At 31.8% G+C, this 72,089-nt stretch overlaps 5 protein-coding genes across 5 annotated transcripts; 2 read left to right on the top strand and 3 right to left on the bottom strand.

The window, feature by feature from the left end:
* Nucleotides 1–25,224: 25,224 nt before the first annotated feature.
* LOTGIDRAFT_119582 (hypothetical protein) lies at nucleotides 25,225–25,413 on the bottom strand (the record flags this gene model as incomplete). Its single annotated transcript, XM_009057668.1, has 1 exon — nucleotides 25,225–25,413. One exon carries the CDS (start codon nucleotides 25,411–25,413, stop codon nucleotides 25,225–25,227), a length of 189 nt encoding a protein of 62 aa, XP_009055916.1.
* Nucleotides 25,414–32,055: 6,642 nt separating this feature from the next.
* LOTGIDRAFT_119400 (hypothetical protein) lies at nucleotides 32,056–42,972 on the top strand (the record flags this gene model as incomplete). Its single annotated transcript, XM_009057669.1, has 11 exons — nucleotides 32,056–32,224; nucleotides 32,491–32,573; nucleotides 32,901–32,949; nucleotides 33,488–33,637; nucleotides 33,945–34,024; nucleotides 35,644–35,850; nucleotides 38,251–38,388; nucleotides 39,563–39,791; nucleotides 41,505–41,561; nucleotides 42,152–42,295; nucleotides 42,845–42,972. The coding sequence occupies 11 exons, from the start codon at nucleotides 32,056–32,058 to the stop codon at nucleotides 42,970–42,972; spliced, it is 1,434 nt and encodes a 477-aa protein (XP_009055917.1).
* A 6,224-nt stretch (nucleotides 42,973–49,196) lies between these two features.
* LOTGIDRAFT_232673 (hypothetical protein) lies at nucleotides 49,197–53,026 on the bottom strand (the record flags this gene model as incomplete). The annotated part of the gene is made up of 3 exons (XM_009057670.1): nucleotides 49,197–49,595; nucleotides 51,665–51,719; nucleotides 52,486–53,026. 2 exons carry the CDS (start codon nucleotides 53,024–53,026, stop codon nucleotides 51,682–51,684), a joined length of 579 nt encoding a protein of 192 aa, XP_009055918.1. The 3' UTR covers nucleotides 49,197–49,595; nucleotides 51,665–51,681.
* Nucleotides 53,027–61,880: 8,854 nt separating this feature from the next.
* Nucleotides 61,881–67,437, top strand: LOTGIDRAFT_232674 (hypothetical protein; the record flags this gene model as incomplete). The annotated part of the gene is made up of 6 exons (XM_009057671.1): nucleotides 61,881–62,223; nucleotides 64,793–64,872; nucleotides 65,170–65,226; nucleotides 65,644–65,744; nucleotides 66,257–66,386; nucleotides 66,568–67,437. The coding sequence occupies 6 exons, from the start codon at nucleotides 61,881–61,883 to the stop codon at nucleotides 66,769–66,771; spliced, it is 915 nt and encodes a 304-aa protein (XP_009055919.1). The 3' UTR covers nucleotides 66,772–67,437.
* Nucleotides 67,438–69,212: 1,775 nt separating this feature from the next.
* Nucleotides 69,213–71,883, bottom strand: LOTGIDRAFT_62022 (hypothetical protein; the record flags this gene model as incomplete). Its single annotated transcript, XM_009057651.1, has 3 exons — nucleotides 69,213–69,367; nucleotides 69,523–70,361; nucleotides 71,807–71,883. Coding segments are annotated over 3 exons (1,071 nt in total), but the record flags the coding sequence as incomplete, so codon positions are not given.
* Between the last annotated feature and the right edge of the window lie 206 nt (nucleotides 71,884–72,089).

The raw sequence follows: 72,089 nt of genomic DNA on the forward strand, positions 1-72,089 counted from the left end.
TAAGTCATGTTTTGGAAAGTGAGTTTAGGAATAAACTGTAATAAATCAATTCTAATGAGCTATAATGTTATATGAAATATAAGAAATACAGTAATGTTCAATGTCATTCTTTCCTTTTCATTATTCATAAGCATTTGACTTATTGATAATGGGTTATAGTATTGAAAATGATTGCTAAAGATAACAAACATGTATATTCAAAAGTATAAGAGAAACATTAGTTTTCTTTGGCTTTATTGTCTATAAAGACAATGTTTTCCGGTTATAGAATGTGGAAGAGAATAAATAATTAACTATGTATTCGAGTCAAATGAAGACTCGGGGGAAGTTGTAAGAAGATATTAAACAATTAGTACGCCTCAGCCAACTGCATAATAAATAAAGATTGTCTTGTAGCAAGATATTCCCAGGTGTTATGTTGTTGATTTACTAATGAATTATTTCTCTTGGTAATAGAGCATTTAACTTATTTTTGCTACTTATTTAACATTATTTCATATAACTGCTTCAGAGTAAACTAATTACTTTGAAAATAAGTAGTTAACGTATTGGCGGCAAGTTTGAATTAAGATATCTTTTTATAGATATTTTGGCACTGAACAGAAAATAAGTTGAGTAGACATGACAATGGACTTTGAGGTTCACTCTCTAACTACAATGTTTTCTGAATTGAATTTTGGCATAATATTGCATATCAACTTCAAAATGTTACTGAGAGTCTTAGATTGTCATTGGGTTTATTAAAACTTAGTATTTATAAACATGATTTTCCAGACTATTTCAAATGTAACATCACTGAACCTTATATTTCTATGGACCCGAATACATTCTAACACAAATGACATAAAGTTGAAAATTGTATTTTGGATTTTTTTTTTAAATGAGTGAAAATTAAATTAAAACTCAATGTAGTCAGAGAGTGTAGGCATAAATATTACTTACTTGGGGTTTGTTTTAAAAGCACATTTTGTTTTAAAAATGTAAATAAAAGATATATGCTATATAGGCTAAGTTTCTCCGATGATATAAGAAGGTAAATATACATACTAGACTACATCAAATAATATAATAAAGTATAAAATGAGCGGTAGATTTTGTTGTATGTCCTGAATTCATAGAATGTCCTCTTATGTAGGCTACAGTGTTATTAAAATATGGCTTTCAATATGTGCTCGATATGATAAGGAATCTTTCATGCGTCTTTTACTACCATATACGACAGATGTTTGAAATATACACAAACAAGCACTCGTATCGAAATAATTTACATACATTTCACAGACGAATTGAGAGTAACAGTATTTCTTGTGTTGGTGATGAATATATATCTTGTCTCCGAAGGCAAGATGTTGGTTTCACTAGAGATTACTGTAATATAGAGAGAAAATTGTGAAGTCAATTGATTGTAAAGAAAAACGATGAAAACACAGCGATTCTACACCAGTCTTAATTTGATAGATTAAATAGAAGTGTGTAAATCACCATCAATTCTCTCTTATCATCAACTAGGGACATCTTTGCTATATTCAAATACTCTCGACCAAATACCTCTTCATTATATCTCCCTATAAAAACAATTCTCTAAGGTTTCACTGGCTATAACTTGGAACTCATGGTGTATTGAAATCAGAAACAAGAAAGTCATTTAACGACCAGTGTAGTCCAACCATAAATCAATGGAGATGTAATAAACCAGATTTATCTCAATTCTCATATAAATACTCTAGGTTGATTTTCACTTTTAAACCAATGTACAGGCAATCTTCCATAATTGAAATCTGGTAGACCAAATATACTTTCACGTGGACCTCCCTTTTCTTTCTGCTCCTTTACCATTTTATATTTTTTTGGATATACAAAATCAAAATCTTTGAGTTACCATATGTATTGCTATGTAATATCCTGGTAAAGGCATCACTTCAGACCAATTTTGACCCTGTTCGCGACTTACATGCCGAGATATCGTGGCTAACTTCCATGTGATTTTCGATCCGAGTGAATTGACATTCTGATTTATCAGCCTGTTGGGAAGGATAGGTGCTCGTTTTAATGAAAAATATACTCCAAAATGTAGAGAAAAGAGGCCCAAGTTACACATCTTGCAGCTAAGTTTTAGAGGTCGAGAGCTCTTTGAAAGGTTTACGCAAAGGTTTTTCACAAACGAAATGTAAAGATCATGAAACATTCACGTGCATTGTATTGAACCGTACTAAATTAACCTTGGTGTGGTGCAATTTTCATTGAGTTGCCTAAAAAGTGTGTTATGATGTTGTGGTATATTTAGATTGCCTTGATTTTTAAAAACATGAAAAAAGTTTTAAATATTTACATAAACTGTAACCATGCATTGGATATAAACTGAACTGTGACCTTATATCTGTACATGAAATTATATAAAATATCCCAACGACATGTAAAATAGATTAAAAATATATTTTATTAGGGAAACAGGGTAATGTCTTCACCCGATTGTCATTCAACCTTAAATTGTTTAAACCATCAAGCTCTCAGTTTCTCAACATTTTAACTCATTAATAGCACATCTAACGAACGAGACCTTCAAATAAATAGTAAAAACATAGATAATGTCGATAAATCCAACTTGCACCGAATATACCACATCTTTATATCTAATATGTATGTTGCCTTTCATAGTAATGCTACATGTTACATATCGGTTTGCTTAAATTGAGTCATGTAATGAATAAAAGAGTTTAATGTTCAAATTTGTAGGATGGTATACATGATATTTTATATAGTTTTATAATGTAACGATCATAACGACTTAATGATGTTAAAGGTATGATAAATGTATGATCTAAAGCGTGAGATTGATACATGTTGTGGTAATGATGTGAGTGATAAAATGAGCATGTATTTATAATAATATGCGATATAAGGTATGATAATGTATGATGTTAAAGGTAAGACAAAGGGTTATGATCATGTGTGATGGTGTATGATTAAATATAAGCAATTTCATATTAGTAAACAGTATGATCAATGTTTGACGGAATATGGCTAATCATGGAAGGCATAAGGCTCAATGTCAATATGTGAATACTCGCCGCACATTGGCCGATGTAAAGGATAATAAAGCTCGACACAAATGCCTTATATGACTTCCTGTTCCGGTTGACTATGGTAAAATCAGATGTTTCAATGTGTTAAGCGATATATATCTGACAGTATCTGACTATCTCATTGACATCAATTTAGACTAAATCGACTATGCTACCAGAAATTGACCATAACTCTCAATAATTCCAGTAATACACATTGTTTGATGGAAAGATAAAATCATTATAAGCACAAGGAGAAAACGACATGTACGTGTATTCAAATAAGTCAAAGAATATCACTCTTGTGTGTCAGTACTTCTGTGATCTGTAACTATAATGATTGCTATAATATGGTCGATACATCTGTTGGCTTCTTGTTCATCATTTCTGCTTTTCTCATCAAAGATCGTAATATAAGACGTACCTCTAACCATCAGAAATTGACCAGACGCTAATCGCCCGTAGCTCACGGGTTAATAATTAATGTACAATTTTATTCGATCATCTTTTACCAACTATGATTTGTTCCACTAATTTGATTTCATGTCTGGTTAGATACAGAATTGGTAATTTTTTTCATATTGTCTGATTTCTTTTATGACCCAATCGTTTTCGCTGGATAGTCTGAAATTTTCCAGATCTACTCGGTTGTGACTTTTACAATCCCCCTGATCCCTTTTCAAAGTTATATCAACATATAGATAGTATCAATAAGATTAGAGCTGAATTGATGGTATTTTTATCTGTTAAAAGGTTGAGTATCAACAGTAATCTTTGATTATTGAATGCTAGACAGGAATGGTTTAAGGAGATTTCTAGTTGACGTGGAGACCCATATCTTCTCTAAACATTGACGTTCATTTTACATTTCATTTTATTATCAATGACTAAACAGAACATTGATTTAATTAACTAGTCTGGCTAACATATCAACAATTACCATATTTGCTCTTATAGTATCGACAGAATTCAGGTATTGAATCCAATGGTATCACAAGCATGGCGTTGAAAATTTGTTTGAGGCAAAGGAGTTAACAAAGAATGTTTAAAGTTGAACATGTGGTTTCTATAAGAGTTTGGCATGTTATTCACTACTCTATTCCCCCGTGTAATAAGTTAAAGTCAAGTTGAGAGTAATTCTAGTTGAAAAGTTGGACTGTAGAATGAATGGTGCATCATGAGATATTTGCCTTTCATCTGATATCCTTATCGTACTTGTTAAACATCTTGTGTTTTCTACCGCCAATTTTATATGACTCGCTGTTGGTGGCAATCAAAAATCTGTCTTGTTTAATAAAGATAGGGCCCTACCAGAATGTAATATATTTGAATTTTTACCCTCAATTTGTCTTCAACTGATACAAATTAACCTCATGTTTTCTTTGGATGTCTTCAAATAAATTCTGAAAATTATATATCAAGGGTTGTTGGTCTCATGTATCATGTACGATACCTTGTACAACTAATGAAATGAAATGAGTTTTACGCCCCACTTCTCTGTTCCCAAATATACTAGCAATGTATAGGTGTATTGGCATGGCATCAACCTATTCCCTTTCAAGTTACAACTGTAGGGAAGTCTTGAACGTGCAGAGTCTGTAGCACATGTTTCCTCTGTATATTATCATCTTCAAATTCCTATAAAATATATCCATGTTTAGTCAAATTTGGAGTGCCTAAGTTAAACCAGGGAGTGATTATCTATGGGCTATGGTTGCCCGACAATTGTAACATGAGTGAGGTAAATAATTTGTCTACTGTTGGACCACTTGTTAATAACTTATATGATTAAATATCACTTAAACCATCGTCTAAAATATCTTAGTCTCAAGGCTCATCTTGGGTTAAAATAACATGTAATAATAGACAAAGTAAAAGGACTACACAAAGTGTCTAATTTAATTACGTGGTATCGTGGCTGTGTTTGAAGACTTGTCAGTTTTAACTCTCTACATATATTTTTAAATCATCTCTAGTATACATGAATAATTCAGAGATGGTGAATGTACCATACTTTGTGAAGGTGATGGTTTTGGACATTCTAGGCTTCATTTCTCAACAAGTAACATGCTGTTACAACATAATGTGGATTTCTCTTGGGGAACACTATTTAAAAAATAGTTCAGACTGGAATGACTTCCATATATCCCAATAGGTCAATTACTTGTAGGCTTTACAGCGTTCCTTGACATTTTACATTCTTGGTAATATATGACTTAACATTTCAGCATTTATAATACAGACATCATTAATGCGTTTATTTACCATTCGTTCGTGCGTTCAATGTGAAAAGGTCAGACAAGGCGAAAAGACAAAAGAAACATTGTTTAAAGTGTGAACACAAAACTTCTAATAAATCTGTTATATAATACAACTTATAACTTATGTATTTATTATATTATAACGACTTCACTTCCGTATATACTTGTATATTTCCTCTCATATTGCCCCCAGATCAACAGTTCCGCCATTACAGACTTTCTGATATCATATGGTCAACATCCCAGTAGATAGATAAACTTGTCGTCAAGGTTACCAAAATAACACCAGATGAATACAATCTGTTGACATCACTCTTGGGCTTTGAAATGTGTTGACTTCTGTTACTAATACAATAAAACACATTCTCTGAATTTTATGTTCTAGCTGTAACAATCCTGTCACTTAGTTGTCCCTCTGGTTTAAATAAATTGAAATTAAACATGGCTGTGTAGTCTGGACAGTTTTTAATAAAATACAATCTTCAGTCTACACTACATTGAAAGGTTGTTCATTGCATAATTATGTTATGAAACTTAAAGTTTAGTGGACAACAAGTAATAATTGACAGTATCTTGATTCGTAATATTAAGGGTGGATTCCTAAACTATCGAAAACATATGCTAACTGTCATGACATCACTCGTGATACATACCTTGGCTTACATATTATATTAGTGCTATAGAATCAATGGTTGTTGAACTTGTATCAGGATGCCAATACCACACTAGATATCGAAATGTACAATTACAAATGTATATGAAAATTTCTTTTTACAATAATATAAAGGATATGCTTGAATAATTGATATTCTAATATTGTCTTAATAATGTACATTGCTTTCAGAAAATGTTTGTATTTGACAAAGTATATCTACAATATAACGCTCAATACTTCAATTTACACACCAAAATAGACCATATTAGTTTATTGTATTTGCACCATCAATACTACAATATTTCCCATAACAAATGCAAAACCCAGATATTGGAAATACGTTAGTTCATTGCCAGAATCGATTCAAATAAACTTGAAAACGTTCTCAACAGAGCAAACTGCTTCAAACCGCAGATCAATTTCTGACCCATAAATATGCCATGTCATATGCCACTATGTCTCATACAACTAAAAGGGTAAACAAACTGTAAGCACAAAAGCATATTTTTTTCCTAAAACTTTGCATAAAGAAATATGTAGCAAACTACCCTGTTCATACACATGCTGTGTATAATGTATAATATTTATCGTATTGTCACTATTGTATAAAGTGGCATTGTTTACTGGTAACCTAAATAGTTGCTATGTGTGTCAGTTGTACGCTAATTGCTGTGTATATAGTAATGGCTAGTAATTGTTGTGTATTGTATGTTAATTGTAATTAATAAGTAATTATTGAAACATTTAACTTGAATTATTGCTGTGTATGTTGTTTTTTATTAATGTTTGTTCAGTAAATGAACGTGAGGTAAATGAATTATTGTTCCGTGTGTTGTATGGTAATTGTTGTGTATACAGCGTTTTGTATACAGTTACAGATCGTAAATAATGTATAGTAAACGTTGTATAATGAATCACTGTTTTGCCGAATCACTAATTCATACTTATTTCGCTATTCATATTGTTATACTAGCCATTATATTTGGATGGGGGTCATCGGAATCAGATTCTGATATCTGGTATATCTAGTATTGCTTTATTCATAATTGCTAATCTGTTTTGTATTAGATTATCCGATAATACACATCTGTCATTTATTGTATGATATTCATGTATCACTATCGATCTAATGGATTACAGTAGTCAGTTAGACTGAATAATTTAACATCGCTATATAGTTTAATATTCTATATGACAAGAAGACCTTAATTAAGTTGGGTCTTTTGTAATGATGTTATATCGCTAAAACGCTACCACACACACCGTCTGTTATATATATTATCTTTATTTATATTTATCTTTATTTACAATATTTTACACCATTTCTGGTCAATTGCAATATATTAAATAAGGAGTATAAGCACACAAATTAACAGCATCAAGTATATTTGCAATTGATATCTTTTATTTTGCTAAACATTAAAGTGACTATATTTCATCTTGTAGGTTCCTTTGAGAATAGCTGTAGACAGGGTTAGAAAATATATATTGATATATTATACATATGGTATCACATCGCCAATAAAAATATATTAAATTATTTTAGGGATCTATTTTTCTCTTAGATGTTTCAGATCTTACAAACTAAATAGACACCGTCTAGTCTTGTTTTCTTCTATACAATCTCTAGAGGAAACCAAACTAGTCTCCGTATAACAAATTCTTATAGAAATAATCCAGCACGTTCTCTTGATGAAATTTGTCAGCTGATAATTTGTTGAATCAGGCCATTTTGTCAACATATTTCGCTGAATTGATTGGCGTTAACAAGATTTCCATGGTGCCTTGACTCGACATTTAAACACAAATTACAAAATTTAATATAATCAGTGGATGAATACCAGTATTCAAGATACAGCAGTCCTTCTTGATTTGTTTATTCTCTTCACAATTCTCTGATTCCTGTCGATCGTCAAGACAAGAATTGACTTGGTTCAACGTTTGTTTAAAAGGTCCGCCGCATCTTCTGAAGTCATTGAATTATATTACCATCGATATTGACTGGTGATTTTACAACAACGCATAAAATCATTTGTTTGTGAATTACAGTACAGTATATTATAGTATATTATAATAATAATAATATTTTATTGCAAATATTACGCCATATATGGCCAAAGCAATGTTGAACAACACAATACTAATAACAATTGATCAAAAACTGTACAAAATTTAAACATTGGATACCGACCCGGTATTCATATAAACACGTTTTTACGCACTGGCCCGCGATTCTGAGTCACAGCGCATGCGTCAAGCATACTTTTACTAACCAAAATGACTACCAAAACGTGATATAAGGATGGAGTATCGGCACTTTAAGACCAGACAAAAAAATCGGGAGTTGCTCCGATCCATTTTAGAACCATTTCTTTAAAGGATTTTTACCAATACAAAAGCCATAAGGTTTGGTATCTATACAAATCTAGACTTTACCGAATATTCGGTGCCCCATACGGTACCACAAAACAGTCGATGGGTAAGCTTTCCCTCTCTCCGTACAACCCGGTAAAGACGAGGGAGAAGCTAAGCAAAGTTATAGCTAGAATATCCTCAATTTGCGCGGTAATTGCAATAAACTGGTCACAATTATGTCTTTATTGATATCGTAATTAGTCAGAACACCTGATATTATATGCCACCCAATGGCCAATCCGTATGTTTCGCTGCCAGATATTTTGTTTTTTGCTTGATAATCGACCAATACAACTCCTCTTTAATCTTCATTGTCCGAGAAGCAAAGAAATAAGAATAAGCCGTTGTTGTTGTTGTTGACGGAAAATGCAGCGAAAATCATCAGTGTGCACACCATCAGTATTTTCCTGATATTACGTTAAGGCACCATTTTTGTTATTTATGTTGATGATGTAACCTTCATATAGCACGTTATCATATAAACAGAATAAGTGCCTTCCCACGTTCATATAAAAGGGGGAAAATTCCATCGCGGGTAACCGAGCCAATTCGGCTCACCGGACTGGTCCGTTATATAAAACCAGGCCCTTACAGTAATAAAGTACAGACGCTAATTGAACACACCGCATGCTGACCTCGGATGATTCATATTAAAGCGTGGAATTTACCTAGAAGCTTCCTATCTTGTCATAAAAAGACATAAACATGACTTCCTAGAAAAAGGTCAACAATGTAATCAGATTGTTTCGAACGACATTTAACTAAAAATGTGTTGTTCAGTTTCGTGTATTGAATATTGTGGAAAAGGTTGCCACATATTTTTATAGTATGTTATTTCAATGAATGTCAAGCAGCTGAGTCCTGCCGGAATATTTCCATATGCTGTAGAAACACATTTCAAGTTATAAAATCCAAGTTGTAGAACTTTTTTCCGTTTGATACAAGCCATATCTTATTCAAACCATTTGGTGAATTACATCGATTATTGGTAATAAATAATTGAAAGATTCTGGTTTCTATAATTATGTTATCAGTTATATGCACTCGGTCTCATTATATACAGTTTCTGCCGCGCCAGCTTCTACAGTCATATAAGGACGTGCAACACTTGATCATGACGTGAATAGAAGCAAGGAATCAGAAATCGTGATATATGGATTCTATCAAGAGAAAATGAGAGAATTAAGTGATAGGGTTTCAACATTACTGTCAAATATCTCAAACACAACTCGATTAAAAACACATAAAATTAACCCTGTAGAAGACTAAAGACGAGATTGATTATGTGTGTATTTAATGTCTGACTTAATATTCAATTTCTATTTCAGGTTTTCTGTCTCCGTTTTCTAACACACTATATATTTCTATTGTTTGTATAAATCGTCTATCAAACTTGGTTAAATCAATGTTCTTGGAGTTTTGTTCATATTTTTCTATGTGTCTATGTTCTGATAAAATACGCTAGTCTGTTTGAAGCGATTCGGCATCCAGATCTTCCAGTCTGTCATGATGCTGTTTTTATCATTACTCGTTTTTAAATTATATTTATTGCTTTGTTTTGTCTGAACTTCTAATGTGTTATGACTGTGTCCAGACCAATGTTTTGATTTGGTGGTACTGTTGTCTGTAGTAAATTCCTACACTGTTTCTATGGACAAGATTAATGTTGGACGTCCATTCCATCTGTTGGTATATACTTGTCTTTTATGAGATCTCTGTAATCTGGTTGTTTCATAGTTTAAGGAGTTGACATTTTTGTGTATTTTAGGGTCCAAGTTCGTAATGCAATTCAGATCAAGGATAGAATGGTGGAAAGTTGTAACATGCCATCAACAATGAGTATAGATGTCGAAGGGTGAGGAATTTCTATCAACAAAACATTAGCGTCTCGACAACTGGCCCCGTCATTGGATCCACCGATAGGTTGTTGTTACAAGTTGTCCTATTTAAATGATTTAATTCAGAAATTGAACATTCATTCCGAACAGTCGTTGATATAAATTTATATATTCTAGTTGTCTTTCATTTTGAACAAGAAATATTGGAAGTGTAGGTGACTAAAATTTGGCTATCATCTAATAATTTGAGCAAATTAGTTATAGGGAAGTGAGAGCAACAATATAGCATATTTTTGAATGAAACCAGATGTTGACAAAACAATTAAATATTTGTAACATTAGCTGAGAGCCAAACTTAACTTAAGTCGTAGTTATTGAAAAGTGCAGGTAAGTCGACGGTATATAGTTGCTTGGATTTTTTTTTTTTGGTTAGAACATCAGAATAAGGTGTAAAAGCTGGACCAAATATAGCATATTTTCTGCTGAAAAGGTAAATGTCTTTTATCTTTTATATTGGAAACTTTGATCCGTTTACAGCTACACATTTTCATTTTTATATTTGAATAATAAAACCATTGAACAATTACAGACTTTTTTTATTGAGTATTTCTAAAACTTGTGTTGGTATAGAGAGCTGAATTTGCTAAAATACTATACTATACTTTGCCAGTACGTCAGGATTCTGACTAATCTTTTTAAAAAGTTTCAGAGGAGCTCATTTTTACTTATCTTATTTTAACATCTTAATTTGAGAATAATTTCGTGGGGTCTTTTTTTCTTTCAACTGTCTGCTACTAATTACTCTTGTTGTTTTTTCCTTAAAGAGTTTTAGAGCCGTTAATAACACTGGCTTAATGGCGTTGAGAACAACTTTTTGTACCTTTTAGTCATCACTTAACATCATATTTCACCAGCTGGTTTGAATTATCTACAATACATCTTAACCAACTGGATCGATCCGCGTTTTAACTTTGTATGGGTGTGATAGATTTGTAGAGGTACCGTAACCTGATACAGGTGATCCCACAAGAGACATGAACTAAATGGACAGAACTTCCTGTTGTTGGCCTATCAATATACTTAACCACAAGAAACACACATCATTAAGACTGTTGCAGCATGGTCAATTTTGGTCGTATAAATAAAAGTTTGAATTTCATATGTTCATATACTTTAGTTATTCCACAATACAAGATGTCATTTGGATGTTAGTCTCTTAAGTAGTTGAGCATACTTTAAATTAGACCGAGACCGGCTGGAGCTGTCAAAATATCCACCAGAAACTGAAATAGAGGCAGATGTTTCGGACTTATTTTAAAGAGGCTTTAAAATTACAGCACAACTCTTTTTCTGCGGTATCTGATGTTGAATTTGATCGTTTGTTTACAGCTTCATGGTTTTGTTAATTTGACACAAAGGGCATCGTGTCCTTAGAACAGAATAGATAACCCTTGCTTCAAGAAATCTATTCGATATTTCACAACTAGAAAACATTGTCATATTTACGGAATGTAACAAAATCATCTGCCATACGATCAAATGTCATGGGACCGGTTGTCGTAGCGTCTACCTTTATATTCATAATATTATTGATTATTGTCTAAATGCAGAGTATATCAAGTTAGTAAACAAAAAGCAGTACATTTTAATCTCTTGTTGATGAGAACCTCATATAATATTCTTGTTCACTTCTGAAGATATCTCCACGTGCTATAGACATTAGTTACTGGGTATGAATAAAAAGCGATTTTCTCAACTTTTATGTGTTTCGCGGACACTGATCGATTTGTACCATTCCAATTTTCAGTCAAGATAGTGATAGTGACGTCATAAAGCATCCCGTTTAATGTAAACTGCGATAACCACAGACGTCCCCGATACACATAAAAAAAATTAGAGAACCTTTTTACAAACTTATATCTAGCAAATATGATTTGAACGTATTTCACTTTTAACTAATTATCTTGTCTTTAATTAGTAGCGGTAGCCTGCTGATTGATTGATTAATTACTCAGACAAGGTTGGCATACACTCTCAGTCTCTGATTATAAACAACCTTTACATACACCGTTCAGTGTAGAATTACAAAATACAGCAATTAACAAACATTCTAGGTGAAGTGGAGTCGCTTTCCTTTTTATAGCCTTGAAGGAAATGTTTTCTTAATATTCTCTTAACCTAAAACACATTTCTTACGTTTGATTTCTTAGTCAACACTCGATACGATTAGACGCTCGCTTTTAGGCTGTCTTTACCAACTTTGTTCACAACCGTCAAAAAACAAACCCATGGAAACATGATACCTTTAAGGTTATAAACAAAACAAATGATCTTACTTCATGAGAAGATCAAATTCTTTTTACGTACATAATTAAATTTTATTTCATAAAATCTTGATTCTAATACTTGCCATATAAACATATATATATTAACTTTCTATATTAACATAAAACAAGTTTGTAAAGAGTACGTCAAGACATTGACCTAAAACAAAGTCCCTTGTCGTTGTCCCTGGTGTATTTTTGAAACATAATTGACTTTACAGTGTAGAATAAAAAGTGAGAGTTATAATCGATTTGTAAAAACATGTAAAAGACAGTGCAATCCACGGAGAATGTGTTGTTTGAAAGATAAGAAACACCTGAAAGTCTTTTTTTCAAATTGAGCTTGTTTTAAATTCATTTCTATGAGGATTCGTTGGAAAGGGCGTGTATATCGACTTCCATGTGCCTCCATATGAGGTAGTATGGAGTTGATCCCAGATTCTTGTAATTTGTAAATGTGAAAGTACTATTATATGGGTTGATCCAGTTTTTGAATATAAAACTACATATGATCTGTTCGATACACAACCTAATTATCGGAAATGAACCCAGAGTCAAAACCTTCTCTTTAAGCCGTGTTTAAATTGTGTTCACCTTGGCTATATCCAAAGAGATTGTAAATTTAAAATCAAGCATCAATCTTCAAAGTTTCACCTAAATTTGGTCAAAAGAAAGACCTTGAAGCAATTCAAGTCCTGATGAGCATAGGCTGGTCAATGAAAATATCAAACATATAATTGAAATTCGAATTACAGAAAGAATGCATCGGCATCGTTTGACAGAAATTCCATCAGTGGAGCTATTATTGCTATATACATACATCACTCACTTGACAAGTAACTCGAACAAGTGCTAAAAAATCTCTTAAATCATGAAGAGGTATTTATTTTACAGTGTAAGTCTATAGACTATAGACCTTGACATAGAGAAATATCACCTTGATTTAATTAGAGGGGAGAGATCAATGAACGTATCGATCTTGATACATCTTGAAACTCAAATCTGACTGTTTAGAGATTCTAGACATCTTGACCAATATATAGATTCTCATTACAGACAATTATACACATTATTGATAGGTTATGTAATAATCAATAGCTTATTAATTTCCAGAGAAGTTGAAAGCGCGATGTCGGTCAAGTATTATTGGCAATGTCCAGTTCAAGAGTTAAAAGTTTCAGGCTGTCCAGATTATAACAAAATGTGATTTACATTCAGACAATCATACATTATGACTTATGAATTAAAAATGTGTTATCTCCGAAAAAAAATAGAACAAACTTATAAGAAGCCGAGACATAATGTTTTTGCCATTAATAAAAAAAATATCGAAGTCTGAAGTGGGAGAAGAGATAGCAATATGTATAGGTTAATGCATATTACTTCAGGTTTGGGTCACTTGAACAACAATTTCCTAATATAGCCCACTTTGATAATTTAAGAGATCCTAAACAAATTTCTCATCATAGGGGAAGTAACTTGTACAAAATATTTAGTGTTTACAAGCTAACAATTGAAAGCATTTTCAAGAACAAAGTCAAAAACTCCTATAAAACATTTTTTTTATTTTCAATAGGGTTCATCCATAATATCATTGATAATAAACAATTTCACCAAATTAAATAGTGCCTTCTATAGTATTGACGACCTAAAAATTGAACATGCTTTCAAAAACAATGACAATAACTCATACTAAATATTTATCGATTTTTCTGATTTTCCATAGGGTTCATCCTTGGGTGATAACAAGCACCCACACCAAGTTTCGTCGAAAACTGTCAAGAATTGTGCCTACTAGACTGTGTACGAAATAAAAATTGAACGTGTTTTCAAGAACAAGGTCAATAACTCATACTAAATATTGTTCAATTGTTTTGATTTTCACAAGGGTTCATCCTTGGTTAATTACAAACACTCACACGAAGTTTCGTCTACATCTGTCAAGAATTGTGCCTTCTTGAGTGCTTACGGGCTAAAAATGGAAAGAGTTTTCGAGAACAAGGGCAATAACTCATACTGAGTATTTTTCGATTTTTCGATAGGGTTCATCCTTTGGTGATGACAAACATTCATATCAAGTTTCGTCAGAATCTGTCAAAAATTGCGCTTTATAGAGTGTTTACGAGCATTTCAATTTTGGGAGCAAGAGCAATAACTCATACTTAATATTTATCGATTTTTCTGCTTTTCAAGAGGGTTCATCATGATACAAACACACGCAACACGTTTCGTCAAATTCTGTCAATAATTTAACCTTCTAGAGTGTTTACGAGCAATTATGGACAGACGGACGGACGGGCCGATGAACGGGCAGGGGTGACGACAATATACGCCCCCCATTTCATGTGGGCGTATAAAAAGGATTTAGTATCGATATTACCTCAGAAGCCTAGCTTGCTTCTTACAGAACTAAACAAATTTAATGCTAATAGATGATTGAACAGTTCCACAGACAACCTGTTCATTAGCATACAATGGTTCATGATCTGAAATATACAATAAACATCATAAGTTCAGACGCTCTGAAAGGGGCGTTCAAAATAATCAGGTACCAGAACGGCATCGTATTTGTTTTTTTTTTCTTCAGACTATTGCAGAGTATTGAAAACTGGGGATTATGTAGTAAGGCACAAGAATTTTTCATTATAATCTTTCGACGCCACTATCCATATTCAAATATCAATGACAGGAATTATTTTTAAAGATAACCCTAGTCTTTATGAGATAATGGTGACAGGAGAGAAATTATAACAACATTAACTACGAAATTCCTATTAATTCTGCATGTTTTACATAACTTACTTGCTTTTATGAGGAAATGTCTACTTGAGCTAATAGATATTTTACGTAATATAGATTAAAACAACCATAATGTCTCAGTTATGAACATATTTGAAATCTTAAATTTTTATATATATTTATGTAACATCAAATTTTTGGTTAATAACTATATTATAAAGAAACCTTGAAATAAGTAATCTACGATCTATGTTGATAACATCAATTTCTAATATTCTTATCATTCTAATGACATTGAAAATGAACACTTGATCCATATTGTTTGAGTCTGTCAATAGTTCATTACGTCGTGAAAAAAACAATATACAAATACCTCAGGTATGTTTATAATAAGCTCAAAGCCTTCTGATTTCAAACTCACCACTGAATGATTGTGTGGCAAAAAAAAAAAATTCGCATTGTGCTAATTGCAGTTAACCAACCAGATAAAAAATATTTTAATATATTTTGAAAGCTGTTACAAGATGTGTAAGTTTCTTAAAAGGAATGCGTAAACACTGCTGGCTTGTATTTGTCTTTCTTCAAGAACTTCTGACAAAATGAGTAACTTGCCAAAATGAAATAAATGTTGAAATTACCCCTATAATGACGTCATTTACTAAAGCTAAAATAAAAAAAAGAATGTCATGATGACATTTGAATATTAATTAGTTATTTTAAAACAGATAGTCTGGGGATATCATTTTTGATGAGCTGTCAAAAGTTTTTAAAAAGATAAATAACTCAGATTTCTTTAAAATATACAATTTTATATGATACTGTTTAGAATAGAAAGTAGTGCTGTCATGAGTATATTCTGAATTACCGATTCCAATTATCGTTAGCGTGCTGTAAACCAGTCATTATTCCAGACCTCCCAGTCTGTACATATTCTGTTACCAATTTTACAGGAACTGCTTCATTGTTCTAATAAACAATTTCTTTGGTTAATTTGATTTACTTTACCACAGTGCAAAGATTCTGTTGTGCTTTATTCTATTTCTGTGAATTGGTTCTCTTCGAATATATTAAATTTTAATACAATATGATAATAATAAGTTTGCAAGCTATTCGGTTTACACAGTACATTAGAATTTAGGCCGAATTTCTCAAGCCAAACAAATACTTGGGAAAGGCATGTAGGGTTAAATTTTAAAACTAATCGCTTGTTGAATAAGCTTGTAATTCAATGAACAGAAATTAATAGAAAATACATAATTGAAGCCCCCTTCTGCTAAATGTGCAGTATGTCATTTTCAATCTGTACTTGCATGTCTCGAACACTAATAATGCAAATCAAATAATTACTAAAATAACACAGAAAAAATGAAATGAAAAATATGATCGGATTGCTGACAAATACTTGGTGAATTAGCTTGTAATTCAATGAACAGAAGTTTACAATCTCATACACACTGGGGCCTCCCCCGGCTTAATGTGTAATATTCTAGACATTTTTACTCGTTGTCTCGACAACCGTTTCCTGTAAAGGGGTGTAACTGTACATTCAGAAAGAAATTCCTAATAACATTTGGATATCGACTGTTACATGTATCGTCACTTCCCAATAACATGGTTAATTCCTTCTGCTAGGTTTACACTATGTTCCCGTTTGCCCACAACAATGGCTTGAACCGCGATTACCGTGGCGGGAACATAGTGTAAACCTAGCAATAGTTTCACCCATTTTACAACTAGTTTTGTACTATATTTAAAACAACGATTAAAACAAATCCTTTAATACCAGGCCAGATTGATTTTTTGTGTCCAAAGATTTCTTGACCAACAAGTCACGACATAGTTTAAAAGGGGAACAACACTGCTTTTAGCATTAATCCACGAATCGTCAAATCTATTGTACACGTATTGTTAGAAAATTAGGACAAAAAACTTTGTGACAGGAACAATTGTTTGTTAAAGCTAGATAATCATCAAAAATTACTCTTAGCAAATGAAGACGACTGATATTCTTTAAACTGATAACTACAGAGAAAAGTAAAGAATTATGCCGTTCATTATATTTTGTAAGACACTATATTTTTCAAATTGGCGTTTCATATACTCGTATACTTATTTCTTGGTGAAAATTGGAAAATTTAACAGAACACGTGTATAAGTTCTTTACCATGTTATAATAATTAATGACAAGCTGAAGTTCATAAACACATTTACACCCAAGATTCAAAGACAATCTGAGAAAAAAAATTAGTGAAATAAACAATGAATTTCTTCGGTTCTAAATCACAATCAACTCAAATGTAACGATGACTCTCACCAAAAGCGCACGTATTCCAGTTTTTCTAAACCACAAAGCCATATAAAATTTACATATAGTGTGTAATGATTTACGTTATTTGATTATCAGAGAAATCTTAATGTTCTATCATAGTGAGGTGATATATATTTAATCAGAATGTGACAATGTTAAACTATATACAGTATGGTTGTCAGATTGTAAGGCAAGATTAAGTAACTATAATATGATAACGTCTGGGACCTACACAGATTTAGTAACAGATAAGAATCATTAACCCTATTCGTAACAGTGACTTTCAGCTATTTCAAAATTTTTAAATAGACCCAAAAAAATTATTAAATTCTATTTTTACAGCAAAGTAAACATTTTAAACTTAACCTTTAACTGTAAAAGTAAACTATGACCCAGTATTTCTCCTGAGGGCACACCATCATCATCTGTACTTTCAACCGCTAAAAGTTACGGCGTGGGTTGATGTCTCTCCATGCTTTTGATTGGATTATACTCAGAGATTGTTGCGATCATGATATATTCTTTTTGATAATTTTGTTAAACTCGGCTATCCAACATCATTTCAGACAGTTGTGATAACGTCAATGGCAATTTTTAAAAGAGAGTTATAGCCTCCGTTCTATATATTACATATTGCATCCAAATATTTCTTTTACATTGGCACAATACAAGCATGACTGAATTCTACATGCTTACAAAGTGGTGGCCACGTTAGAAATATGTGCAGTTCAAGCATCTACTTTGCTCTTTTTATTTTAAGATATCAACATGCGATGAAGTAGAACTGCAGATCATTTCAAACTAAAATATCACCTTCATCTCTTCATTTTTATTCTGATAGAATGCAAGTGTAATTATTTCACATTGAAGTTTAGAGATGTTTCTACTGGCGTTCCGTGTTAATCAAAAAAACATAAAATTCATAATAAATAAGCATAATACGGTATCAAGTTAGTTTTTCTATGAGTCTTGACTATATAAGTCTACATGTAGTTGTTTCTACATGTTATAACATGTGCTAAAAAGTTTTCCTTTCTTTTAATTTGTAACACAGTAAGCGTGCGTGTGAAATTTTTCTGTGGTTCATAAAGAAATAAATTTGAGTTACCTCCCTTACCATAAGAAGATTATTATATTGAGTTATAACATCTTGCTTATCTACTATCACGAAATTATAGTATCCATGAGAATACTTAAACAGACATAATGGTCTCACAGAGAAAAACATCGCTACTGAAAAGAATAATTAAGAAAAAGAATCTGTTATTATAAATGATAATTAATGATTTAAAAAAATCTTATAAGTCTTTGTAGACCGTGACATCGATATTAAAGTTTTAAAAGGAGAATTCTTCATCATATCTCAATGTGAAGTAGCCTACTATTTGAAGTGAAATCGTTTCAATATCAGGGTTGTAGAATATGTTTAAACCAATACCAGTACGCAGTAGAAATTAAGTTTCACGTTCTACATTTATGCCCCAGAATGGCTAACGGAAACAATGCGGTTTGTATTGAGATATTTCTTTCTCATGACCACAACAATAGCCTACATACTATTTGACGTTATTGCGAAGGGTTCGTCGCATACACAGACTAAGAATGCAGAGCAGCTTTGTGTGTTCAGTTGTTTTCACTTGAAAATATATATTTATAACGTTTATTCTTGCATTAGAAACACTTGAGGCTTAAGGCAATATGATAATATAAGTTCAAAGGTTTGAGAGAGAATGAAACTTCAATGTTTCCATGGTAAAATTGGGTAACCTTGGGTCGATTTCAATAGTCTGTTTTTTAGATCAGATTATTGGTAATAAACATAGGTTTGAGCAGCACACTTACAGAAACCTTATATTTTACTCTATTGAATTCTATTAAAACTAAAAGCTTTCATCACAAGATGTCATTATCAACCAAAATATCAATAAACTTAGTCGATTTCCATTGTTTAATCTAGAAAATGGGGAGATTTCAACAAAACCAGTAATGAAATGATTTGAATGTGAGAGTGATTTGATTACGATAATAGCTAATTAGATGTTATTTAGGTAATTTTCTATTTTCTTAATCATAATGTTCAGTACTATTCCATGTTAACCTTCAAATCACGATCTCATTATCGTATATCTGCTCGATTCACTAACAGCCATTTTGATCAAGAGACTGGCTAAATTAATTTCCATTGATTTTACATAGACCTAATAGAATATAGAATCTATTGCTCTTATAATACTTAATAACCTTTCTGTGGCTTGTCGAATTTCCTCATATTAGACTATATATCTATCTACAAGACTTATAGTATAAGTATAGTGAGAAAACATCTTTATTTGATTTCCTGTCATGGTTTTAACGCATTGAGGGGATTTTCTGTACTTTTTAATTTCTTCTTGGCAGAAATCAGATTTATATTTACGCTATATTTTTATGTTTAATGAATATGTTATCTCAATTATACTTAGACGAAATAACTTACAAGGCCTTGTCATTAAACACACTTCTAATTCTCTGGTTTTCTGATCTAAATTGCTTGGTGTTCAGACTTCGTATTGAAAACATTCATCAGACTTGTTTAATAATACCAGCGTTTGATGCAAACACTACAGACAAGATAAGATTTATTGAATATACGCCCATTATGGGCAGCATACAAATATAAAAACAGTAAAATTATGTGAAAGATCTAATGAATATAGATTTGATTTAGATATATGATGATACATGCAGAATAGACAAAATAACAATGGTACTTAATATATAAAACAATATACAGGTATCATAGTTCTTTGTAGGCCGATAACAAACATGAAAACAGTACATAATGTGAAAAGATTAAATGGATATTTATATAATATAGATATATTATACTGCAGAATAAACATCAAATACAACAATAATACAAAATATAGAAATGAAATGAATGGAGTTTTACGTCCTACTTTTCTGCACCATATGGGCTAATGAAGACGGACAAAATATAGAAAGCAAGGTACAGGTATCATGGTCTCTTTTTACGTTCATCAAAAGCAAACAGCACAAAACGAGAAATGCCTTTTGCTATAAAAGGTGGTTGGTCTAATATAATATATAGGTATAAATTTGTAAAATAAGAAATAACGGGTGTTAAAAATTTCGTAATTTACTATGTTCCCCACGAATGGAAGCAGACAGACTTTTAAGCGTTGAACCACGGTGATGCACTTCCCCCTCACCCCGTATACCCGCCTCTTTTGAACTTTTCACTTCCTTAATGGTGTGCGAAAGGGTACCTTTGAAGAAATAAGTAAGAAAGAGCATATAAGAGACGATATCTTGTTTTAACCACCTTATTTAAAAAATTCTGTTGTGTGATATACGTATACCATTTTAAATTCAATATTTCATCAGAGTTGATGTGGAAATTTCATATAGACATAGGTAACGCCCGATGAAAAAGAGAAGAACCATTAAAGGCAACACCTCTTAATACCTGATACCTAATATCTCACCTTGAAATGTATGAGTTTTTATGAAATTTTTGTAGCATGGATGTATTCATTAAGTATAAAATGACTATGTAATAACATATGATGACTGTTACAACCAGCTGTGGTCTAACTAATTAACTAGACTGTTATATCTTAATTACAATATGTTCTAGTAACACTAGATACTTATATAAATAAACAATCCGTTTCAAATAACGTTATCTTCACATGAATTTAACCAGATTACAACTTTTTACCTCTGACATAAAGTGGCTAGGTGTATATATATCTTACTAGGAAAATAAATAATTTGGCATAAAAATATCAAAGGACTTGATATTTACAATATGCCATTTGTTGTTTACCTTTACTACGTATAATCGCTCTGAAATACACTTATAAACTTTTCACTTTCCACTTCCTTTGACACAATTTGAAATTTACGCTATTATTATACTATCATAAAATATACATATCATGTATTATCTTGTCAATAACGTTGCTATAGCTCTGAAAGGTTACAGGTAATTAAAATCAGACCAAACCTTCGCTCTATTTTTTATTAGCCTTCATTTTTAATTAGCAACTCCAGTCAGAGTCTAACGACAGTCCTCTTGAGCATTTATCCGTTAGATCACACCGCTATATAATCAAATTTATTTCTTCCCCAACTCTGGGATTCTCTTCAAAGATCTAGAAAGATGCGGTATGATATCTATCTAAAATAGGCAATTCTATCCACAGGTCAATATATCATCTATCAAAATAAAGTGGTTTCAGCTAAGCTGTGAAACGATACTGTATGATGTCTATTCTCATCTAAGTTATGAACTTCTATCCACATTTCAATCAGATATCATATCACGTTTATCATGATAATATGTGGTTTCCTCTAATATCTTGACAGATACTATGTGCGATATCTATTCAATCTCAGTTTTTATCCACATTATCCACATTCTAATAAGATATCATATCACATCTATCATAATAATATGGTTAAATCTAAGATCTTATCTCAAAAAGTTACTGTATGATATATATGCTCATCTCAGTTGTGCGTTTTTTCAGATCTAGAAAGATACTGTATGATATCTATTCTCATTTCAGTTATAAACTTCTATCCGCATTTCAATCATCTCAGTTATGAACTTCTATCCACAATTCAATCAGATATTAAATCACGAAGGTCTAGAACGATACTGTATGATATCTATTCTCATTTCAGTTATAAACTTCTATCCGCATTTCAATCATCTCAGTTATGAACTTCTATCCACAATTCAATCAGATATTAAATCACGAAGGTCTAGAACGATACTGTATGATATCTATTCTCATTTCAGTTATAAACTTCTATCCGCATTTCAATCATCTCAGTTTAACGTCTATCCTCATCAGATATTATATCACGAAGACCTAGAATGATAGTGTATGCTATCTATTCTCATTTCAGTCATGAATTTATATCCACATTTCAATCAGATACTATATCACGAAGGTCTAGAACGATACTGTAATGATATCTATTCTCATCTCAGTTATGAACTTCTATTAACATTTCAGTCAGATATTAAATCACGAAGGTCTAGAACGATACTGTATGATATCTATTCTCATTTCAGTTATAAACTTCTATCCGCATTTCAATCATCTCAGTTTAACGTCTATCCTCATCAAATATTATATCACGAAGACCTAGAACGATAATGTATGATATCTTATCTCATTTCAGTTATGAACTTCTATCCACATTTCAATAATATTTTAAATCACGTCTAGTGGCGTATTCAGGCAGTGCTTTTCTTTTATGGTCACGTGCCCCCCCCCCCTCTCCCCTCCTCCCACTCCTTCTTGAACCATAAAGTTGCAAAAAAATTCTACTATCACTTCCAAAATCGCGTTAGATGTATTCTCCGGCTACCCACGTTATAAACTTTTCCATGGAGACGCCATACTGGCCCTCCACCATGTTTACTGCCCTCTAAAATCAACAAAGGAATGCAGTGACGATCGGATCACGTCTATCATAATAAGGTGTAAAATAATGTGGTTATATCTAAGCTCTAGAAACATACAGAATAAAATCGTTGCTCATCTTTCAGTAGCAAATAAAAGCATGACACTGTTATGTGGGCTATTATCTCAAAAGATCAAAATGAAACGTGACAAGGAGAAAACACTTTAAGTCGGTTAAACGGTATAGCATGACGCCTTAAAATCTGTTCAGACCATTATGATACATTTTGGAAGTTCGAATTTATTTTACAAAGCTTATATGGAAAGACTCATATAAGAAAAATCATATAATATATATAAACTTTGAATATAAGCAATAATATAATACACTAGCCCAAAATAATTGTTTATAGAATGCGGTAGGCTTAAATGATTTAATGATGTATTCTGTCAACATATCAAAACTCTCGGGTTAAAAAATAGAATTCGTAAATCTGATATGTAGATTCTTGAAAAAGATAAAGAGGTGAATGGATTCGCAGACCTCGCCATAAGCGATTTATTTTAACTATGCGTATATTATAAATTCGAAGACTAGCGTATAAAATGGCATTTTTGCTTTTAAAGCAATGAGCTAACAAAACTTCTTCTTGGCTTCCGATAATGTTTGATGTGATTAATGTCTGAAAGCATTGATTTACGTAACAAACATTGCTATATATAGACATTTATATGATATCACGAAGTATTCAAAGTAAAAATAAATTATTTATATCTAGTAATATGATTATATCACTGTTTTCATTATATAGTGACATGATCATGAATATTCATAGTTGATATTGATAATTTTTATATTTTTGTAAATTGATCAGGTTAATTTTATTGCATCTAATATTCAACCATGCAGTAATTATTTTATTACTTCATACAGTTATTGCTTCAAACAACCATTTCAATTCTTCAAACAGTCATTTCATTACTTCAGATACTCATTTCATTACTTCAATTACTTCAAACTGTCGTTTCATTACTTTAGACTCGTTCCATTACTTTAAACAGTCATTTCATTACAATAGACAACAATTTTATTATTTCAGACAATCGTTTAATTACTTCAAACAGTCATTTGATTACATCTAACACTCATTTCATTACTTCAGACAATCGTTTCATTAATTCCCATTACTTCAAACAGTCATTTGATTACATCTAACACTCATTTCATTACTTCAGACAATCATTTCATTACTTACAGCTTTTTACAAACATAAATATCAACGAATACGTGTTTATCACACAGTTCGAATGTGTTGAAAAAGAAAATGTTGTCATGTATTTATATTTTGATCTTAAATATATCTTGTCTGGCTGCTAGGCAACATAAAACGACCGTAAAACTTAGAAACCGTATAAATTTTAAATGTAATGAACTTGAGCATCATGTCCAAATAACAAATACCAAAAACATATATTACGTAATACAATTATTACTCTGAAAACACAAAATGTTTATTTACAGTCATATAACCTACTTTCGTGCGAAACTAATTCCATGTCTCCCCGGAAATAATAACTAATTTACAGGTGCGACCTCGCGTGACCTCCGCATTTGCATGGTTTGATAAACATGGGTTATCTCTACAACGTCAACCTGCAGAATTTCTCCTATCGTTTCCAATTTGGAAAACGATCATTTTGTCAGTCAATATTTTCTTTTTTTAATTCATTGTATATCGAGCTTCTGGTATAGTTTCATATTGAACGTCTGATATAAATCACATCGAACCTCTGATACAATTCATATGGAACCTCTGGAATAATTCATATGAAATCTCTGATATAATTCATAATTATCCAACCTCTGGTATAATTCATACCGAACCTCGTAGATAATTCATATTGAACCTTTGATATAAGTCACATCGAACCTCTGATATAAGTCATATCGAACCTCTGGTATAATTCATAAGGAATCTCTGATATAATTCATATGGAACCGCTAGTAAAATTCATATAGAACCTCTGATATAATACATTTGGAACCTCAGACATAATTCATATGGAACCTCTGATATAATACATGTGGAACCTCTGATATAATACATATGGAATCTCTGATATAACCCTCACGGAACCTCTGATATAATTCATATGGAACCTTTAGTATAATTCATATGGAACCTCTGGTATAATTCACATGAAACCTCTGATATAATACATATGGAACCTCTGATATAATTCATACGGAACCTGTGATATAATCCATATGGAACCTCTGGTATAATTCATGTGGAACCTCTGATATAATTCATACGGAACCTCTGATATAATCCATATGGAACCTCTGATATAATCCATAATGAAACCTCTGATATAATACATATGGAACCTCTGATATAATTCAGATAGAACCTCTGATATAATACATATGGAACCTCTGATATAATTCAGATAGAACCTCTGACATAATTGATACGGAACCTCTGATACAATTTATATCGAACATCTGGTGTAATCCATACGGAACCTCTGATATAATACATATGGAACATCTGGTATAATCCATATGGAACCTCTGGTATAATTCATACGGAACCTCTGATACAATCTATATCGAACATCTGGTATAATCCATATGGAACCTCTGGTATAATACATACGGAACCTCTGATATAATTCTTATGGAACCTCTAGTATAATCCATATGGAACCTCTGATATAATACATATGGAACCTCAGATATAATTCATATGGAACCTGATATAATCCACACGAAACCTCTGATATAATACATATGGAACCTCTGATATAATTCATACTGAACCTCTGATATAATCCATATGGAACCTCTGATATAATTCATATGGAACCTCTGATATAATTTACATGGAACCACTGATATGATTCATATGGAACCTCTGATATAATTCATATGGAACCTCTGATATAATACATATGGAACCTCTGATATAATTCATACGGAACCTCTGGTATAATCCACATGAAACCTCTGATATAATTCATGTGGAAATTCTGGTTTAATCCACATGAAACCACTGATATGATTCATATCGAACCTCTGATATAATTCATATCGAACCTCGAATATAATTCAAATTGAACCTCTGGTATAATTTATATGGAACCTTTGGTATAATCCATATGGAACCTCTGATAAAATCCATATGGAACCTCTGGTATAATCCATATGGAACCTCTGGTATAATTTATATCGAACCGTTGATAAAATTTATATCGAACCTCTAATATATAATTCATATAGAGTCTCTTATAGTTATCTGTCCCTATAATATGTCATACCATATGTCTTTATAGTTAAATCAATCTTTGCTTATAATATGTCATACACTAGGTCTTTATTGTTGATTAAATCTCCATTAGTCATACAATAAGTATATGATTATAGTTGATTCAATATTTCTTTTATTTCTTGGAAACGAGCCTCTGAGATGATTCATTCGGAACCTCTGACATAATTCAATTTAAGCCGCCGACATAATTCATAGTGATAGTTCATATCGAGTTCATATGATACGGTTCATTTCGATTCTCTGAGATATTATATATATATATATATATATTATATATATATATAGCATCCTTAGGCGATATTAAAGTTTGAATTTGAATGTTATGTTTGCCCTTAAGGCCAACAGATTGTTTTTTCATTCATTTCATGCAAGGTTTGTCACAATGTTATATACACAAATATATATTTCTATGAAATATAATTCTTCACTACATCCAGGTAATTAAATACCTACTTGAAGTACATATATTTTGACAAGCAATGACTTTCAATGACAATATTTTTTACACTGTCATACCAAGGTTATATTCAGATGGTATCTTTACTTGTCCCGTCAAGTATATAGGCCTACGTTTACCTACACTGGAACTATATTTTTCTTTCACAGGTATAAAAACATATTTGCTGTTAGCTAGAGACGACGCTAAAAAGGACCACCGAACCAGTTACAATTTCTCATAATTGATAAGATTCCTCATGCCTAATATACTCTGTATAATGAACGCCTTGCTGTCGCAACCATGTCATTTTATATACTTGAACCGGCTCTAATATTTCTATTTTCTACACGGATTACTATATACATGCTGTTACAGGTAGATCGTTACCGCCCTCTTTAAACCCTTCTTAAATAAGTCAATTGTTTCATATACCTGTCTTACCTTACACTTCTTTGGGCCATCGAAATTTATATTCTACCTCTAGGTATTTAACACAAGTTATCTGCCAAAATCTACTTCGTGCTATCATGCATATCAAAAAATACTAAGATTGTTTTATTGTGTGTGTATAATTGTTACGAGTGTTTTCCTGGATAATTTAAACAGAGATCTAAGTTTATCTATCATGGAACTATATTCTGATTTATATGAAAGGTAAGTGCTACATAATAATTCTCCTATCCTTTTATGAAGAACGCATAGCTTAATAATATATGAGTAATACATAATATAGCTCAACTATGATAAAGGTAAAACAGAAGTCTGTTTGGTAAAAGGCATAAGATACTGGCAAAATAACATGTGCCGATTCGCCATACAAATGGTACCATGTTACGTATTTACATATGTATGGCACAAGTTTCAACAAGAAAGTTCAAGGGTGAAGGTTGTCCCAATGTTGTTTTAGGAGATATAAGTATTAAGATTATTGTCTTATTATTGAGTGTTGAGTTGAATGAGAAATAAAGCAGATGACTTCAAGATTATCTACCTTAATTCTTCTGAACTTATCTACTAATCATCAACGTACACTTGACCTAAATGGACGACAGCAGTGCTGTATATTACCTAATGATGTAATAAATTGAACTACACTTTGTGATCTCAAATAAGATTCAATAATTCCATGGGCAGGCCAGTTTGTTACATCGAAGTCAATTTATCAGTTACAATTTATTAAATTTTATGTAATAAATTCCAAATCCCTAGGACTAGGCCTACAATATCAGTAGCATTTATTACTGGATCATTATTAGCAATAATCAACTTCGCTTCCTCATAAAAATTATTTCCTCCACTACATATGACATGTATTAGGTCTATTATCTTATTGCTAGGTAGCTGACCGAGATTAACCTTTCAAAACGAAACGCGGAAGAATTCCTCGTTCCTTATTTGTTTGGTTATTACAAACAAGTAAATGCGATTTGCAAAATGGAGTTGTGCATATAATAGAAAAACAATCTGTTTAATGCAGATCAAAACTAAAAACTTAAAAATGTTACTCGCCGTATTTGGTCAAAGGTCTAGCCTAATGAATCTGTCTTGAACTTAGTAGCCTATTTGAAAAGGGGGGAATATTCATGTTTCATTTCTTTCTGTTGGTTGAGTCTATAGGTCCTTATACTCAGTGGGCATTATTATATTAAACAAATATAGCCTATGGGCAACTTTGACCTAGGCTAGACCTAAGTAAGCTAATGCTTATCGTAGCCTATTGACTCCCTCTTTCCTGGATCTAGGTGATAAAGCATAGCCTTAGTAAGATCGTTTGTAGGGCCTTTGTCAAAGTCATCTCTAAATCTAAAATAGGACGAGCCATTCAAAAATTCTTACTACGTGGCCTAGGCCGACCCTAAGTTGTGTAGGCCTATAGGTTAGGCCTAGGCATAGGCCTAGCTGACATGACTTTAGTCACATACTTTCTTTGGCCTAGTCATACAAGTCATCAGACAAATCAGACTCCAGACCGAGCCTATGGGACATGTGCTAGACTAGTCCTTTTTTTTAGGCCAAAATGGCTGAACAAGCCGTGTCAACAATTCAGGCCTAGTCTATTCTAGGCCTACTATCAGATTCTAAGGTCTGAATATAATATGACAAACTTGTGTTAAAGTATTCAACTAATAAGCTAATTCTAACTGCAAGCCAAGGCAAAATAAATAAATATTTATTAGCCTAGTAGCCTAAGTAGGCTATGGCTAGGCCTAGGTTTCATTCGGATCTTTGACTGGAAAACTGCAGCAAACCTGGATTATAGCTTTGATTTCCTGATTTCAATAGTATCAACCTACTGTGGACTTCTCGTGTCGATTATTTATACAACACGTGCCATAAGTCTGTCGGCTGCTCTGATTATTATTGAGAAAAGGCATTGTGGGTATAACCGTCCGCCATATTGTTGTATGTTTGTGCTGTCTTGTCTGTGTGTGTTTTCACGTGGAAAAAGGTAAAAAAGGTAATGTGACTGCTTTCAAATATGCACACTGCGATTACACTATATAGTAGTGAATCATAAAACGATTATGCGGCTCTATTTTAAAAGACCAGGCCTACCGTAAACACAGGTAGACTTGTATGTTAGCTCATATGTGTATGAAGACAGATCATATCATATGTTCTGATCTCAACTCAATAGCTTAACTGTAGGTCTGCTTTTTCAGCGACACTGCGACCTTGCAAGAAATTTGTGCCGTGCTAAATTATTTTGCAGGAACAATTTTCAATGTAGGCTTATGTCCTTGGTCTTGGATAAAGTATTGAAATAAATGAATCAAAAACATGACTAAGCCTAGCTTAAATTTATTAAATGACTAATATTTATAATTGTAGATCCCTTATCTGAATAAAATATTACCATAGGCTACCCTTATGTAAATATATTAATTAGGCTAGCCTATTAGGAACTAGGCCTACAAAAAGAAATTTTTTGTCTCATTCATATTTGCTAATCTGCTACTATTATTTGCTAGACAACACTGTGGTTTAATGGAATGAAATAATAATAATGATATTGAATATGCAACTCCAAAATTAAAAGATTCATTTATTTGATTTCAATAAAGAAGTGATTTATGTGCCTATCTAGTCAGAAACTATACAGTTTTTTTTTAACACAAGTGAAATTGGGTACATAGCCTATAAGATATTGAAGAAACATTTTTAAGCTTCCATATCATGATTGGTATTTTCTTTGAAAATTTTGTATGTGCTCTGACAACTTCTCATGAATTAAAGATTGTTGTACTATAATATTAATGATTTTTTATAAAAACCAGTCTTCAAATCTATTGCCGGGTACTGCGAAAAGGTTTAAGAAATATTCTTCTGTAAATATATAACATACTGCAGCAATAAACAGAATTAACCCAATTCAATACGGAGATGCACAATACTTTAGAATTAAAGTCTGAGGTCCTGTTTGAATTATACATGAAGTCCACAACCAATTTAGATTGTCATTTCAAAGCTGTCTAGAGTGCCATTGAGGGGATTTTTATTATTAATTACAGAAATTTTTGGGCTTGAAATGCCATACCATTAGCAAATATTTGTAACATTGAAATATTGCATCAGCTATAATATAAATTGAAGTGGCATGTCAAGGTGAAGTATAAAACTAAAAATCCTTATTTCACAAAAATTAATACATTTTGCATATGTAAAGCTAATTAATGAAGCTAATTTGATAAACAAAACCATAAATAATAACATATCATGGTATGACTGTTTAAACATATCATACACAAGTTTAAAAAGAGTATTATTTGTACAATTTGCTACTTGTAAATCAATTTGAACCATGTTGTTGAGATAAACTGTTGTAAACAAAGGTAGCTAATAGTATAGTTAAACCTTGTTCAACTATTGTTTCCTGTGTAACTGTTTAGTATGTGATATTATGAAGATTAGGAGATAATAATTTATGATAAATATTATTCCTTTGACCTGTTTTATTTAACTATTGTTACCCTAGAATAGAGTCATTGCCAGTATCAATATATTGTTAATATTTGTATTGGAATAAACTTTACTCTAAAATTTCAGTTTTGTTGGCTTAGTCTTTTGTACTCTTAGTCTATATGCCCAAAGTTCATAAATTTTGGTGTGTAATCCTACTGTCCTAGGGTCTAACTTTGAAAAGCTGAAAAACTAAACACAAGACCTCTTTTCACTTTTGCCAAATCTGAAATGTGTGTTGGATTAAACTAATTATGTAAGTTACATTTATAAGTACAGTTACATAGAAATACAGTGCAATACAGTGCACAATTGAATAGTGTTTCTTAATACTCCGATGTGATGTTATTATTATCAGCTGGTGATGTGTAGACTTTGATTATAAAAAGTAAACTCAAAAATAACCTTTATTCAAAATTTAGGTTTGAATTGATCAAGTTTCACTTTTCATTATTATGACATATTAGGTCCTCTTCAGAAACTCAGAAGGAATAAAATGCTATTAAGTATTTTGAATGACCCTTTTATATTTAATGTTGTTCAAACAGTAGAAAAGTATGTGTTTTTAAAAGATTATCTATGTAACTTGCTAAGGGATAATGAAATAGTAGTCCTTTATGGTGGGTATTGTTCTTGAGTAATGATATGCAACAGGCTTAACTGTTAAAGCTAGAGCAAAATTATGTCATAACCTACAAACAAGGCTCAACTTGTTATAAAGAGATACTTTAGTAGGTTTGTAATCTGTCTCATGTTCTTGTGGTTTTAACTAGTTTTTAGTCGAGTTCAGTAGGACTAGTACTAAAGTTGAACAGTAGGTTTTACCATTAATGTTTATTTTTGTCAGTTCTGTTTAACTTTCAACTATCCCATAGTAATGTGCCAAGCAGTTAAAATTGCCAAAAATAATACCCCCCATTCTTCTATTTTTTCTCTTCGTGTTTGACAAACCTATCCACTTTCTAAATACTAAGTGAAAAGTTAAGCTTTTAATTCTAGTGAAAAGCTGTTGTAAACATTTGGGAATCTTAATTGAAAATCAAATGACATTTTCTCTCCACTCTCCATTGATTTTGGCTTCAAAGTCTTTCTAATGCTAATAGGTCATTTAAAGTTATTTTTGTTTCTCAACAAGACTGCATTTCATGAAACTTTGCACGCAACTGATTGCTTTTTATTTGCAGATTTCAAGGTTGATTCACAGTTTGGAGTAATTATGTGTGTTTTCTGACATTCTCGGTATAGGATATTTTAAAATTATCTACAGTTTTACCGTTGTATCCTTTCAGAACCATGAATTCCCAACCACAGAAAAATGAACCGGACCCAGATGCTATAAAAATGTTTATTGGACAGATTCCACGTGGTATGGATGAAAATGACTTGAGAAAAATGTGTGAAGAATTTGGACCAGTATTTCAGTTAAATGTATTAAGAGATAAAGTCACGGGGCAAAGTAAAGGTAAGTAACTACTTAAAACTGTGAGAGCTTGATTTCAGAATCCTGAATGCCAATATATTATATTTAGGCATGTTTTAAATCATAAGAAATTTTGCTCCGATTTGAGTAAGATAATTTAGAATTTTTTTTACCTAAGTAACTTGTTATCAAAGGGTTACTCTGTGAATGATTTGTTGTGCAATACCTAGGTTTCTTGGCCTGTTAATTTTTTTCTGAAAGTGAACTGATGTTTATTATGGTTAGTATTTTTATAAATTTATTTTTAGGTTGTTGTTTTGTTACATATTATAGTAGAAAATCTGCCCTGGATGCTCAGAATGCTCTTCACAATATCAAAACAATGCCAGGTGTAAGTAATTCTTATCAGATTTTCCCCCTGGATTCCATTGCTTTTATTTTGATAATCAGCCATGTTGTATTAACCTCTTAATGAATAGAGAGCATTTGATAAGCTGTAATAAGTTGAACACACATTTAAAATAAATGTATTTGGTCTAGGTTTGAGCCAAGTAAACATGCAGAAAATAAATGATTTATCTGTTTTGTGGTGGATCCAAAAATCCCTGTGAAATGCAATTGTGAATATTTAATCATCAAGCAATGATGACATCTAAGCTTATATATGAATTAAAACCAAGAGTTTAGATAAAAACTTTCTATTCTCTGTGTTTTCTAGATGCATCATCCAATTCAAATGAAGCCAGCAGACAGTGAAAAACGCAATGGTAAGTATTTGATTGTTGCAACTATGATTGAATCAGCAATTAATGTTTGACTGTTTTTACAAAAGATGCTTCACTCTTGAAAATTCATAAATTGTTTATTTTAAGTGTCAGAAAGCAGATTTTCATTGCTTTATGACAGGTATATTGAGACAGTGCCTAGACATTTGACATTGACAAATTGAAAGAGAGTGTTAAATTACTCTACTGATATTGAAAAATAGGGTACATTTAGATTAAAGATTGTGTCTCTAACTCTTTTTAGAGACATGAAGGTGTTGTGACTTCTGTAAAGTATCTTCGCATGCATAAACACTAATGTCTCATCTACGAGGTAGCTATTTGAGTTGCACATTAACATCATTTAATTTTTTGATCAAGAAGATTTTATGTAAAGGAAGGCAATTTCATCATCCGTATACATATTTAACCCCTATATCAAATAACTTGGCTTACTCTTAAATGTCATACTATATGCATTATTAAGATATTAATTCATCTTTTTTATCATATTTCATCCTCATTTAACATTATCAATCAGGTATTTCCAATTCTACAGTGGAAGATCGGAAACTATTTGTTGGTATGTTGGCTAAGAAATTAAATGAAAATGATGTACGCATGATGTTTGCTCCGTTTGGTTCTATAGAAGATTGTACGGTATTAAGAGATCAGAATGGTCAGAGTAGAGGTATGTTATTATAGTTCAGAATAAGTTTCAGTCTAAAGCAGACTGGTAGATACACTTTTTTTTCTAGATTTTATCCCAAATATTAGAATTATAGGGTTAGGGCACATATAATCTGAGAAAATATGAAAGTTCATTTTCAATTGTGATTCGTAAAAAACAACTACACACCAAATGCACATCAAAACTTTCCTGAAAAATTCATCACAAAATATAGACAACATATTAGCATGAAACTAAAAATGAAGTGTGTGCTACTGATCTGTGTAAGTGATCTGTGTTACTTATATGATTTATATTATAATTACAGGTTGTGCATTTATAACATACGCCAACAGACAGAGTGCCCAGAATTGTATCAAAAATATGCATCATTCACAAACAATGGAGGTAAGATCTTACTAATTCTACATGAAATATATCAATTTTTTCACAGTTAGAAAAGTTCTCTATGAATTATTAACAAAACTATGTAGAAATATTAAAACATTACTCAGATTGCTCTTAATGAAACTCTGAGTAAACTCAAACTTCCAGTTCTGTTTTTATGCATTTTTATACGCCCACACATAAGATGTAATAAATAATAAAACTTGACATCAAATACCATCCTTTAATAATAGATATTGTAATTTTAATCTTAACTGCCTTCCACCATTTGTAGTTTGTTTCTTCCCCTGATGAAGTCAAAACTTTTTTGACGAAACGTTGGGTATTAAAGGATGGTATTTGATGTCAAGTTTTTATTATTTATTACACCAAGTTCAGTATACATCAAATGAATCGCTGTACTACTAGTGGTATTGGTGATCCCATCAAAAGTCTTCTGTGATTGGTTATTGCTGCCTGTTTTTTCTTTTTGAAACCACACATAAGATGGGCGTATATTGTAATCACCCTGTCCGTCCCTGGCAAGCTATCTTTAATATTTCACAATATGATTTTTGAAAATTTTAAAGCTCATCTTTTTTCATAGAGGGGGATCGTTGCCAAAAGTATTCACAAAGTCAAACTTGAAAACAAGGCGTTGACTTTACAAAGTCATATTTCAACATTACACAATTACAAAATAAACCTTCCTAAAATTAAAAAGTCAATGTACTAATTACAAAGTAGAGATATTGATAGTTTACTTTTCAAACTTTATTTCACATCAGACACCATTCAAACTTTCCTTTACGAAAATGAATTCTTAACTTTGCATTATTGACAATATCAACTATGTCTTCTTGACTTTGCATTCGTGAAAGATGTAAGTTCGACCACTGTATTCTTAAGAGCTGTAAAGTCAACTTCTGCATTCTTAAACGTTTACCATATAAGGTAACGTGACCTACTTCATTTACATAATCCGGAAATTCACAGAAACTAACGGAAATATAAATCAATAATTGCTCCTTGTCAAAGGGATTTAACACTAAATAAGCTTCAAAATCGGATGTTCAAATGCGGCATTGGTCAATTGACACTTCGTCATTACTTCAGTGGCTGGCCAATTTTTGTGGCCGATGGATACACTAATTTTTTGGATTGATTGTAATTGTTGTAATTAAATCAAAAAACGAAAAATTTGTAATTTGTTTCTTATTCAAATAAAACCTCTAAAAAGTCGTGTAATGAATAGAATCATTACATAGTTCTCAACATTTCTTTGGCCAGTGACAGATATCCAATATGGATATTGAAAATGGCCAATTTTTTCCAATGGTCTCCTTTGGAATTATGAATGCAATTGTTGGTGCCATTGAGGTTCTGAGATGCTAAATCTAACATATTAAGGTGTACAATTGGGAGAAATGCTTTTTATCCTATAATCGCTAAAATATGGCCAGTGACGAATATCCAATTTGGCGGACTTTCGAGGCCTTGTTTTCAAGTTTGACTTTGTAAATACTTCTGGCAACGATCCCCCTCCTTAGTTTTCACACAAAAATTATTCAAATAGAAAGATACTAAGGTATAGGGTTATATTTTCTGATCTATTTTTTGAGTTTGTTTTGTTATTTTAGGGTTGTTCATCACCATTGGTTGTGAAGTTTGCAGACACACAGAAAGAAAAAGAAGCAAAGAAATTACAGCAGATGACATCAAATTTATGGAACATGTCTTTAGGTGGTTTGGGAGCTTTAGGTCCACAATATTTAGCAGTAAGTGAGGTTGATTTCTATATTTCAAATCTGCTGGTGAATAGTTTTGAAATGAGCAATGGCATTATAGTGGACTTGCTGATATGTAATTTGTACAGTTTACAGGTGAAATTTACTGCCATTTGGTCAAAATAGGTCTTCTATACATAGTAATAGATGTGGATGAACTTTCCTTATAATCTATAACTCAAATATACACATCAATGTACTCAAATTAAGCTCTTTCAATATTAATATGACTGATGACACATTATCTCTACCTATTTCAGTTACTACAACAGGCGGCATCTCAAGGAAATATGGGTAAGATTGTTTTGAATTTGATCTAGGAAGGATTATTTGTCAAAATGTTTGGCAAAACCAACTGATATGCATTATATTCAGATTCCAGAATGGAAACCTTGTTGGTTGTACTCTAAACCGTTTTCATTGTGACTATAACTGACTCCCTAGAGTGTTCAGTTTAGAATTCTCAAGAACAGAACATTAAAGTTACAAATATACATATTTTGCTGACATCTTTTTTTCAAAGATCTTACAATTCTTCTCTCTCTCCTAATATAGGAGCCGTGGTGGCTCAGTGAGTTAGATGCTTTCTCGCTAACCTGAAGGTCCAGGGTTAAATCCCGGCATAGGTTGAGATGAAATCTTCGGATTTTTCAACCTGGTTTCCCCCTCTCAGTGATGCAGGTAAGAGGGGCACATTAAAGATCCCTCAAGAGTTGGAAATTGAAAAAGAGCAGGCTAATGCAAAATTTCCCTCATTGCACCCTTCATTAGCCCATATGGTGCAGAAAAGTAGGACGTAAAACTCCATTCATTTCATTTCTCTCCTAATATAATTTTTTTTTAATTTTATAGTTCCAGGTATGAATACTCTTGGTTTACAACAGTTATTGACAGCTATAGCTGCTGCTTCAGCTACAAACCCTGGTAATTATACTTCATTTTATACCTTCACCTTAATACAACACAATTACAAACATTATTTTTAATCGTTTGACCTATTTTGGCTAGAGCACACCTTTAATTTATTTAGAATGCATGTTTATAATCTAATATTGTCCGAATTTTAACTGTGATCTGATATTGGAGAAACTCTGATAGAGATGCGATCAATAATTTTTTTGTTTGAAAACACTAAGATGTATGAAAGAATTTCCTAGAAGATTTTGAATCCTGAATGTATCCTATAACAAAGCTAATAGTAAGATTGTTTTTAATACGAATACACATTAATATGATTTTCTAATATTGTGCTATAGGCATATTGGCAGCCCTAGCCAGTTTGACTACAAGTAACCCATCTAGTGCCGGTAATAATGGCACAACCAGTTCGAATTTAAACAACCATTCCTCAGGTATCATCATAACTCAATCTACTGTTTGTGCTCATTAGACTTGATTAGAATTCTCAGATCTTTTCTTATTTACACTTGGTTAACCCAAGTTTCATTTTGGCTGTCTTGACATAGTAACTAATTCAAAAGAAATAGTTAACTAAATTCTATACTTAACTTTCTCTGATAATCTTTCCAAAATTTTCCTGATGAATAGATTAATAAGTATTTTCAGGTAATTTTAATTCTGCAATAAATCAATGCTTCAAGAATGTTAAAATGATTTTCATTTTAATTGAATTCAATGATAGCTCACATATAAAGATCTGAAAATTCCACTTTTTTTATTGCCTGTAATTATTATGATACATTTTTATATGCATGATTTCCTTTTCAGCTTTTTTCACTTGATATTTTATACTTTTTCCATTTTATTATCCATTGTCGTGTGACATTTACTGGCTTTTTTTCTTATCAAGTTTTGCTTGATTAGAGAGAGGTATACTATTTGTGTGTTCTGAAAAAAAGGCATCTTTTTAAATACAGCCTAATGTACCATTTCTTTTTTTAACAGAATATAATTTAGGTCAAGGAATAATTTTTTAGAAAAAAATTTTTAAAAAGAGATATTTAAAAGGGGGAAAATGTAAATAATTATAGTGTTATCTCAACCTCGGGACAAATCCATGATTTTTGTGGAAACGGGCAAAACCGGATCTATTGGCCTATTGAATACTGAATGACACAACTTTTGAAATAAATTATTACTGACTCTTCTTTCAGTCATGACAATGCATGATTTGAAAAACACTAAAAGCATATTAATAAAGCTGCTATTTCAGTGTGTGGTTTTCAAGATTACTAACAATTACTAATTTTTCATTTTGTTTTATTAGAATCTATATTTTCTTTTTCTTAGCCATCAATTCGCGTTACTTAAAAATCCTGTTTGAAAATTCCATGTCATGCACATATAGGTATATTCAACACATTTAAGATATGAAAAATAAAATTTTAGTCTTTATATGGAATTAAATTTGTAAATGTTATCTTTTCTCAATGATAGAGTACAAATTTGTATCAATATGAATATAAAATCATACATTTCTGTTTTATTTTTTCAGTTGAGGGCCAAAATAATGTCCATTTACAAAATTTACAAGGAATCGCTGCATTGGCTAGTCTAGCTCAAAATCCAGGTTTGTCTTATAGTACCTACTTAAAAATAAAAAATGCCCTCCTGGACAGTGAACAAGGAATATCAACAGTTTTTGAAAAAGTTTAAGAAAAAGTTTGTCATTTCCATCAGTATGGCTTGGAAACAGTCACAATATAGAGAAAATGACATTCTATATCCAGATCTTTTTCATTTCAGCAACACTCAATGCTTTAGGAGTTCAAAACTTGGGTTTAAGTCAGTTTGCCTCAGCAACTAGTCAAAGTCCAGCAAGTGTATCAGGTTAGTTAGTTAAAGTTTTTCATATACATATCATAAAAACATTTCCAGTTTTTGTCAGAAATATTAAAATTAGGTAAATATATTTGTATGCTTTGATTCTAATTTTCATATATTACTCATTTCAATGCAGCATTACATGGAAAAGTGGCCCATTTTGGTGAGACTGTGTTCAGTAAATGTTAAATACTTGATGTTATTTTTTTTGTTTCGATATTTATTGAGTTGTATTCATTTATTCATCAGTTCATATTTGTGTTGATTTTTATTCTTATTTGTTGTGTTTATTCTCTAAATTCTTTTTGATAATTCAATACAATATGTTATACCTTTCTGAATGAATCATTTGAACCAAATGAATTTATACCATCATAACATCTACTTTGTTGACATGAATGTATACCATTATGACACCACTATAATCTGTTCACATGAATTTATACCATTAAGAAATCTGATCTTTTTACATGAATTTACACCATTATGAGCCATCTGATCTGTTTACATGAATTTACACCATTATGACTTATGAGCCATCTAATCTGTTTACATGAATTTACACCAGTTATGTACCATCTGATTAGTTTACTTGAATTTATACCATTAAGAAATCTGATCTGTTTAAATGGATTTATGCCATTATGAACCATCAGATTTCTTTACATGAATTTACACCATTATGAACCATCGGATCTGTTTACTTGAGATTATGACATCAGATCTGTTTACTTGAGATTATGACATCAGATCTGTTTACTTGAGATTATGACATCCGATCTGTTTACATGGATTTTTATACCATTATGAACCATCTAAAATGCTTACCACTGAGTCTGTTTCATTAAGTTAAGCTTATATCATTATGAACAAGATTACTTATTTACATCATCAATATCCACAACCTGCTCATTCCTTAACCTATAGATGAAATCATCAAATAAATATGGTTTTTTATTTATAATATTGAAATTGTTGTTATATGAAGAATCCAATTGTAGGCTCCATATCTGGTACAACGACATCAAGTGGTTTAGGTGGTTTATCAGGTTTCCAGGGATTAGGAGGCAATAATTTATCAAGTATATCCAGTTTTAATCAAGTACCAAGTCTAGCTAATGGTTTAGGTAACTCAAATACTGGTGGAATGGATGCTTTAAGTCAAGCATATAGTGGAATACAGCAATATGCAGGTTTGTCAGGTTTAATCAATCAAGGTAAACATCCATTTCCATTTTTCTTCACATTGGTTTGTTGTATTTTGGACTCAGTGACACCCTTTTGTTGTGCTGCTAGTTTTGTTTGTGTCACCTACTATTTTATATTTTATTCTCTGTTCCATTTGGATATTGAATTTGAATTTTCAAGAAATTGCAATGAAAAGAAAAATTTCAGGCAAACAAAAAATTAAAATTAAACCAAAATAAAAGATTGTGAAATAATATATAACAGAGAGTAAGATATGAATATTATAAACCAGTGTGATACATGAATTATAATATAATAGTGATACCTAGTATCAAACTATATATTATATGAAGTGTATAGCAAAATGTATGGATTATACTTTATCTGAGAGATACAGCAATCTTTATTCAAAATTAAAATATCTTTTGATGTTTGATACAAGACAAGATTGCTGAATTTTACCAGAAATTAACCAAAGCTTACCTTTTCTTATGACTAGTATTAACAAAGCTGGGAGTTATTAAATGGCCAAAGAAAACACCCATGGTTTTTAAATGAAAATAAAAAGCTCAAATGAAAAGAAACTTAAAACATCTAGAGAATTTTCATTTCCAGCTTTGTCAAAATTGCTTGTTATTGACTTAATAACATGTATTTGGAATAGTCATCAATTAATAAGCATACTTATTACTGAATTAATCAAGTTGGCATAATTTCTTTGTCTTTAAGTGTTGAAGTGTATCACACTCTCACATAATTTTATTCAAATGAATTGACTCTTGTAGGCTTAGCATTTGATTGACAATTTGTCACTTCTACTTGTATATTATTCAAAATTTTGCTCCCGCTATCAAAAAATGTTCATCTGTGGCATTATTTATTCCTTAATATCACTGTTTTAATCTTGTAGAAATATTCCTAAAAACAAGAGCTATATACCATCTATACAATCATCTCTCCTTTATATGTATTATGTTATTATAGACATTATTTACGCTATTGTGATGTTATGTTATATATAACAGCATGGTATGATACTGACTCTGTTGTTTTGCTCCTTAATCTTAGAATAATTCATATAATTGCATGTGATTAATTCTTGTTGAAATCCTTAAGATTTTCATTCTTCAAATAAATATAGATACAAACCTCATTGACAATCCTTCTTTAAATCATTATTTCATCAATTGTTATACAAATTACAAAATTCCTCAGAGCTGCAACCAAGTGGAATTTTGAGTTTTTGCTGTGAAACCATAGTAATATATTAAAGAGATATTTCAACACAATATTTGGTTGTAAATCTTATTGGATTCTTTTATCTTGATCAAATATTTCTTTGAATATCATAATTGTGGATTTGTTAATCTTTGGAATACAATTAACACAGCATTACTCTGATTAAATGCTCATTTTCAAAAGTAAAACTACTAGTACTAAAATGAATTATGAAATATTTCAAACCAATTATGTTAATCTGACATGTGTGTGTTGGCAATATTGTTCCTTTAATTAGGATTGCTTCTGAATGTTTATATTAGCAGACTTGCACCAAGGTGGATGTTACCGTTGTAAAAGAAAGTCATTAAAGGGAGATAATAACGTAATGATCAGATTGTATTGGGTTGTGTTGTTATAGTGATATATTTGTAAGCTTATACTGGGCTTGACATTAATTCTAATCCATTATCATCTTTCAATTCTTTCAGCCTCTTTTCCTAATGCCTTTAACAATCCTTCAGCACAATTACAGCAAGCTACAGTATCCAATAGCTCACCTATAGGTAAACAGTCTGAGGGTAAGTTGTTATATTACATTCTTTCAGAGAGGTGAGATTTGACATCTTAAAGAGTTAAATCTTTACAGAAGGTTAACATCTGCATTATCAGCTATATTACTCTCAGATCTAGAATAAAATTTTTGGTTTGTTCTGCAATTCAACAAAACATTCTTGAGTTCTTGAAGTTTATAGGGACAGGGAGCCGCTGTGGCTCAGTGGATTAGACACTTGCTCACTAACCTGAATGTCCAGGGTTTAATCTCGACATAGGTCGAGATAATGCCCTCAAGGTGCAGAAAATTAGGACTTAAATTCATTTTTTCAAAGTTTCTAAATTTTCACCAGCAGTTTTTCCCATGACAAGATGATTATGTTAATATAAGATGTAAGATTGTTGATTATATTATCCTTCATGGTACTTTTTTGCTGAAGTATTGTCCCATTTTATTTTTAAAAAAGTAACTTATTATGGAATTAAGCTGATGACACAAATAAAGCGTGATAGATGCCTTACACTTTGTTGTGAAAGAAAATTAAGGTAGATTCAAATTTTTGTTTTGTGAATATATGTTATTATTATTTTCAGTTGTAATTGATTTGTATTTCAGGACCTGATGGTGCAAATCTTTTTATTTATCATCTTCCTCAAGAATTTACAGATCCTGATCTATCTCAGATGTTCTTGCCTTTTGGAAATGTGGTTTCAGCAAAAGTTTTCATAGATAAACAAACAAATTTGAGTAAATGTTTTGGTAAGTTACTTAAGGTTTTCTTCTTTCCTGGCAGGTTAAAGATGGGGGCACACAAGCAGTCTTGGTCTGAGATTTTTATCTCTGACTCGAATCTTGAGTAAAATCTCGCGTGTGCCCGTGCTTCCACAACAAGAGTATTGTGTCGCTAACAGGATTTAAAATATCAAACAAGCTTGATAATTGTCTCTGCCAGACTGGAGATTTTTGTCTCCTCTTGTGTCTGTGCCAGCTGTTGAAACTCAAGACAAGACTCTAATCAGTGACAAAAGTATCCGACCAAGACAGACAGCTTGTGTGCCCACACCTTTAAAGTGCTCTTTTAGATTCCTTAACCCGATTCCCCACTGTCAGAAATGGGCCAAAATGAAAACATTGTCTAGTTGTTCATATGGGACATAAATGTAGGCTTTATGGGCTAGACTTTTTCTAACAATGCTATTGCTGCTTTCATGGAAATTGTTTTCTCTATGCAAACTATTTGTCAAATTTTGGCCCTTTTTTAAAGAAAAAAAAAACAATTATTTTTCAAGTGACATCATTTACTTGTAGGTTTTGTGAGTTATGACAGTCCTAGCTCAGCTCAGTCAGCAATACAGGCAATGAATGGATTTCAAATAGGCATGAAGAGACTCAAAGTTCAGTTGAAACGTCCAAAACATGACAACAAGCCATATTAGAGGAAATAATAAGGTAGGTCCATAATATCAGGTATTTATTATTTTCTTATTGTGAATTACTGTCTAAATTATTAATGTAGATACTAACATTTTGAATTAAAATCAGATACCATATATTTGTGTATATAGTGTGCAGTTGATTACTCTAAAGAACTGTGTGCTTATATGTCACAATATCTCGTTGCTTATGTTCAGATGTAATAACATCAATGCAACATGACAAGTTCCGTTAAGATAGCTCTGCTTTTAAAAGGGAATGGCAAAGTTACCTTAAGAAATGAAGTCTGTATTTGAATCAGATTGATGAAACAGTTTTTCAGTTTATCTGGAATCATTGCTGAAATCCTCATGACAGTTAAAATATTTCCAATGTATATTCTAAGAAATATCTTATATATATTTAATAGTGTTAGTATCTACAATAAAAATTGAAGCTGTGTGCACTTACTACTCATTGCCATTCTTTCTATCTGTTCTATAACTAATGTGATACATCTATAGTTTTATTGTAGTTGGTTATTACTGCTTGTATTGTGTATTACTATAAGGCAGCTTATTATTGACTTTTTTATGTGTAGTAGCGGACTAAGAAACTTCAAGACAAAATTTTGATAGATTGTTAAGACTATTTCAACTCATGAAAGGAAAGTACATAAGAACTCATGAGGTCACTAACAGATACAGTCAAGTAACCTAATCTCGTGCTAACCTATTTTTCGTGCATTTCCGGAAATGATTAATAATTTACATGTGCGACCTCGCCTGACCTCCTCATTTGCTTGTTTTGATAAACATGGGTTTTCTGTACAATATCAGAGTAGAATGAATTCAATAGTTTCAAGCAAGGTAAACTGTATTAATGTATACTTTGACAAATACAAAATGGCTGATTTCAGTTTTTACCAAACGTCACCATTTTTTATCAGCCGAATTTCCTTATAATCCCAAGCGGTAATCGGAATTCCAAGTGTCGTCTGCTAGAATATATTCCAACGAATGAAGTCACGTGATCAACGTATTCTGTGTCAGCAGAAAATTTCTATGGAACACAAAGTGAACCATATTCTTATGTTGTTTCAGTGACTTTTAGCAATAAATCACGCTACGTATCATACTTTTTTTTTTAAATCGTGGTTTTTTGAAGCAATTGTCACTAGTTATAATAATTGATATTAAAGATAAATACTACCCGGTATCCATACACCGTGTTTTTCTAGACTGTTAATTTGTGTGACTCACTCAGTTGTGTAATCATCTTAGAGTTCTTGAAAGTAGCATAATTGTTGAATCAAATGATAACTACCTCTAGTCTTCAAACATTGTTATTTTGTGTAAAGTATTTCTCCATATTATGACCTATACCAAAGATATTATTTTGTTTGAACTATGGTGTTCATCTGTTATGTATTTGTGTTCAGCTCTCAATGTATGCAATGTGTTTGTTTGGTAGATTGTATTTCACACTAGTTGTTTTGGCACAAATCTAAATCTATGCACATTTGAAATTTCTATCTGGCTTTTGTTCCTTTTCTGCTTGATGGTATGTTAACTGTTATCACTTGCACAATATTGACTACATATAAATACATATATGTATAGTTGTTGTCTCAAATTACTAAGTTTCAGTTTGTTTTACTGACATTTAATTACATGTATGTGATATGAATTGTTTACATGCAAGAGTATGATGTTCCAAATCCTTACAAGGGCATCAAGTTGTTATGTTTGAAAGGATAAGAACTTTATGGTCAATGCATCATTGTAGATATCACAAGAAATTCTTTGGTGTTTTATGAAGAGCATTTCCATCTTATTCATGTCATTGTAGATTGTACATTTCCAAGACTGCATTTACTTTTTTTGAATAACTTAGCTTATAGACTGTTAAAATTGGGTCATTTATAGTGTTATCTGTAGTTACCTTATTGATCATTCCTATTTTTTAAAACTATTTGTTTCAGATAATTGTATTTAATTGTAAAACAAAAGCCAGATAGATTTCTGTTGGCTTCTACCAAACAATGTTTAAAATTCATTCTTTTTTTTCTGCTTCTTTTCTATGTAGATGACACCATGTAACCATGTTCATGTGGCGTCCGATGTCTCCTCTTCTATGTTTGCCTGTCAATTGTTGCTATTGTTAGTGTTCTGCCTACGTTACTACAGCTTACAGTCCTAGTTACTCAACATGGAAGACTTACTACTACCAGTTATTTTGGGGTATCTATGTGGGAGAAAGGTGAAGGGGTTATTTAGTTAAATTGTCAAAATGTTGTCATATATTATGATTGTATATGTGTAAATATTAGTTGAGTTTATAAATTCTATAAGATGACTTCATGTATTGTCACTTTATTTTATTTTTGTATTGATCTGGATACACCAACACAAACTTCATTGATTTTTATGTGTATTTGTATGGTTCAGAGTTTTTACCTTTGATTAACACTCTGTTTAGCTCTTAAAATATTTACATACTTATAGCATAACTTTCTTAGTTCTGTGTTTATGTATCCTAGTGAATATAAAATGTCTGTATTACTTTTGTCTATTTGTATTAATCTGAATATGTATTACTTACTTAATTATAAAGCTCAATTTATACTAGTATATATATATATATATATATATATATATTCTGTCAGTATTTTATTTTATAGTATTATATTGGCTCTTATTATTGTGTCTGAAATTCTCCACAGTGTCTCTCCCAGTTAAACAATTAGTAAAACAATATCCAAACAAATTTTCTCTGTAATTTGGCACTGAATATACACAGAATGTATGTCACAAAGCAAATATGCTTGGCTTTACAACATTGCAAATCCTGTAATAAATGTTGAATTTCTGAAACAATCTCTTGCTTCAAGCTTCTAAAATATGAGTTTATTTTATGAAAAGAATTTCTTGTGATGTAAGAATACATATTCAGATATTTATGTTGAGTTCTACTGAAATTTCCCTTTATTGTGTTGAAAAACAGGGTCGTAAATTAAATTGTTTTTAGAAATTCAAGTTAAATAACTTACTCTAGAGAGTTGTATTTATTTTTGGAATCCTCTAGTATTTTAATGCCAAAGTATGTGTTTTAGAAATTCTTTTGATTGTCATCCCATTCACATTCTTTTTTTATTTTATAGTCACTGACCCAGTGTAGTCAGAGTTTTAAGAGAAATAAGGTTTGTCTCAATATGTATGTTTGTATATAAATTAAAGTTATTATTGTAATAGCTGGATATAAAAGGGATATAATTAATTGATTTATTTATTAATTATTATTAAGATTTTATTATGTATTATGGTTATAATTAATCAGGGTTATAAAGATTATTATATCTTATTCCTTTAATCAAATTTTATTCCACATAGGTACCCCATTATTTTAAAATTGATTTTAGTTGTTCATGTTAATCCAGTTTGATATTTTAATGAATTTTGTCTTAAAATCATAACACACACAGTGGATGTTTTTGTAAGATATGAAATAGAAATCATGTCATGCCTTACATTTAATTTTACTGTAGATATATTATAACAAGTGTTCTAGTTGTTTTTGTTGTTTTGACGAATTTAACAAAGTCATACCTAATGTTTGCTGTGTTTTCAATGCCAATTTGTTGTTCTATTTTAATGGTGTTTCAAAATAAAAAAGTGTGATAGGAAATTACAGTACTTCACAGTTCAATGTTGTAATGTTTAAACCTTTTATTCTTGAAGAGAAGTTTGTTGTTATAAAGAGTGAAACTGCGTGAATTAGTATTGGACAATTACTTTAGGTGTGTTGTGTTGACAATTTTTCCATTGTGATGTTCAGTTTAAAGGATATAGCTATTGTTTAAATAAATATTGGAGAAATTTGTGTTATTATTATAGACCTGGATTATTATAATATCAATGGTGTGATACTTGACAAAGTTGATATTTCTTAATACAGTTCTGTAATAATTACCAAACCGATCCTTTGCTCTCAGGATTTTTCATGTAAGTTGTGAATGTTGTTCAGCACAGTTTCATTTTGACAGCTTTTAAAGCAAATTTTGATTGTATAGTGCCGCCTTGCCTGTATTATTAATATTTATTATTATTATTATTATATTCTAAATGATGTTATGTAATGTTTAAACAGTATTTCTCTATCACTAGTGTTGACAATAATAATATAGACTCAGGTCTGCTGTAATCATCAGAAATTATTTATATATTGGCTTAATAATTTAAAATTTTGTCACTAAGAAATAGTCATGGTTTCAAAAAAAATAATAATTAACCTTATTATTAAAAGAAATTTATATCAAAATATGTAAATAACAAAAACCCACTAATTAATTACACGTAGTTCATACTTCACTGTTTTTTTTTAAATCTGCATTTATTTTGATTTATTGATCAGCATTAGATGCCACATATCACAGGCATTTTAAATATTCTTTCACCATTTTATTACAATTCTCAGTATATTGTAGTTGATTGTTCGTCATGTTAGTATTCTAGACAGCTAAAAGGTGTTCATATATGTTCTAAAATTATCAAACAAAAATCAAATCAAAAATATATTTTCACTTGATATGTGTTCAATTTGATAGCATTTGTGAGTTTATCAACATGAATCAATTCTAAGTCATAGAAATAATGTCAAAAATTTGTTTGTAATGAATTGTTAACTTAAATTCAATTGTCTCAAAAGATTTTGTTAAATTTTATTTTTATATATTTTATTGAATAGAATAAAATGTTTTTAAAAGAATCAAATAAGAAAAGTAATTTTGGTATGATTTATTGATTAGTGAATATTTTGATTAACTTCTGTGTTCTAATATAAATTTTGTTCCCAATAATATCATAAATGAATTTCTTGGCATTAAAATTGACATTATATAATATGAGTTTATTTTGACGTTATTTTGTAATTATTTGTTTTTTGTCAGCTATTAAGCTGTAAAGAGTTGTGATTTAAAAAGAAAAAGGTTGTTAAAGTTAATTCTAATCCGTCCATGTTATTGGAATTTTCAAGCCCTAAATGTTTCTTCACATTAATTTTCATCCTATTTTAATGCCACTAAATTCAATTTTATTCTTGATGTATTATTTTAATTGAACTTCTTGCCCATTTCATGAAAGTAAGAAATTAGTGAAAGATATTTGACATTGGAAATATATCTAGTCACAAAATCTAAGTATTGGCCAGCATTGTATTGATTATCAGTGATTGAGTAATAAGTTTTAATGCAGCCTGTAGACATTATTTTAACCTTTTATCCATCTTAATTTAGATGTAAGATATATATTATATTACATCATTTGAGTTATCTTGTGTTCGCATTGTGTTGTGGTTTGGCAAGGTACAACTACATTAATTGTATTAAAATTTATTGAGAATCATGTGAGTCGTTTTATTCTGTAGGTGATGCACCCTTATCCCACTAAAGCATAGCTCTGATGTCTATTGTCATATTGGCACAATCTATAGAGATACCAGCAACTACTCTGCAAATGAAATCCCATCCTGTTTGGTCGAGGACCGACTCCTTATTACCTTTAGGTGAAAGTAAAATAAACTGGCTATTGATTCCTTCTAGGACAACTTGATCAGTTTCTGTTGAATTCAACTACCCACAAGCAACCAATTCCGTCGATAACACGATCTTCAATTTCCCTATGAAGCAAATTGTGACAGGTTTCACAAATTCTTACCAATGTAAGCACGATACCCAGTTTTATTCTAATCAAAAGATGCCGTATCGCTAACTTCGAAGTCGTCAGAGACCTAATCAATCCACATAAGGTTCATCTACTTTTATCCAATATAAACTCAAGCTTTCAAAGTGCTAACAGAGACTGTTGACAGATGGACATGGGGCGACGGAAATATCCGTATCTGTGAACATGTAAAATGAAATATGAGTGCTAGTGAGGATATATTTTCTACAGTTATTCATCTTCGATAAGTTCATAATATAACCCACGTAAAACACATGTAAGTCACCGAATTTTGTGAAGGATTGCTCAAGGCAGTCCTATGTTATATTATTGGACGAATTTGATGAACGTTACCTTAGTAAAAAAATACCTACAGAAACACTAAGCTTTAGTCACTATTTTCAGGTAGAGCAACTTGCATTTGAAAATTTGTTTGCGTCCAGTTGAAATCGATAGTTGGGATGCCGACTCTCAGCAAACGGTATCGCCTTTAGCAATTGGACATCAAAAGGTGTACACACACTGGGAATTTGTAACATAATTTATTCAAACGTTAAAATATATATATATATATAAACAAACAATAAGGGCACCCGACAAATCAAAATGTAATAATTGTGACCAACTTTCCATATGGTTTGGTATTAATCAAATGAGGACGCTTTTAACATCTTGTGAATAATTACACTGACTTACATTCATCCAACTGTAACAAAAAACTTTTTAGAACATAGTTTGTAGGTAAGTCAATTTCATTGACCCAATTGCTATATTATGTAGGCCTACTTGGTCAAAGAAAGTCTGGTCATTTAAATACCACACAATTGTTTGTTTAAAGTTAATATTCAAAAGAAGGCACTGGTGCTGGGTTAAATTTGACAAACTCAAATCTGTCGAGCAACAGTTGGAATATCCCATTTGTATCTCTGAAAAAATGATAAAAGGATAGTTTGTCAGACAAGGTAACATACGCCTTCAGTAGAAGTTAAGAACGTAAAGATGGATAGAACTTTGACTCTATCATCCATAATAAATTGCTACTAGTGCTTTTTACAAATGCTAGTATACAAAAACCATTCCAATATAGTAATATCAATAATACAGCAATAACGTTTATCTGCATAGATATATATGTAACGGTTATATCGGTAATAAATTTAATAATAAATTGTTTTGAAGTTTGATCCTTTTTCCAGGGTTTTTGGAGAAAAGAGTCAAGCGACCCCATTTACCCCATTGTTCAGACGCCCCTGAAAATTTTATCATGATATCGCAATTGATTATGTAAGTGTAAACATTTGCATGAAAAAAAACCATCATCATCTTGGTATAGATTTAAACAGGTTGGCTCCTGGTGTGATTTATAACATACTATAAACTATTGTTAAAGAACATCGATATGTAGCTGTTAAAAACTCTTGTAGTGTTGACAGTTTGATTCACTCTTACATTCTAGACTTTTTTTATAGAGAGATCATAAGACGCAAATCAAGCAATGTGTTTTTAACATCATTGTGAATGTAAAAAGTTTCAATGAAAATAACAATAACAAATCTATCCAGAAAATATCGCCACCATTTTCATCATGTTCATCATACTTCCTCGAGGCCGTGGTAATATAAGTGAGGAAAATTACTTATTTATAAATAAATATAGTCCAATCAAAATTGACCCTGGAATCTTTGTAGGAAATTTCAGCCAATAAAATTAAACCACTGGTTATGACGCAACGAAGGTAAACAAAACGAAAGCAGTGTACCATTAAATGTTTTGATTAATATGAACGATACAGAATTAAGTAAGATCTTCAGTACAGAATTGAAGCTGATAGAAAAATCAAACCTTTGGAATATGTACTGATTGGTCAGATTACTACGAACACAAGACAAGTGTATTATAGTGGGCTTAGTATAATACGGGTTAATAAGACCTTGTCAAAACCCGTATTCGGGATACGATGCACCACTTTGTACTTCTGTGTCTAACTGTGTGTGCAATTCGAGTTCCTATTTTTCGTTGCGTTGTTTACTCATACATTTATTTCAGGGCATCTATAGAAAATTACTCTCAGAATAGCTTTGCTATCTGATCAAAAACGAAATTTGTTCATGTTGACAATTATATATCTCTGAAACTCTAGATAAAACACACGAAAACAGATTGGTTTAACTTTTAGTTAGATACTATAAAAGTTTTTTTATACATGCATAGTGAAAGTATCAAAATTCGTTTCGCCTGTAAACTCTTCAATAAATATCCTTATTGACTATGTATTTCATGTTGCTATATCGATAGAACACAACGCATATCTTTAGAAATCCCTTGGACACCGGTGGGTTCGTTTTGCCGCATTGCCCAACTTGCCGCATCGTGCCCAACTGCACAAAAACGATTGTAAAATGAAAGTAAAGGTTTCTGATAAAATTCGGAATGGCCATTTGTTTCATATGAAACGAAATATTTTAATCTATTGTCTCGCATCGATTTTCTTTTTATTGATAATTTGGACCAGGTGGGAAAGTCGAAACTAGTTTTATGGTCAAATCTGGAAGAAAATAAATACCAAGTAGGCTACCAACTACAGAACCGTAATACACAATAAATAAAATTGGTTATAACTTGCAAGAGTTATGTCCCTCTACTGCGTGCCTATAACGTCACACACGTGCTAGACAAAATGGCAACTGAAAGTGAAAATCTTCTCAACAGTAAAACAGAATTGTCAAGCGAGGAGAAATTTAAACTTCTCGTTTTAGATGTGCCCTATAATTCGGCAGTGGCCCAACCCCCACTGGTTCATAAGGGCATTTTATTTTTCGAATCCATACAATTATCGTTACTATAAAGCCAAACCTTTTTCTGATAAGTTTGTTGATGCCCTAGACCAACCTGTAAAGTGTTAGTCGACAAACTCGACGTAAAATGTTTTGAGTCATATGATTATATACAGACAATTCTACTTTAAATGTGATAAATAATTGACAAAGCTACAAACCTGTTAAGCATAAATCTTTAATTTTGCAATATTTCATTTGTAGATTCCACCATATCTGAAAAATAGTTGTTCTTTAATATAAAATATGTAAGGATTACGTGCGAGTAAAGATTTTGAAAGTCCAAATATAATAGTTCTGAGCACTAAGGCGAATCTATTTTTCAAGATATTACGCCAAAATATCCATTTCGGAAAACCAAATGATCGTACTACATTCATCTGTTGACTTAGCTGATATCATTATAATATAACAGAATCCATCTGAAATCCTCCGAACTTGTATTAAACGACATTATACTTATAAGGAAAACAAACTTTATGGACATACAATTACTACATTTTTTGACTGCGACGTTTCAATGAGTGTTCTCTCATCGTTATCAAGCAAATAATACAATCTTAAACATTAGGCATATATACAGGGAGAGCTAGTAACAACAACTCAAGACAACTAATAATTATAATAATGATTACAGGATGAAGCCATATAGGTGTTCTCTGTTCTCTGTGGATTATAGTTTCTTACTGATTTATAGTCTGATATCATGTTATTTTATTCCCTAAATGATATTAATATATACACTTGGTATGAAATAACCCCAATCCCTATTCAATTCTGGTTTTATTCTTTTTTTATATATATTGCTTCAAGTAATTTTCATTATACTTACAGTGATTCTGTGATTAAATGAGAATATAAATTTCAATTCTAAGAATTAACGGGTGGGGGAGCGTGGTTGGGTGCTATTAATTAGTGAAGTCGTGCTTAAGGTTATGTACGATTTTAAGATAGGATGATCATTCCTAAAATAACGTCTTACCGATACTGGAGTCGATTCCCCATGTTGATAATTTATGAATATTAGCCAGGAATATATCAGATGTCGTCTGTTTTTCCATTCTTTCTAATTTCTGATCAATTATTTCTCGATTAAACCTCATTTTCCACATTTCTGTCTCCAGGTGATTCAAATTACCATGAACATGTTGAATAATGTCGAGTGCTTGGCTGTAATTTTGTATCTCGGTCAATTCTTTATCCCTAGTCTTTATATCTCCAATAGATTTGAAATTTCCTAATTTGGAATTAACCTCGAGTGAAATGTTAGCAAACTTCTCAGAGAGATTATGCATCAGTTGTTTCTTCACTTGTAGATATTCAGTAGAATTACATGACACCGAGTGTATTATTGACAATTCTTCCCTTTCTTCAGATATTTCTTTCAACTCTTGCTGTAACTTTCGTATTTCAGACCACATATCAATTCTCAATTTCCTGATATCATCTTCAATATCACCAACACTACATTGTATATGCAAACTGCATAATGTCAAAATCAGAAATAACCTCCCACAAGCCATTTTAAAAACACAAGTACTCAGGATGTCAAAGATGAAAATGTGCCTTTCTAATCTTATCTATTGTCATTCAATAGTCTGTCTTATAATCACTAGAACATATTATAATTACGGAATGAAGTAAATCAATTAACTTGAAATTCTATCCGTCTGACCTTAAACAAATTACTGTCAATATGATACTGATTTGTTTGTGTCACAGAAAAAAGATAAACGTCACCAAATTCGAAATATATGAATATATGAAGAAGGAAATGTAGACATGGGTATCAAATTTATTTTTCTGTTATCACTGTCATAATATTCTGAACATAATGCCACCCTCACACATTTTTGTCCGCGAAAATGGCACGCGAGGGGACACATTTTATAGTGCAAATGTCAGTGTCAAAGAATATAATATATAATTGCATAAGAAACAATAAACAAGTTTAAAATATTTAAGAATCATGAACCAGTTTCAGATCGAAATACTTTCAGCTTGAATAACGAACCCTGAATTAGTTTCAGTTGAAATGACGAACCATGAACTAGATTCGGCTTGAATAACGAATTATGAACTAGTTTTAGCTTGCATAAGAAATAATAAAATTGTTTTTGTATGAATAACGAATCACCTACTAATTATCAAACTAATCGTTGATTATATAAAAGTATAATTTTATGTCTCAAAACTGTTTGTAAAAACATTATATAATTTTACAGAAACTAAAGATTATTTTGAAAACGTGAAAATCCTAAAATAACTAGTTCATCGTTTGTGGTGGAAATTATCGATCCTTTTAAAATCATAGTTCTGAAACTGACATTAAAATATTTACTAACGAAATGTCTGTGAAAAGCTCTAACACAACTTTCATACCAATTTTATCCACTGTTACTGGAGAAACCATTTGGACAGTTTTATGTTTTATTTTAATACCTGTTTGTATATGTGGATTAATATTCAGTTGTTTTAATGTGATAGTCTACAGCAAACTACCTCTACGAACAACTACTTACGTTCTTCTTATAACAATTAGTATATCAGATTTTATCCATATTCTCGCTGGATCTATTAGAGTATGTATGTATGTATCTCAATCTATGAATTATTCCGAGTACATCAAGTTTAGTTATTATATTATCAAACCAGTCATTTTCATCATCGTAATATCGAAAAGATTTTCTGTGTGTCTTCATTGTGCTTTGATAGCCGAACGTTTTGTCTTTTTAGTGTGTTCCATATCGTCACCATTTGTGAAGTTTTTTAAACGAACAAAAACTATCATAGTTTTCTTCGCTGTTTTTGCTGTGGCTTCAAGATCGATTGCATGGGTTCGACGAACAATCAGCGACAATGACACAAACCGCACCTCAATCCATTCCGAGTCTCAAATATTTGGAAATAACACACATTACCTTGACATAGTAGAACTTGGGATTAATGTTATTTTTCTTGTGATTCCTTTTATAACAATATTGCTCTTTATTGTCGGTATTAGAATCAAAATGAAGAAATTTTTTTCTCCAGCCGGTAATGGTGTTACAATGAAAACAGTTCGATGCACTAATTTAACAAAACTCGTCTTAAAAACCAGTTTAGCCTTTTTAATTTTTACTATTCCGTCCACTCTTACATTTCTGTTTTCCAACATCTTCAAAGAATTTCAAATTTATGGAAGGGAAACGAATCTTTATAGATTATTTCAAAGAACAGGATTCTCTTGTGAAATAATTGGTAATGTTAATAATTTTATAATGTATGTGTATTTATGTATTCCATTTCGACGAACTTTTAAAACAGTTATTCTGAAACCTTTTATAAGAAACTTTATCGACGAAAGTAATGTCTCATAATATGGTTGAAGAAATTCAATGGACGGACGTTTTATTTGATAATGAAAGTTTTTGTATTATTGGACTTTTTGGAGCATTTGTGTATAATAGAATAATACATGTACTCCTATCATTGTACGAACTTTGTATATTATGTATACTAGAATACTATAATTATTGTTGATACCTGGTTGGTACCTTAACCTATGCTATAACTCAACTTGTTAAACTCTACATAACTTATACTGTGCTAATTCTACTCAAATTTCGGGTAATTCTGGTAGGCCCACTGACGATACTCAGTCGTGGAAGTTGTGGTTATAAACTGGGTATGATTAGTACTGTCGTGGCTGGAACGTAGCTAGATCGGGACCTTCAGGGCTCAGTTGTGATAGTATCGGATAGAACCGTGGTAAGAACGATAGAACCTAATTTTCTAAACCGAATTTTTACGATTCCATCCCACATCATGAAAATATTATAGAATCCGGGTTGTTGTAGTGATAGTAGGGTTATTGTATACATTAATTTCTATACCTTACTTTGTGCATAATAATTGTTTGTTTAAAATTGCGTGACCACTCCGTGAATTGCGATTACCATTTTTACATTGAGCGTCTGAGAGGGATCTCCCAAGTAAATTTTCGAAAACTTGAATTGATTAGGTGCATTCTGACACATACTTCTGGGCAAAAAAAGTATAAAATGCAAATGCGTTGACGAAGCCTTTGCTTACCGATTGTTAAGCAATCGGGTCCGATTGCCCTAAGTTTGCCAGGGTTCTTTGCTATAGAAAATATAGTTTAGTCAAGTTAATGTGTGTATAAAAGTGTTTTGCCTGATAACACAGCAGGTAAAGAGACCAATCAAAGATTTAAGTATTCTTTTATCTCAGATCAATTTGGTTTTTATTTGATTTAATATATCAAAAGTTATGTGGACCTCCAGCTGTTTATAATTCCAATCTAAGCAGGTTAATTATACCGTTTACCGTTTAATTTATCGTTTCAATTCAGTCCTTTAAGTTCTCGGGGTAAAAATGGGTGTCACTTCTGTTTATTTTAGGCTATAGGCCTACCAACTGAAAAGCAATTTTTACTCTTTTTTAATACATATCCGAGGCCCATATCGGCTTCAGCCAAGCAACAACCCAGACACAAAGATTAATGGACGGAATATTACTTACCATAAATGGTATATTATATTGGACCTGCCATTAAAAAAAACCTCTTGATACTAAACAAAACGTTACTCCGGTTTATCAAGTACGCTTTAAACGGTTGCTTTCTGTATATCATAAGACTTCATCTTTTACCTTATGTATTCGGTTTAAGTTATTTATCGATTTTGAATCGATGTTTTTGTTAGTTTCCAATTGATATATTTCCAATTCAATAGCTTTCCAGGGAGCAAAAGTAGGCTACCTTAATTCTCTGAAAGACAATCATACCCAAGTGTGGAAGAAGATTGCGACCAACAATTTTCGTCGAAGAAAGGGCGATAAGTTTTGGGTGAAATAGAAGGCGACAAAGCGGGAAATTTTTCCTTGCTTTCTCGCCTTTTTCTTTGCTTTCTTTTCTCTCTAACTTTCGCTTTTTCCTCGCTTCCTCAAGGACGAGATGTCGAGAGTAGTGATGTTCGCAGTTGGCTTCCATACCAGGAAGCTTTTTCAGACAAAGAAGACCAAAGTCAACAACCCCATGAGCTCATAATTTGGCTTTCTCATTCAGGTGCATCAATGCATAATTACTACCATAGCCAATAAGAGCCTCGAAAGGAAGACTGTATCGCTTACTTGTCGGGGTCTTTGACTTGTGTTTTCCGCTAGTGTACAATCCAAGAGTTTTTAGCAGTTGCTCATTCTATATGTCGGAACCTATAACGATTGCTAATAACTGGTAATATCTAGCTGCAAACTGGTAACGAACATTCTAGATGTCAACTGTTCGCTTGTGTCAACTGTCACGGATCAGATGAGATGCTTTTTCAAAATATTTGAAACGAATTAAAACTTTGATTAAGGAGAAATTATTCATATTTTCTTTCCCTTTCATCTTTTTAATCAGAAAGAATAATAAATGAAATAGCCAATGTTATTAAAAGCTATTCTGAAATGTGACGAGCATAGCTTTACTTTTATGAACGACAGCTTTTTAGAAGAAGAAAAAATTTGACATCTGATAGACACTTTGGATTCAAATTACTTAATTATCATTGGGTTAGTATTTTTAATCGGTTTGAGAAAGAAGTCATATTTTGTCATTAATTGAAAACATTAGAACAAAGAAATGTCACGTCGAAAAACTATGGATTTACCGAGAGAAAATAAAGATCATCTGTGATTCAAAGTTTTGTGTAAGGGTACAAAACTCTATATTGAGACGGACAAATTTTATATATAAACTTTTCATGTTTTTTAATGTGTTCAAAATATGTAATGTCATGTACTGTAATTTAATCAACAAATCTAATGAGGCGCATGTTGCACACCCTTTTTACGCCCACATGAAATTGGCGGGGGAGTGGGGGAGGGGCGTATAATGGTGTCTGTCTGTCGGTCAGTCTACGATTGCTCGTAAACGCTTTAGAACGAACAATTCTTGACTAATAATCGATTAAGATACCAATGTGGCGGTCCAAAAGAAAAACATGTTGAATGAAAAACGTTTCCAATTTATCTAATCATCGGGTTGATATGAAATTTAAATCTCTTTGGAGTTAAAAAAAAAATTAAAATATTAATTCATCAAATTGTTTTTATCGAGTCAAGGGACATAATTGTTCTTCTTATCATCGATTTACAGTAGAACGACTCAAGTAAAACATTTTATGCTAATGAATATTCGAATGTGTATAGAAATCCCTCTTGCATGCCTATCATTGACTAATTTTTGGTCTAGATTTTAATTTGATGTCTGATGCATTTTCTTCCAGATTGTTTGAGATTCTCATGCGGAAGGATGACTCTAAAAATATTCCTTGCAGTGACAGTTAAACGGGTGTTGATAAAATGTAGTGGTCTACTTTCAGTTTGGCTAGTTCAAGGTTTTCATTGTCATGATATAATTGTGGGACTTTGCTACGGCAAAGTTTGTTTGTTATCGAAATGTCAATTCTTTTTTTTTTTTTTTTTTTTTTTTTTCGATTTTTACACACCTTCCTGAGCTTAGACTACAATAGTTGCAGCAACCTTACAACGTTCACGAAGCTTAGATATAGGCGAAGATGTGCATAAATATATTTTGGATCTTTTTTGCAATACCGGAAGTGCCACAGTTCAATATGTGCAAGAATAGATAATCGGCTCTAGAAGTCGTATTTTTCGGTCGATTTTCTTTGGGTTTGCATTTTTGGAATCTACTGTTAAAATCTGAAAGAATAGCATTTTCAAAATTTCAAAATTCGAAAATTTGTCGCAGACATTTTTTTTGCCAAATTTTGCATTTTTTTCATTTTTTTTGCTTTTTGCCTGATTAATCTGAAAAAAATTGAGCAAAGACATTTTAAGAATGTAAACAAAACGGTACAGTCAAATTTTCAATTTCACTTCCGGTTTGTCAAAGGTCATTGACTTTAGCTATCAGTTAATAATTTGACATTTGACCTCCGACATGTACTTCCGGTTTTATAGCTGTCCGAAAACAGCCAAATTCGCAACTTTGGACTGCTCTAGCACGTGACCTAATTAACCTAGAGGATTAATTTTTTCGGATTCTTAATGTGCTTTTCATGCTCTTTCAAGTGATTTATAACAATCGTTTTTTAAAGCAAAATTGAAATTCGTGAATTTTTCAAATTTGAGTTTTTTTTTACAATATTTCTGTTTCTTTGAGCTTGGTGTGTATATATCTTATGACCTATTTTATGTAGAACATTGAAACTTGGAACACAACAAGACAATTTGAATATAAATTAACCTATGACAAAAAAGTTGAGGTGGGCGTAGCACATCCGGGTTGAATTACTAATTGTTTACATTTTGGGAAAGGGGCATAACTCGCATAGGATACATTTGTTCAAAAAAGGAACTTTGCACACAATTACCTCATTATTTTGGCCAGTTTATGTTAATAGGTCAATTATTTCAGCTTTATAGTTCCAAAAATGGAACGGGTTTTGAAATTTCCATATTTTCAATTTTCTATTTTGACCTTTATTGACTCTTGTTGACCTATATCTTTTGACCTGTATGATGTAGAAGCTTTAAATTTGGGACACAACATAACATTCAGAATATCAATTAACCTATGCAAAAGAAATTGAGGTGGGCGTAGCACATCCGGGTTAAATTACTCATTATTGACAATTTTGACAAGGGACTTAACTCGCAACGTATACATTTGTTCAAAATGGAACTTTGCATACAATTACTTCATCCGTTGAACCACGTTGTCTTAGAAGTTTGATTGTTTCAGCTTTATAGTTCAAAAAAAGGAACAGGTTTTGTCATTCACATTGGCTATCTATTTATACTTTTATATTTGCCGTCCTATCTCAACTTCCAGTTTTATAGCCGTATATAATTAAAAATTTTGATAACTTGTATCTTATAACCTAGACCTTTGTTGACCGACTCCCTTTCAATGTCAAATGTCATTGACCTTGGCTATCTCCTGATACTTTCATTTGTGAGGTCTGTCTACTTCCGTTATAACAATCTTCCAAAGAATTCTTCTCAACTTTAGACTGCTCTTGCGCGTGATGTAATTATCGTAGAAGGTTGATTTTTTCAGAGTCTTTTGCAATTTGCTACATTTGCAAAGTCCCACTCTGTGCCACGTGTGGCTCTAGTATTGATTTTTTTTCTAAGCATTGGTCAGCATTTCAAGTTTAAAGTTTTCAACGAGATTTCTGTTATAGAAGGTTGAATTTGTAGATTTAACAAGGAAACAGATGACAAATGAATTACCGGAGACGGTCCATATAGGACTCGAATGAGCTCCGTGGTATTTTTTAGTCATCCACTTCTCTTATCGTTTTTGTATGCATATTTTTGGTCTAAATTCGATTTTGATGTCTAAAATCGTCATTTCTTGAGCAAATGAAAAGGCAAATAGTAAGAAGCAAATCATAACTTACACTTTCCCCAGAGGTTAACTTCATTTCCTTCTTTTCTACTAGAGTAAGCTTCTTTCTGATGTATTAATCCTATATTTGTCATCCCGCGTTTAACTGTAAAGGCCATCGACAACAGATGAATATTTAGCATAAAAATAATATTTATCAAATGCGAAGCGTATTTGGCGTCATGCATGTCTCTCGACCTGTCATTCCACAATAATTGTCCGTAGATACTGTGGATGGCACAACGGATTTTCGAGAAACTCGGTGTCTTGCCGGTCAGTCAGCAGGGTTTCTCAGGTTAATTAGCTGAAGTTTATGTTTGGAATAGCTAGGGCGCCACAAAACTTAGAAGACGTTCTGTGGCGTCGTGGGGTATAGGGCCTCCTTCAAAAGGGGTTAGGGGTCGAGTTCATTGAACTAATTGATCTTACATTTATAGCATTAAACTACATTTATACAAAAATTACAACAAATATTAAAGCATCAATTTGCACCATTCCAATGTTCAATCAGAAGTCTATAGTTCCTGCAACTCAACAAAAATGTGTTTGACAAATCACTAATAGCGAAATATCGCTCTATCACACAAGTCCTTTCGTGATTAGTGACGTCAATAAACACTAGTTTTAATGGAATTGCAGGTATAAAAATTTGAATTGGGCAATTTGATGCTATCAGTGTCCCCGATACACATGATTTATTTGAAAGAAGCTCTCTTCAATCTCTTTGAGTACGCGATAAAGTTCACAGTTTAACGTTGTGTAGTCGACCACTCCTTCTACTAATGTCGATAGAGGGAATAATACTTATTTTAACTTCATTTGCATGTAACCCTTTTTGGGAAACTGACCGATTTTCAAATTCCTCCACCGTTCTCTTCCATTACTATCAATTGTAACTTTATCCTTTAGACTATGATATAAATATTTCCTAATTTGAAATAATGAAAAAAAAACGACTAAAATTGGAAAAAAATTATCCTTATCACTGGTGACATATATACCACGAACCAATATAGTGTTGATATAAATACAAATATGTCAATGATAAATGTATATTTATGACATCTATATTCAAATTTGTTCAAAAAACAATCATGTAATAATAACCGCTCTATTGGTCCACTTGTTATAAATCTGCCACCTGATATAATAATATTAATGATTATATAAAGTTGGATATTTGTTCAATATTAGTTATATTAGGAAACAATAGGTCAGGTTGATTGACTGCTAGTGTCGATCAGAAAACGATGAAAATGGCGTAATCAAGTAAAAGTGGTTTTAGTCAGTGATGGATGACAAGATCACTGTCATAAAAGATAAGCTGTCTTACAGATGAAAATGGCCATCACCAACCTAGGTCTATAGGCTGTATCTTTTTTCTGTCAAATAACATTATGTACCAATTTGATAGGTTATACGCCAACCGTGCATCATTTCGGACATCCCCTTTTCAGTATTTGATTCTTTTCTGCAACCAATTTCAACTGTTTCTGACAATAATTCTGTAGAGAATTCCCATATTTCTGTTGGTAATTTACTTCCATTGTGCTTACATTTATTTCTTACTATTCAAAATGTAATAATTTCTTTTCTTCGTTACAAGTTATGAAATATACCTCATTTGGTAGCAGCTATAGGTTTAAAGACGGTAATAATCAGGAATGAAAAACGTTTCTAATTCTCTTAGACAATCAGTATTGATAAGATAATTTTTGCGATTTTTCTCAGAAACATGAATTGCTAAATCGCTTTTACATGTTTCCCAGAATTGGTAATGTTAATTTTTTTGTTTTTATGATTAAAAAGAATTGTGAAATATTTTCGGTCAGAACCAGTCTTCAATTTACCTGCTAGTCACTTCTCTTAAGTGTACTTTATCGCAGCTAATCTTCATTAAGAGGATTAGAGGATGATAACTATGTTTTTATTTTTCCTCATTATTCTTCTTAATAAAGTTCAACATTAAAACAATGGCTACATTGGGCAGGTCGAACATTTCAATTTGGTCTGTACCATACATCAAGTTGACTGCCCGAAATTCATCGGAGCATGATGTTGAAACAGACTATAACGAAACAGCTTTAAACGACAGAGACACGATTGTGTCAAGGAGACCTTCCAAAAGACGTGGGACAATACCAACGTTCGAAGACAATATCTCTATTAGTTTTAGTTACATTAGAAGAGGAAAGATGTCTAAATCTGGTTTGAGACACGAACCTTTAATTGAGGAAGATAGAGATTATGATAAAGATGTTTCACCATGTATTGGAATATCTATTGGTGTATGTGCTGCTATTGCTGGACTAGGAGGTTAGTTCTAGTAGGATTTTTAGACAATTTGTGATAAAGTTGGCATGAGGGTTAATAAGTATTTGATGGTTAATGAGAGGTCTATGTAAAGCTACTTGTAAAACTATTTGCAACAGACTAAAGCATATTTTGTGCGAGGGGGTAGTTTTTACCATGATTTAGATAAAGTATTCCTTTGGAGATCTCTTTCAAGTCTTCCGGCTCATCTGACAAGACAATAGTCATATGCTAACTAAAATTATATTTGTCTAACGTTGCCGAGAAATATTTTGGTCTGTAAGAAACAACATGCGGTGGTAACTAAGGCAAACAATCACAAGAGAATAGCAAGTCGTTTTCATTTTATATCTCTAGTGCAATGAAAATATATCACTTTATTTCTGAACCACCAAGAGTTGTTCCACTTTCCATGAAATATGTAAGTAATAACTCTGTGTCATCGTCATTTAAAAAATGAAACAAATTCCAATAGTTGACGGTTTCTTCCGATACCTGTCTCACAACTTTATTTCTGTATTCGAGACTGAAATCGGACATTTTTAACTCTGATAGAATGATTATAAATATTAAGTTATAAAATTCCGCTCTACAGTGGAAAAAATACTTCCTGAAATAGTCCGAATTATGTAGGTAATAGACTTGAACTTGAGAGCCGTTTTTTTTGTTCTTTCCTTGTGAGATTAAAGAATTACTGACACATGTATTTGATTATGTTAAAATTATGATATTGTGGCAAAATGTCTCAAACTGACAGAAAACCAGATCATAGTTATAAATACAAGAGCGTTATTCCACTTACTTCCTATGAAACAAAATGAAATAACTGTATTCGGTCTGAAAAGCAATATGGCACAATAGACTGGAAATGTCAATTGAATGAAATGTTGAAAATATTGCAATAAGTATGTTTAACCAAAAGGTTATCATAAAAAACAACATGTTTTCATATGATATTGGCACGTATCAATGTTCCCAGGACTGAACACATGAACACTATTTGCAACTGTAGCCAAATTATGATCAAATTTATAAACTTAATCAATAAACTTTCCTATCTCAAGAACAGAAAACAATATTTCGTTTAGTTTTTTTTACAATTGTAATGCATGCAGTAAAGCATAAAGCTATTTCTCCTGAGATTTCTTTTCATACACTAAAAACATTGGTAAGGGTTTGGTCAAAATGGGTCATAATATAACAGACAGTTATATTTTAAGTAGGTAAAGATATCAGTTATGATGTAAATCATGGCCAACTAGAATGATTTATAAGACTATTCTAGTATGTTTTATATTATGTATTTACATACATGTACGACTATTTATGACTTTTTTACCATAAGTAGCAAACTTGTTCGTGAGAAGACAAAACCGATTAAATTGAAAAAGTAAATTCACAGCTGCAAGAGGTTAAAACTACATAACATGCTTGTCATTTTTCATTTCGTAATGTTTTGGAAGTAAAATGCATTAAAAAGTGTATGACTCAGAAGCTATAAAAGAAATAACCATTGGGAGTGGCAGAAAAGTAACGAAATTAGCAAAAATCCAAATTTGTCTGTTCATCATGTGAGCGCCTGGTCACGTCAATTAGACAGATACATAGGGCGAGGAAGAATGATTCAACAGTTATAATTCTTATTTAAAAAGGGAATAAAGCAAGTGTTTGACAGTCAAGTTGTGATCTTCAACTTGACTGTGTCAAAGAAGGAGTAAGAAAGAAACCAAAATGTACGAAATTATTGATTTCTAATAATAAATGTTCACATTCAAATATAAAATATTTAAAGAAGGAAAAGTAATTTTCAAGGACAAAACACTTAAAAACTGTTGGACTAAATTATGTTTCAATGTCACTGTAAAAAATTCTACTTGATGGTTTAACGGTTTATTTTGTTTGAAGTACCTTTTAAAACTTTATGGATGATATAAAACATCATAATCCTACCCTTCATTTAACCTTAGATGTCAAAAAATGTCTTCAAATCTACTGAAATAGTACTAGTTTGAATGGAAGGTGACCCCACTAATATTCTTGCCTGTAGCTAACATTAGTGTTGAACAACCATATTTCATTGTTTTAGTAATATTACATAAATTCTAACACTTGTAGCCCGTAGGTAGACAGTCCGTTACATTGTTTATTTTATCTATATCACACAACACATTGATGTTATGTAACATTCATATCTGTATATTAATCTTACATACGTTAACACTTTTAATGATCCCTTTATATACATTTAAAATTGACTGATAATGAATATTTTACAAAAGAATTTAATGAAAGAATTGTTAGTGGTGCTATATCGCATCAGCAGTGGGAAAGAATGGAAATACCATAGCAATTACTTGAACCCATGGCTTATGTTTCTGTAAGCAGATTTGGTTCTCTTTTGAGACATGATGCGATCACACTTTAAACATATTATCGATTGAATTAATGCCATACTGTACTATTAACAGACATTTTAGCTTCCAGCAAACACACCTTGGCTACCTTAACTTCTTATAAAGAAGTGAATCTTTAAATTATCTAACAAAATGCTTACTGATGTTGTATCTTACAGGTATTGGTGCCATTGTCATATTGAAGGCTTTAGAGCTCTATAGAACCGATATCAGTTATTTATACATGTCATGTTATCCGGTAATTATCTTTCTTTCAACAAGTTCAAAGGAACATTTTTAAGAAAATTCAACCCTGTCTCTCTCCTAAAACAAGAGATTCCAACTATCTTTGGCAAATTGGACCAAAAATATTGATAATTTTAAAACACCATTTTCAAGAGTTGATAAATGCCTACGTTTGCAATTTTGATATGATGAGATTTGTAGAATCATCAGAAATGTCGGTAGAAAAAATTGATTATAATGCGGCTGCCACTTTCCAGCGAGAATATCCCGATCTTATTGCACATCTTACAAAGATTGAATTTTTTTTCAGTTTGTCTTCCCTGTCATTACTGGTGTTGCCATGGCTTATAAAAGGAAAATGGGATCGGTGAGTTTTACGTCCTACATCTAAGACGAGCAACGTCATGCAGTATGTAATAAGGGAAAGCTGTGTAGGCCAGTGGCTCAGGTATCCTCACAGTCTCTAGCACACAGAGTTTCGGTCCACCCAGCCCCCCACCCCCCCTCCCCGGACCGTATTATCTCGACCTATGACGGAACTGAACGCTGAAGAGAGAGAAGCTCCAATATTGCTTTGAAGGACTATTTGTTTGGGAAATGGTTCTGACAATGTGCAATTTTCCACCAAACCATGAAATCGTGCTCTTAGAAAGGTAGTCTTGAAAATGCACAAAAACATTTTATTGGTAAACGGATTAATAGATTGATCTATATGTATGCTTATGATTACCAACGACTTAACTTATTAAGTTATTCTAAGCTAAGATCTGTTGATATCTTGTAGCTGACTTTACATTTTGGTGTATTGATATTTGGTATGATTGGAGGATCTGTATTCTATGCTTTTTCCATCTTCCCCGTTTATATGGACAAAGATAAGTGCACGTAAGTAGATGTTTTAGTATTCTTGAATGCCACTCGGTTGACGATTTCGGTTATTATTATTTTTTGTATTCTTTGCACTGTGAACAGACACAGTACACGTAAACTATATTGTTAACACATTAAGGACATAATTATTCTCTTTTCATCTGTCAGTTGATATAATGAAGTTTGATGGATTTTGTAGATTTTGTATGGAAGCAGTCTAATAAAAAATAATCTTGAAAGATCTTTAAAACAAATGCCACTAATCATCTAAGCATTAGTCATAAGAGAAATGTGTATTTTTGCATCCTGATTGATATTCTGATCTACATCTTATTTCATGTTCGCTTCATTGACTGACTGAACTCCGCGTAACCTGGTAAATCACCTTCGTTAAAAGAGAATAGAAATACAATATTTACACTTTGGTGACAATGCTTCTGTTCCTTGCATAGACGAAATTGTTTGATAAATATACAAATAGTTGTTGGCAGCCAAAAATTTAAACATCTGATTCTTTATCATTACAGTGATGTCCTTATGGAAGGTGACTGTCAAAAGACTGCTCTTGTTTATTTGTATGTTGCTTTTGGTGGAGTTGGAGTTGTTTTCTCTTTATTCGGATTTTTATGTACTTTATGCGCCTGTTGTAAAGCATCGGTAAGTCTCGTAATAAAGATTTAAAAAGGCATTAATTTGATTATGTTGTCAATCAATAACTTCAAATACCTGGTAAATATTAAGATATTATAAAGAATAAAACGACTTGTCTCAAATTGGTGACGATGTGAGGTAGGCGTCTAATTAGTGTTCAGAATTAACCATCATTATTCTTTAACAGAAAACAATTGCTAGCCGAATAGAACACGAAGAAACCAGACAACAAATGAAACAACAGTCAGAATTGGAAGCTAAGAAACAAATGAAAGCAGCTGGTATGAAATCCAACTACACACCAACCACAAACAATGGTACAGCCAAACAAAATGGTGGATATGAAAATTTGGCTGCTAATTTAGATGATAAATTAATGACAAAATTGTAAAGAAGAGCTTGTTTTATTTTCTACTGAACATGTTTTTGTGTGAATGAGTTATTATTTGAATAATTGTTTTGTATGGCGACTGTAATTATGTTAATGTATTTATTTATGTTATTTTTTAATGTTCGTTTGTTGAGAATTTGAATGAAAAAGGATACGCTTTACGACATTTATAAAGGGACCCAATAACTTACATATTATGGAAATTTATTATGTCGGTGTGTGTTTTATGATTGTGTTGTATTTTGTTGTGTTGTAAATTTGATATATTCATATGCTATGTATCTGTCATTGTTATAATATAGACACTTTTATTTAGGTTACTATTAAACAATTAGATAAATTGTATTCATTTAATATGTAGTGGAAGCATTGGCGAATATATTATGTAAAAGTATGTTGTATATCGTTTTGTTCTGTTGCAGTACATGTTTTGCTGTTTTTGATTTTATGCTGCGATGCGATCAATGGAATGGACTGAGTACATCAGTTGTAATGTTGGAATGAGATAAGAAAATGTCATGCAGATCTAAATGTATTTTGTTACCGATAAAAATTAATTTGAATGTGCGTGAATGGGGAATAAATGTGATACAAAAAAATAACTTTTATATACTTAAATTAAATATAATCTTCAAAATCCAAATCATTTTTTAAACACCACAATTTATAACAATTTGAATATTATCTCTGAATCCCCACCACTTTGGTTTATATATTTATGATAAAGAAAGAATACAAATAATCAAGCGAGATAATGGTTCACATTTCGTGTAAAAGTGCTACAGTTTTTATTTCCCTTGACTTAGTAAAAAAAGCGGCTACAGTTTTCAGCGAGGTCACCAAGACGATCATCCCCGCAACCCACCCTAGTGTGTTGGCTCTGCGGTGAGATGCCTCCAACGCGGAAGTGGATAAAGATAGCTTTCAGGAATTGTTTTAGTCCCTCCCCCCAAACAAAAACAACTCCGGGTTTATTGAAACGTTATGTACTTATTGTACCTATTCACTTTACTGACCATTTAAGATTTCACACCATCACAGGATATCTTTAAATTCTGACAAAATCTTTACAACAAGTTTGCTATATTGTTGTAGATATGAGATATTATTATGCAAGTTTGGTATTATTTAGGCAAGAATGATTTCAATGGTATTTTTTTCTCACAGGTCATTGGCTGGACTTTCATTATGAAATATATAAAACAGATATGAACCAAGTAACTGAAAACAACTTGTCAAATTCCTAAAACTATTACTATTGTAACAGTATTATGTTAAGGATGCTTTACCATGAAACCACTGTTCCGGAATGTGGTCATGAGGGGGTAATTTTACATTGTTTTGGTCTATTAATAAAAAAAATGAAACTTCAAGAATTGCATTATTGACGATGTAGATTATTGGAGACATCACATCGTAGTAGAATCATGTTAATGCACTGGGTCACCAAAGCAATTATTCTGTTCTATTCTGTCCATGTCAAAGATGCCTACCAAAGAAACAGGGTAGCTACATCAACCCTGTTCATGACCAAGATTGATTTACATAGTTCCAGTTATTATCAACACCGTAAACTGAGACGTTTTACTGTATTTCCACGAAATTGACATTTTCATGACAAGCGATTGTAGTTGATTTTAGCGACGCAAAAGTATTTTCCATAATTTATAACAAATTTTGTGTATTATTTTTCTTTTTTTTTGTTCTCAAGCTGAATTATGCTAATCTCTAAATTAACACAACCTAATATTCACGAAGCAAATAAAAAAGTCCTTGCACATTAAAATCTTAATGGCTACAAGAGTAATATTATTAGCTGCAAGAATGTGGTCAAAGGGGGACAATTTAATATTGATGTAGTCTGTAGTCAAACCTAAAGTATTGATAGATATAAACATAAAAACAATGCTTGTTATGGAAATTAAATTTATTTATTCAGAGATACTTTTGCTCAATGTTGGTTAACAGGAATATATCCGTGTACTATAGGTCCATTCCCTTTAATATACGTAATCTGCCCTTCTCTGTATTTATATTTTATTTTACCACACCAAGCATTACTATTACTCTTCCCATTACTCTGCATTGAATCCAACTGAAAGTACAAACATGCAACATAGTCTTTTGCTTTCAGTTACGCCAACATTCTTATCTCTGATACCAAATTTTCTTTTGACAATTCATATCTTTGCTGTGGTTAAAAAAGTGTACAACTGTTTTGATTATGTTATAGAAAATTATGGACATTAATGTTACCCGATACAGTTTCCAAGTTTTTCAAAATCTGACCGCCCATGTACTATATACGTTCCACTTCTTAACAACGGTTAAGGGTAGCTTTTGACATAAAATTATATTACCTCAGAGTCTTGAGTACAGGTATTTCTTCGTGAATAACGAAATTTGCTGATAGAATAAGTAGAGTAAGAATCAGCAGGCACAACGTTTCTGCGGCAAATGATATTGTACAAACGGTTCCAAAATGTTTGTTTGAACACTTTAGTGGTTAATGTATATAACAATGGGTTTAATGCACTATTGACTGGTAATATAAAAATCACAATCCAGCTATATAAATTGCCTCGAATATCCAGTCCTGAAATATAATCACTAATAGTTTATTAAGATAAATACCAAATACAAGTAGTTAAAATGGAATGAAATGAATTGTAAGAAGACCTATCTCTGTCAGCTATTATAAGAAGACCTGTCAGCTATAGCTAGAATCATAATTCAATAAAGAAAACCTACCTCCTAAAGCTGCTAATTTGAGACAGATTATAGGCATCCAACAAATGAAGTCTGTAATAACTATTAGTGAAAATCTCTTCATTAATGATCGCTCGTGATCAACATGGGTACTTCTCAGCACCATTCTAGACTGTCTGATAGAGAAGAACATTGAACAATAAGCATAACTTATAAAAGCGAAAGATACCAGGTTTAATCCAACAAACATAAAGACTGAATATTCCCAGCCATTACTCCAAGGTTCGTGTAATAATAGAGGAACACACACAGCGTTATTTCGGTAAAAATATGAACCGAAATACGACAGTCCCAGAGTTGGTAAAACCGACAACAACACACTAATAGTCCATATCACAATAATAATAGTACAGGCAAGGCGAATATTACGTTTTCGTAATGATAATGGATAGGTTATACACATATATCTATCAAATGTTATTAATGTTAAAGTAAGGACAGAAACTTCGGAACTAAGAGTAGTCAATATACCACTAAGATCACAGGCCCAACTGTTTCTCCATTCTATATCATACACTAAATATACACCACGATAGTTTAAATCTTGTGATGCTATAATCATCAAATATATTCCCATTATCAAATCAGCTAATGAGAGATTTTTGATGAAAAACGAATGAATTTGGTTGTCTTCGCGAATAAGGAACCGCCCAAGAATTACAGCTGAGTTTCCAAAACATGCGAGAACAGCAACTACCCAGATCATCACTCTTAGGATACGGTTTTCTAATAAATCCTCTTGACTTGATATACCATCACCCCATGGACTACATTGTTCATAATGTCTTACATAGCCACACATGTAAAATGCATCAAAATATCTGAGAAAAAAAAAATTGTGATTAGATTTTCAGACTTTCATTTTGGGATCATCAAGATCAAGAAGGTTGTGACGCTAGACCTGCGGAAAATCAAGCAATTTCCTTCCAGGAAACTTTGGAAAAGTCTTTGCTTTGAAGGGGGAAACTTGTAGTTTGTAATTTGGTTTTGAAATGAAAGTGTTATGACACCAGTCCTGAAACTTCTCTCACATACTTCATATATTGATGGACTGGATTCAAATGGTTGATCCATGTAGAGCTCGAATTTAACATTAAATGTATGAAAGTGTCTACTTACACGTATTTCAGATTAATTAACCCATCAAATACCCGACTTTTCACTTCTCTAAATCGGTTTTTACTCAATTCCCTAAAAATATATGAATCAGTTACAAGATTTGCGAGATTTACGGTCAAAGGATATACATGTAGCTTATTTTGCGTGAGAATTTCAGAAGTCTTTAGGATGCGAAAATACGCTAACTGCTTTTTTTTAACTCATTTGCGCGTTTATCACTATTTAAGGCGGGTAATTGGTTTTATTGAATGTCGTGAAAGCTATACTTACAAAGATAACAAATTAACTAATGGCAAGAATGTCGCGTCATCTAGTTGTTGTATTATATTCTGTCGCAAGTCTCTGTAAGTGGAAAATTTCAATACGTTTTAATGATCTCTATTTCAATGTAAGGCACACAATAACTACTAATGATATTAAAAGAAAAAAAAACTTTCTTATAAAGTATTAGATTATGAAATAAATACTCAATAAAATCCAATATAAAAAATAACATTACGTACAAATATGTCAGGTTATGCAAACCAACAAATGTGTTACTAGAGATGGTTTCTAAAAGATTTTCTGCTAAATTTCTGAAAGTATATAATACACTGATTCATAGACTTTATCATTTGCATTGCTCCGGTATGTTCTAATCCAGTGGTTCCCAACCTATTTCATCCACATTTGCAGCATGTGATGATCCGAAGTGCTCTCTCAACTCAAAATAAATTCTTCTCCTACACCAATTGGCCACACTCCTGACAACCTACTCCCACACCCCAGGGGATGAAAAAACCCCAGGTTGGGAAGCAGGGTTCTAATCCAATGAATAGCTGACAGCAATAATATAGGACTTGTCGCCCAACAGCCATGGATTTCTACACTCCGTTTCCATGCAAAAAGTGGAAAGTAAATACTGACAAAATAGGTAGGCTATAATACGTGCCAATAATCATTGCGCATGGTAAAGTCGCATTGATTATGGAATGTTCCAATCGTGACTAATATTCGCTATTTTTATCTGTGCAACGTTCTTTTTCAAGGGACGTAACTGGTTTCATAAAATGGTTCGAGAAAGAACACTTCTGATTTATATTATAAAAAAACAAAGATGTTACTTTTCGTGAAAATATTTTTAAGAATATAAGTAGGCTACACTTACAAATGTGACAGTGATTCTAATGATAAGAATGAACTTGAAGCTATATATTTTATTCTGTTTCCAAGTAATGAACTGGAAAAAAATGTTTTTTTTAAACAATATGAAAGATATTATTTTAAAATGTAAAAGAAGATGAGCATGCATTTGAATTTAAAACACCCATGGAAATAGATCTTTTACAGTATTCACTTGTTTAACTTCAAAAAGATACTAGAATTACGCGTGGAACAGAGTGGGACTTTGTTAATGTGCCAATTTGCTAGGGAATCAACTTTCTAGACTC

Source organism: Lottia gigantea, assembly GCF_000327385.1.
Source record: "Lottia gigantea unplaced genomic scaffold LOTGIsca_31, whole genome shotgun sequence".
NCBI classification, from domain to species: domain Eukaryota; kingdom Metazoa; phylum Mollusca; class Gastropoda; family Lottiidae; genus Lottia; species Lottia gigantea.